The sequence below is a fragment of the Sitophilus oryzae genome, unplaced genomic scaffold, assembly GCF_002938485.1.
Source record: "Sitophilus oryzae breed Bouriz unplaced genomic scaffold, Soryzae_2.0 scaffold_179_pilon_pilon, whole genome shotgun sequence".
In the NCBI taxonomy this organism is placed as follows: domain Eukaryota; kingdom Metazoa; phylum Arthropoda; class Insecta; order Coleoptera; family Curculionidae; genus Sitophilus; species Sitophilus oryzae.
Window position 1 is genome coordinate 5,108,801 of NW_022146501.1, and position 72,089 is coordinate 5,180,889.

The following is a 72,089-nucleotide window of genomic DNA, read 5'->3' on the forward strand; positions in this document are numbered from 1 at the left end:
ATTCTGAATCATACGTTCTGCTCGCCTGGGGTAGTTTTGTTTTAAAGTTCGACATTTCGTGATTTAGAGGTTTGGCAATTTCAAGGCCACGCTTTTGATTGGAAAATTTTGAGGTTTGCATAGGAGAATGGGATGGGACAGTGATTTCCCCAGTATGGTCTTGGGAGATAAGCTAAGGCTCGCGTGGGCAGGGGCACGTCGCTGCGTGACATTAGGGAAGTGGCAGGTAATATTGGTTAAATACAGCACAAAACAGGGAGACATGGAAAAGGATAGGAGAGACCTATATCCAGGAGTGGATGAATCCGGGTTGAGGAAAAGGTATATTATTTAATATTAAAAAAAATATATTGAATTAAACAATATTAATATATTAATAAAAACTATAACAAGTAGGGATAGCAGTCACTTTTTACCTTTGTACAAATTTTGATCAGTGATATCTAAAATTAATTTCATTTCAATGGGAAAGCTGTAGCTACTCTCAACTCTTTTTTCATATTAATATATTTTTTTGACAGGAAAAGCACTAAAATATTTATCCGTATTCAGTTTGTTTCTTAACTTATATTTTGTTTTTTGTTTATATTTTTTTTGGGGAAAATATGGATTCAAATTTAGTAGATGAATGAAACAAAATCTTTTCAAAAGATATCAACTTCTTCAGGCATATCGCCAATACCGCGCCTAATAAAGAGTAATAAGGATTTGTAACTCTACAACTAGACAGAACGATGACCTATGATTACTAAATAAAATTTAATAAACAATAATAAATTCAGATTAGACTAAAGACGCAGTTGAACGTATCGTTAGATTTTTGTTTAAAGCCGGAGTCTCATGCATCCGAAATCCGATGGTACGACATCCGAAATTTGAAGTTATAGTGTGAAATAAAAAAGCCTGTTACATATATCCGAAAGTTCGTTCCGAAATTTGACAGTTTTGACATTTAGACCTGTCATTCCTATGTATTATTATTATGTATTATTCCATGTATTATTGGAGAAACACATAAAAATAACTTCCTCGCCAAATATCCCGAAATTGCCCACTTCCCACTAAACTTGATTTTAAAAACCAATGTTTTCAAAAAAAGTGAGGTTAAAAAACACACGATATTGTACAAAAGTTAAACAAAATTTAACTTTATACGACGTCGGACGATTAGTTAAAAATATCGGATAAAAATTGATGTCAAAATATTTCGACCAATAGGAGCACCGTTGGATCGTCGTGTCATCGGATTTCGGATGCATGAGACTCCGGCTTTAATCGGTAAATCGGTAGCATACAGACGAAACAGGTAGACCTGGCAACTCTGTGATGGACTGACATGATGGCGTTTTGCGGTGGCGCGGGAAGGGGAATAAAATATTGGAGATAAAGGGCAGGTGGATGGGTATCATGGGTGGACGGGAGGCGGCGGAATTTCCAAATCTTATTGGAGTTTGTCTAACTCGACAGTCGTAGTGGAAGTGGGAACGGGGAAGTTGTTGTCCATCTCTGTTTAAGCTTAGACTTTTTATAGGCGTTTCATTCCAATGCATGTAATTCCTATGCCTAGATATCCTATTACCGGACCTGTATTACTCTTACTAGAAGAAATTGAGTTGTAAAAAGGAAAAGTTACATGCTCAATTTTGTAATATTGATTTTATTGTAATAATTATGTGGATAATAATATAAAAAATAAGTAAATAAATAAATCACAAAACAAAATCATGCAAACCTTACTGAGTTAAGTTGATACAATATATCTTCTGCACATTTTTCTATATCTTTAAGCTGGTATATATTTTTGACAAGAACCTCCTGAAGAAGACCATGCACCATATATCCAATAATCATAAATCTGTTTGTTGGATCATAGCCACGATACCTTTCAGCAAAAATAAGTTTTCTTTTGCAGAAAATGGCATCTAAAAACAATGTAAAATAAATAGGCATTTTGTGTTTATTTTAATAAATTATATTTATTATTCTTACTTGATATACTGGAAGCAGAAAAAAGAAAATCAGGGTCATAAACCAATAAACCGTTTTTATTATCCAACAACCATTCATTTTCTGCAGTTTTTTTAGCTGATATATTAACAGTATCTCCAATATTGAGCTTAGTATCAATCCTAAAAAACATTTTGTAATTTAATGAAAAAAATGATCTAACTTACTTTACCAGATACTTCTAAGTCTACAGATTGCTTTTTCATTAGAACTTGTTGATTTCACTGTAAGAATTACATCAAAGTTTTCTCTATCAACATTTACTACTTTACAATGCTGTAAATTTGATAAGTCCAAGTTATAATTATCAAACTAAAAACAAGATATTATATTTAATTTTTTGTACAATAGGTACACTGAAAAATCACCAACCATATCACCATCCCAACTATCATCAAAATCAACATTAATCAGATCAACATTTTCTTTGTTGTTTAATTTAATCTCTGGGCCGGAAACTGTAGATATTTTCTTTTCACAAGATGAAAAATCTAACTTTCCTCTGACTTTTCCAGTTGGAGAGAAAACTGTAGTATTAGAAATTTTGTTTGGGGTCGTTTCATTCTTAGTTTGTGCTTTTTTTCCACTACTATCACTCTGCCCCTTCTTACTAGGCGTAATTCTAACAAAGTTCTTTAAAATTTCTACATTAAACTCATTCAAATTACTAGGAGACCTAGTGAATATCTTTTTAGGAGTTTTTTTGCTGCTTGATTTTTCCCCATTATTTTTCTTTGACGAATTTGCGTTTGGAGATTTTTTGGAACTGGTAGATGGTACAGTTTTGATTTGTTTCTCGGGAGTTGACAGTATATGTATATTTTTACTTAGAGAAGCAGCTTGTACATCAAATTTGTTTGATTCTTCTTTATCTGGACAACTAAAATAGCAATACACTATTCAAAACTGTAACAATTAAAAAAAAGACAATGTACTTACTTTTCTAAATCTTCTTCTATAGAATTATATGTTTTTAAGGCACTGGTTGATAATAGGTCTTTTATATTCTTTAGCATTAAACCTGACTCTGAAGAATTGATTCCAGATGTTGATGGTTTTGTGCAATTACTATCGTTAGTATCTTTCATACTTAAGCCTGAATAAAGGATACATTTAAGTTAGTATATATAAACCCTAAAAATATATATGTTTTGTACCTGATTTTTCTTCGCAGTATACTTTCTTTAAAGGTGGACTAATACTTGAGCTTCCATTGTATTTTCTTTTATTCAAAGACTGTTGTTTTATCTCTAACTTATCTACACTATCATCATCAGAGTCTAGAACTATTATATCACCAACTACTTTAGACTCGACTTTTTTAATTATATCTACTCTCTTCGTAGATTGTACAGCGAAATAAGACGATATTTTTTTACAGCCCTAAAATAACAAAATTAAAAGTGAAGAAACTTGTAATTTCTATATTTACTTACATGAGAAGCTTTAGATTTAGCTGCTGTCTTTTTCATTATTCTTCTTGTAGACAAAATACTATCCTAAACTGAATTAATGCATAATTTTAAACATTTAATTCTAGAGTTTTAAATTTTAAATTCAATTTCTTAGGGTATTTAAATTATGATTAAATTTGAGGTTATCCGTAATGTTATTGTCAAAAATTGGCGGGTAAAATTTTTTGAACAAGGTTGTCAGTTCTAGTTAAATAAATAATATTAAAAAACTTACATAAAATATTGCTAATTCTATATACTGAACTAAATTTTATTAACATTATTATGTATATTTTCATATTTTCCCAATATATCCGATTTTAAACGGATCGGAAAATTATAAAAATAATTACTATAAAAATTACATGCGCAACGTCGCATATTTTGGTAAAATAGAAAGTGACATTACCGAGAAGGTCAAACAACTGAGAATTTTTACGAGCTGTCAAAATCTGTTTTCAATTATTTTCCTTTTGTGAAAATCAACTTAGAACGGTGAATTTTCGCTGTATTTTCCGCGATTTCCTACCGGTAACAGTGCGTTTAGAATGGCCACAAACATGGAAGAGGAACAGGCGTTACGTGAGTGCGAGGCATACGTACAAAATCATAACATTCAACAAATTTTAAAGGATTGCATCGTGCAATTGTGTGTAAACCGTCCCACGAACCCTATTTCCTTTCTAAGGGAGCATTTCCAGAAGTTAGAAAGGGTAAGTGGTCGTTTATCTTTAATTTTTCTTTTATGCCACAGGGCTCATAAGTGGTTATGTTGACTTACGTTTATATATCTAAAAAATGCGGTTAGAAGTTATTATTTTTTACAAGGGTAGAATTTATTAGGGCTTTATTTAAACCTAATTATCATATTTTTCAAATAAATAACAATTTAACGAAAGAATGAAACTAGAGCTTTTTATTTACTTTGTTTTGCAACACTGTTATGTTGGTTATTTTGTTATTTAACAGTTGAAAAACTATCTGCGTTTTTCATTGGTTTCAAATAGTCCTGGTAATTCTCTGACGTCACAGAGATCTAAAGAAGTCATCTCTAGTTGCCTAGGCAACGAATTGTCTCATTGTTGCCAGAATTTGTACGGTTTTCTCTAATTCTCGTAAGATACCCTTGTCTAAATTCGAAATTGTTCATTTTTTTAAACAATTATCTTAGAAAACGTTTTGGAATATATAATTTAACAGGAATAAAACTTGTCAGACGTTTGAGGTCAAAGAATTTATTGCATTTAAGCGAGTTTTAGAATCAATAAAAAAGAAAGCTGGCAACGCGAGGGTAGTTTTTTACATCCCAGAACGGAATTCGGTCAAGAGCAAAATTCGTGCGGTTTAAAAATTTAATTTCGCGTTCAATTGGGACCTGATCAATTAGGGCTGTGTTTCCGTTGCTAATTACGGGGGGTGTAAACGTTCACCCCCTTCGCTAAACAGTTATGTCTATGAGATTGAGAGTGGTAAGTTCTCAGTAGGTATGTAGGTTTCAAAAGTTCTATTATCATTTAACGATTTTCTCTTTAGATGGTGTGTTGCATGTAGACAAAATAATAGTAAATAGATGTAAAATGAATATAAATATGTATAACTACATGAATAATAGTTGTACGTTGTACGACTATTTTTTTGTGCTTCAACATAAGATAATGTAGTTAAGCAGGCTATGAATTGCATTTTAATGATTTTATTTATTTTTAATTTTTTCTTTAATTTATTTCTTCCAATTAATAATTATTCTCACAATAATTAAAAACACTGATAAAGAAGAGATGGTGTACCTATAATTTATTATTAATTACGAGATTAATTATAATTATTATTGTAATACTACACTAACTGACACTAAATCGGGCACCTTAAAATTTTGATGAATTTTAAAATTTTAACATATTTTGTTCCAGGTTTTGATAATTTTTTAAGCAATTTGTAGCTAAATTAATGGACTTTTTAGTACCTATCTCTATGAAAGTTCCCGTCTGTCCATTATACGACGGAAAACAAAATGTTGATATTTTGGTTGTATCGAGATTTTAACGTAAAATCGTAAATATGTATTTCAAAAATGGTAAGATTAAACGGTGCGGTAAACCCTAATCAAATTTACCTTTATTTTAATCGTGGAAACTAAAAATGTAATAATATACAGGGTGTTCCATGTAAAAAAATACAACTTTGATATTTTTTCTTTTTCTCTATGTGAGACACTCTGTACCTTTTGAAAATAATTTTAAATTGTAGCTTTAGTTGTCCTCCAACGACCCCATCATTCGCACTTTCTAGAAATCCAATCATTTGGCCACAATACTCCGTTTCAAATGAGGTGAATAACCCTGTATATATTATATGTAAATAAATTGAAATAAATAGAAGGTATAATCATTGCCTGGAAACTTATATGGTGAAATTTTGATAAAATAATTTAATACTCACTAAAAACACGGTATGTCGCTAGTGGTAGGAAAAATAATTTTTAGAGGTTACTAGTTTATTTGGTTGCCTGTGATATGCATATACAGGGTGTTTCCTAATTAATCTAAAAAATAAAAAATCGTTAGAAAACAGCTTAAGGCTTAAGGCTCTTGATAAGTATATTTATTTTTTTTTCTCGGCAACCGTTTGATCAACAAGAAAAACTCAAAAGATCAATTTTGTTGAAAAAGGATGGCCAGTCAAGGAAAAAATATATTTTCTTTAAAAAGCGGTAGTGTACCATTTATGTTAAGCAAAATATCGATTTTTTTTTTAATTTTTAACACCCTGTAGATCAGAAAGGAAGTACTTTAGACCCAATAGTTATATAAAAATTGTTTTAAGAACACATGAGGAATCACACCACAATTTTTTAGACTAATTAGAAAACACCCTGTATATTGTCAACTTGACAATGATTATTGATAAACCAAAAAATACCTTTTCTGTGAAAAAAGCCCGATTTTCGCAAGAAAAATTTTGGTTTTATTGAATTTGGGCCCATCTGCAAATACCGGTATGTTTTTTAATATTCTATCTATCTAAAATTTAAATATAATAGTCAGAAATAGTTTTATTATTTATTAACTGTAAAAATGGTATACTTATAATTTATCAAATATTGTGATTTACTTTCTATCTTGTAGTCAAAATTTATATTTAATAAACTGTAAAATATATATATATATATATATATATATATATATATATATATATATATATATATATATATATATATATATATATATATATATATATATATATATATATATATATATATATATATATATATATATATATATATAAGTTACTCTGATATACTAATATATCAGTGTAACTTTAAAACTAAATCCTTTGAAATCAAATATAAACATAAAAAATATTTACAGCAGAAAAGGCGAAGGCGCTGGGTTAAATGTAGTCTCTACTAAGAACACGGAGGGGCGCTTTGACCCAAAATTTTACTATTAAGTTTCATATCTATCTTAATAGAAGATTATTTTCTTTTATCTATGGGTATAATATAGTTAGACTTGTTGATATTTTTTCTAGCCTCTTGTATACAGGATTGTTCACCATATATGACACAGAGTATTGTAGCAAAACGATTAGATTTTTACAAATTGAAAGTTTTGGGTTCGTTGAAGGACTATTAGAGCTACAATTTAGAAATAATTTTACAAGATACAGAGTGTTCCAAATATCTGTTGGTTTAAAAAAGCATTCGTCAAAAAATGAAATAAAATTTATAATACAGTCAATTAATGTAGTTTGAATATACTGGGCTCATATTAATGAGGACCAACTTTAACAAAAAATATTTAAACAATTTGTTTATTTTTTAATAAAATAGGCGAACTATATCGACAATATTAGTATCTGGTCTCTTTAAAAATATGTTACATCTTTAAAAATAATCTAAAATGTCAATGTCAAATGAGGTCTAAATTTAAAAAAATGCATTTTCTACAAAAACTTGAAGAGTTAAGTAAAAAATGGTATAATACAATTTGATAGACAATTAAATTGCGCATCTGACGCGCGTAAAATATACAGGGCGTTCCATTTAAATTAAACAAGTTATTTCCGTTTAAAAGTAGTAATTATTTAATATAAATTTTTGGACACTCTGTATAAGGTAGTATATTTTTTTATTGCAGTGAAACCTGAATCAAATTTACCTTTATTTCAATCGTAGAATCTAATAGAATAATATACAGGGTGTTCCATTTAAAAATAAATTCAACTATAATATTTTTTACTTATTTGGGACACTCTGTATCTTGTAAAAATATGTTTAAATTGTAGCTCTCTAATAGTCTTCAACGAACCCAAAACTTACAATTTGTAAAAATCTAATTGTTTAGCTACAATCAGAGAAATAGAAGGGATAGAGAATGAGCGTCAACATGCGCAGAAGGTCTAATCAAGTTGGGCGCCATATTCCAGGTCTTCGTGTCATTTTGTATATAGGTGGTAATCTATAAGTAATCAAATATCAATTTGCTGTTTTCAACCATACGGGGGGCAATTTAAATTTAGTGAAATTCTATCATTATGGTTAGTTAACATTAATATGATTTATTTAATTATCAGTTTCAAAACTGCGTACAATATTGGTATATAATACACTAAATATACGAATATTCTGACAAAAGACGCTACGGACAGATGACCTTTTCGTCGTAAAACACTCGAAATGATATTAAATAAGTATTTACAATATTTCATGTTTACTTGTACTGAATTACGCGTTTCAATTTAAAATTTTTGCAAATTTGGTAAAAATTGTTCTAAACAACTTTTTGTTCAAGTTGTATATTCATAAAAAACATTTGGTTCATAATTATTTTTGATGATTATCTACCTTGTATTTTTAATATAAACCTAGAAAAAATATGTTTTTGTTTTATTTTTTTTATTCGTCCCTTCAAATTATGTTTCAAAAACTGTTACATAACATGTCCTCTAACAAATATTTTCATAATACATAAACATCATTGATTTTATTAAGGGTATTATTATTAGTATTTATCCTGGTTTTTGTCGACAATAAAAACTCAATCTTGTAATAGAACATCAATTTTATATTTCGTAAAATTATTTTGATACAAATTCGATTTGTCAAAATTCAAGTCATTAATATATTGATAAACAACCCAAATTATTCCTAAATATTTTATTATAAACAAAAACTGTTACCGGTAAGTTTGTAAAACACATTATGGTTTGTCGTAATACTAGAAAAAATCATTTATTTTTTGCACAAAAGAAGCTTGTCGATCCTTATTTGTCCATAACAAAATTCTGTATGTACATATACCTAATTTATTATTAAGAAAATTAGATTATATGATCTCAGAATTTTAAGAAATTTTTTTTTAAGATAAAATAGTTTCTTCTCAACTGTAATATTGTCAACTTTGGCCTGTATTTTATCTATTTAAAAACATGGGATTGACAATCCCCTTACTAAAATACATACTGGAAGGTACCGATTAAGTTTCATTGCATCAAATACCTTTGCTATAAATCCTGGCTCACAATTTAAGGCCATTGCAAAATGCTTTTGAACTTCATCATAGATTTTACAAGAATAAAAGTGTAATATTGAAACAAAGTAACATTGTAAGCTTCATGACTAAAGCCCCGTTCTCAGAACAACGTCGTGTCGCGGGCGACACAGTTTGACATTTCAAACAACCAATGGGAGCTGTACTAAATTTAAAATTGACAGCTGTTTGAATTTTGTACAAATCTGATTGGTTCTTTTGTCGTGTCGCTGGCGACAGTCGCAGTTCTGAGAACGGGGCTTAATAGTCTCATTTTTAACACTCTTTAAATATCATCTCGTTAACAATTATGAATATCATATGATTTTTCTCAGTGATTTGTGGCACAGATACGAATTAATATATGCCCCATGACAGTTTTTAAATAAGAAACTTCTGCCTACAAATTTAATTTTCTTATTGGCATAATACCCTTTCTTCCTATATAAATCTTACCATTTTTTCAGTCCAATATTCCTTGTTTTTACAGTTGTAGGAATACTAAAAATGTTGACTATAGAACTTGATACTATGTTTGAAAAAGCCTTCATACCTGTAAATGTGCATAAATCTAATTAACTGAATTCTCCTCCTCTTGACACTCTGAACACTGCTGCTGCTAATGTTAGAAATATTTAGCACAAAACTACAACTACCTACAACAAACTTTACAATAAAAGTGTTAAATTTTCGCTGTTCGATTAAAATACCCTATCTTATGTTTTCTTTTCCTCCAAATAATCTTCTTGTCAAGTAAGGACCAATCTTATTTGATATATTTCTGGTACACTTGAACTTGTGCTTTCATGGACACTATAAGAGTGCACTGTTTTACAGAAGCACGAACACTGATTCCAAGTATCTTCTTCCTCCACACGTAATAAAAACATCCTCTTTAAATGGCCACATCATACACTTATTTTTGACCATTCCCAATTACAATCACGATTTTTACAAATCGCCTTTAGGAAAACTAAAAATAAACAGTTTTGAATCATCTGTAAACACAATTATGTTGTATAAACTTACACATGAAAACTAATCATTATTCCCGGCGTATTAGCTTTCTTAGAATGACTATGAATATACAACAATCCTTTTTGAATTAGTGTTTAGAATAATTAAGACAATAATAAACTATAACTAGATAACAAAACAAACGAAAAAAAAAACAAAACAAACAGATGTCAATTAAAGAGGGGAAGTGACAGCGAGACCTGGAAGATGTCTGCCATCTTGCCGTCGACAAAAATTTGGATGCGCACTCGTCGAAGCTCATTCTCCCACTTCCATATCTCTGGCTACAATACTCCGTGTCGTAGGTATGTGATGAACAATAGACCATTCCAGAATGACGTCACTGACAGTTCGCAAAATTTGCTGGGAGGCACACAAACCAATTAATTTTCACGTTGTCCATATGTAAACACAATAATCCAAGGTTTAAACGAACTTAAAACAGTGAAAAATGCCTCATTTTTGTTGTGTTATTAAGTGTTTAATGCGTGATAATGTCTAATTTTTCCCAAATCATGCTGCTTTGACCAACAGAGGAAATAATTTAAAATGCATTATCTAATGTTCGAAGAGAAGTGTGGTTAAAAGCTTTGAAATGAAAGGCCCCTGTATGAAAGTGAGATTAAAAAGAAACGAATTTGTTCCAAAGACTTTATAACTGGTAAGTCCGTTTTGCAAAATTATCATTTATTGAGTTTAAATTAGCGAAAAATACGTTTTTGTTTTTAAGAAGAATTATGGTAGGAGATAAGCCTAATTCAACCAAAATTTGGGATATTCTTCCTGTCTCCAACTACTTCCTGTCCTCAACCCTACAAGTCATCTAGATTTGGCAGATTAAGCAAAAGATTTAAAAATTAATCAGAGGTTTGTTATTTATACTAAGATATATACAAGCGTATAAAGTATTTTTATTTTTAGTTAAAGATGTTGCTATAAAAGATGAAAATCGACCAGTGAATTTTCATAATCCTCCAATCGTTAATCAACTTTATTCAATTTAAATCGTCTGAGATAGAAGATGATAAACCCAAATACACGACAAGGATTGCACTTCTGGAAGATCAGCTGAATAAGACCGATAACAGGGCTGTGTTCAGATCAAATATATACCAAGAATATTTTTCGTGAAGTCTCGGCTGAGTATGCCTATAATACAAGAACTGTGGATTTTGAAATCCTAAGATATCAGCTGAGCCTCTATGAGAAAGGTCCTTGGTACATGAGTGTAAAGTTGTTTAATAGGTTGCCACTCAAGTCAAGTTAATAGAAGTAAAGAGTAGTTGCACAATTGAAAAATTTGTTAATTTGATATAGAGCCATATCTCTCAGATTTCCTGTAGACAAGTCAATAAATATTGTGACATCATTTCATTTTCTGTATATACTATTTTGTATTTTTACATTTGTATGTTACATTCCTTGAAGTAAAGATTATTATTATTATTAATAACTACTAATAAATGTAGATTTATTTAAATATAATACGATTTAAAAAAAATATGTGTTTATTTTTAATAGTATAAACCTTGGTTATAAAGTTTAAATATTATAAATTTTAAATAATATCTGAAACATCAATCCATGAGTTAAACATGGAAGAACAGCCTAACCACTTCATATAAAATTGTTTATTATTATTTTTCTGGTGGTGACCTAGCATTATTTCAACTAGATCAATACCAAGAGACTTTGTCTTCTGTAATTCGGCCTCATAAAAATACCCCTTAATTGGTTGACCTACTGATTCTAGGATAATTAAAATTGAGGATTAAAGAAAATTAAGAATTAAAAAAATATGTCTATAACGCTATAAAAGACTAAAAACAAAGAAATGAATGCAAGTTAATGGTTTATATACGGTTTGTATCATGTTTGTATGCCTCCCAGCGAAAATGGCGGATCTGTCAAAGTCACGTGTTCTGGAATGGTCTATAACCCTGTATATTACGCGAATTGCAGTATTCGTCACAATTTCAAATAAACACTGTTTCAAAAACATTTTTATTGGATAACAAAAAGAACGCAACATTACATTTTGCAAACTCCAATTAAATAAACTATATTTCATAAATATAAACAACAGAAATACATCAACTATAGTACAAGAAGAAAAATGGTGTAATAATTTCTAAAATATAATCTTGCAAAAATATGCTAACTAACGTAGAAAACTAAGTACAATAAAAACACTAAGCTCTCGTGGTAGTAGAAAAAAAAAACCTTTTTTTCCTTCTTAACTTATGGTGTTTTACTTTTTACTATCCTAATTACAATTAGACTAATTATATTTATGTTTTTATAGGTATCGTAAACCACACTTATCAAAAATTTCTTATAAAACAGCCTTGACTTTATAAAAAATAATATTAAGATATTTTTTTAGTAATTATTCTGAAATGTATATGAATATACTGTGAATATCGTTGATTTTTTAAGCTCTATGCCTGATCAGCATCCCTGTTTCGTTGACTTCGGAACCTTTTTTTAAGTAGAAAGGCTCACAAATATATCACAACATCGAAATATTCACAATTCACAGCTAATATTGACTAAGTATTTATTTTTTAATATAATTCTGTATAATATAGAATAACTCTGTAAATATTGATAATAATTTTTTAATCTTATATTTTATATAAGTAAGTACACTTTTAAGCAGATTTAGGTTTTTGTATACCGGGTGTTTCTCAAAAGTGGCTCACCCCTCTAACTTTTTTATTTTTTCAAATAAATAAAACGAGATTTGGTACATTACTATATGACTTAAATCAAGATTGAGTGATGTATTCAATTGTTTTCGGTCACTTCCTGTTTCACCAGAAATTACTACAACTTTTGATTTGTAAATGGCACCCTCCGTATTTTTTACTTTATTCGATCGAAAATGACTGAATACAATGACATATCATATGTCCATGGGCGCCGGAAGAATGAAATTTAGGGGGGGCAAGGTAAAAATGAATAAAAAATTGACATTTTTGGTAATTATTGGGAAAACTGGAAATCGTCCGATTTTCACCAAAATTGGTATACACCCTATTTTGAAGTCGTAGATTACGAATCTGAACTTTTTTCTTGGCGGTCTCTTACCGTTTTTCAGAAAAACGGAAAATAATTTCAGTATCGAATTTTTCTTAATTTCTCATATGTTTAAGGTTTTCTAGCACATATTTTGTTAGGTATTCAATAATCAATAATGTTTGTGCTCTTTTCTGTTACTTTTTTAACCAATTCTATGCATAATAGAGGAAAATTTGCTAAAATAAATTTGTAAACAATCTGAAAATGTTAGATTATGGCTTTGTTCGGGTTCTTGTTATTACCGATTCTGAACCGTCCAAGAACTCTGCAGCGCATGCGCAAATGAAGTAATGTCTTCATATTTCCTTCTGCGCATACACATCACAGTTCTAGGACGGTTCAGAATCGGTAATAAGAGAAACCCGAAGTAAGTTTATGTCTTTCTGGCATTTAAAGCAACGTTGCCAATGTTAAACCTAAATTTAGCGTGTTTTTTTCGCTCATTCTGGAATTACGAAAGGCGGTCGCCAGAAGAACGGCTCCTTCCCATAACTGCTATTTTACCAACGAGATCTGACTATTTATACCCACGAAGTTGCACGAAAAAGTTTTGATTGCATTGGTTACAACTTCCATGCAGAGGGTGTTAATCTTTTGTTGTTATATTATTAGATTAACTAAGAAAAGATTAACCTCCTCCGCAAAGAAGTTAAAACCAATGCAATCAAAACTTTTCCGCGTAATTTTGTGGATATTGGTGTATATTTAATTATTGTTGATCTCATAATAGGTAATTTATTTAAATTCCGTAATCACCCGAAAAAATAGAAGATATGGCAACGTTGTAAATTTTCAAATTTCTAGATTAGGTCTAGAATAAATTTGTCTCTCTTATTACATAGGAGAGAGAAAGAAGGATATATCAAATGTCAAACTTCCATCTGGTCTCAATTTTCTTTGCTATTTTGTTAAGAAAAGTGTTTTTCAGTGAAATGTTGGACACTTTTCTATCCCCAATCAAGTGTGGCTTTTAGATAAACTATAATATAATGAAAATATAGTGAAATTATTACTTTATAGGGCCGAAATAAAGAAAAATTCAATGTTGAAATAATTTTCCGTTTTTCTGAAAAACGGTAAGAGACCGCCAAGAAAAAAGTAGATTCGTAATCTACGACCTCAAAATAGTGTCTATACCAATTTTGGTGAAAATCGGACGATTTCCAGTTTTCCCAATAATTACCACATTTTTTATTATTTTACAGATAACACCTAAAAATTTCATAATAATGATTATTTTTTTACAGATGGATGTAAGAAGATTTTTAGTTTTATTGTTTCAGTGATCCAGGGATCCTGTCCGGCGCCCATGCATATGTCAACTTTTGACATTCTCGCTTAAAAGATTATCGCATTTTACATTTCAATCTAGAGTGCCATGACTGTGTTAAAAATACTAATTTTTAATCAAGAAGCCTTGGAAAAATAGATTTGATCGTCTAATGTTTTTAGTGTCTTGTCCTGGCCAGTTAAAAGATGCCCAAATCGTGTTTTTAATCATATCTCAATTTTTTCAAATGGAACGAGGGTGGCTCATTAGCACATTTGGAAAAAGCATTTTTTACGAATAATTTTGTACCACACACTTGGTATTTTGAGTCAAATTGTCGTTACATTTATAAAAAACAATTGAATACGTCAATCAATCCTAATTTATGTCATATACTAATATACCAAATCTCGTTTTTTTTTATCTGAAAAAATAAAAAAGTTCTAGAAATGAGCCACTTTTGAGAAACACCCGCTATAAGAAAATAAATACTTTAAGTTTATTTACAAAAAAAATACTTGCCATTAAGGTAGCTCTAGCTTCTTTTTAAGTAGCTTCTTTAAACATAAACTAGACGTAGTTTATACAACATTTCTGAATTTTGTATATTTCTATCTCTTAAGCTGTATATAAAAGATATATACAGGGTGGTCAGAATTTATTGGAACCTATTATGGAAAATTATAATATCTTATGAAATAATACAAATTCTTTTTTTTTTAATTAGAATTACTTTTTTACATTTTAAAGTCGGATCACCCCGTATATTAACAAGTTTAATTTTAAAAATTAGAGAAGTTTAACATAGAATATAAACATCTTAAATATATACACAACGTTAACAAAATATTTTGAACCCTTATAAATAAACTATCTCGGATTTATATAATAATAAAAAAGCGCATGTAATAACAATAAAAATATAAATATGTTTTCTCTATTTTCATCTATCACAAGTTTTATTACAGCAACAATATAATTATATCCGCGTTCTTATAGTACGAGAGCTGGCAACGTCGGAAAAACAAGTATTTTAAGACGTCTGCGTCTAGCTCTTTGATATATCTTTTACTAGGCTCTCTAGAACAGCATGCGGCCCGTCTGGCTGCTGGTAAATGTTGCGTTCCCTACTGCGCATCGAAAGAAGATTCTATATTTTTATTAGTCCTTTAAATTCTAGTATCGAATATAAATCGAACATGTCTCCATAGCGCAGTGCGTAGAGTTTGTGACCACGAACCGATGATTCAGAGTTCGAATCCGGGTCAGGGCAAAGACTTTTTTATTTTATTTTCGTTTATATTCTAATAGTAAAGTATTAAATATTTTTTTAATTACCAGAATTGTGTTCGATTTATATTCAATACTAGAATTTATAGGACCAAATTAATAAAAAATATAGGATCTTCTTCCGATGCGCAGTAGTGAACGCAACGGGTATCGACAGCCAGACGGGCCGCATGCTGTTCCAGAGAGCATAGTAAAAGATATATCATAGAGCCAGACGCCTTAAAATGCTTTCTCGAAAACGTTGCTAGCTCTTAAACTATTAACTATTGTTGTGGACGAACACTTATATTTCTTTAGGATGATACTTCGTTGTTAGTTAATCTTGAAATAAATGTATTAATTCTGGATTGAACACACCAGACAGCATTCTTTGGCTAGTTACTGACATAGTTGATATTTTCTAAAATATGTATGTACAAAAATAGAGGGTGCTGCATGATTCGTTTAAAATTTTTGATTTTTAGTTAAAGGTAACTAATATGTTATGGGGATTATTATGTAAAAACTCTGTTAAGTAAGTTGCCAATGTCTATTTTGACATAACATGATTTTTTTTTAAAATAATAACATTTTTTTAAGTTTCTGCATAATATCCTTTTAAGAAGATTAGGTAACTACTTCCCTGTTACTTAGTACCTTGTCCCAGCGAAATATCACATATTATGGTACCAAATAAATGATAAATAGCTCCTGTTGGTTTGATCTGGACACGTGATAACATTGTGAAGCGATTTTGTAGATAGCAAACTTTGGTGCAAGATTCTGATTTCATCTAAGTAACCATTAAGTTATTAAATGGCTAAAAATAGAGGTATCTAGAAATGTGCATTCTATTTTTATTAATTGTTACGTAAATCATTCAGGATGTTCAATAGAACACCCTGTATATTATTTTTCCAATAGATGGAAAATTAAAAAATGATCATTTTTTGTATTTAGAGTATTTCGATTTTATATTTCATATGACATTTTCCACAGTAAATTTTCATCAAAGCCACCCAATGATTTTTTTCTCATATTTTGCCATTGAAAGAGCCATATGAAATAATACTGCGTGTATCTGCGAAACCATTAAAAACTTTGAAATACTTTAAATACAAAAGAAATGTGCATTCTTTAATTCTCCATCTAATCTACATATATAAAATGCTAATGTTTATCTGTGTCGTCTCTACTGAAGTAACGACTTGCTCTAGAAAGTTGCTTTTTTTTACTAAAAGATAGCTTTGAGATTGGCTCTTCTAAAAACTGACGCCGGATTTTTTGTTTTTCTTTTAATTAAAAAAAATAAAAAGTATTTTTTTTCCTGATGTCGTGGCGGATGCGCCAGGCATCAACTAGTAAAAAATAATATACAGGATGTAAAAAAAAACAAAGAAAAACTATTTTATAATTTAGAAAGTTTGGTGTAGAATTTTGAACACCCTGTATGATTTAAGAGTACGAAATTTATAGCCTTTCTGTCATATGCTATGGTACAACAAAATCGTGTAGAATTTTATCTATATCACGTGTCTCAAATCAAATCCAAAAGCCCCTAAAGTAAAGTACTTCGTCCTAACTACTCTATTCCCTTATATTCTTATTTAAAAAATTATGTATATATAACCTAATAAGTAGAACAGTTTTTTTAAATGTCCTGAGAGACGATTGGACCTTTTTTGAAAATCACCTATAATAGCGGGGAAAGGACAGACAACAGCGTCTGGACGGACGGACATCGATAATTTAAATATTTACAGATGTTTTTTTTGTTTTGTACTTTACTACTGAGATCGCTCGGTTGAGTGTATGTATATTTTACTAAATCCGATCTTTGTGTCCGAAAAAATCTCTTTCCTCTCTACCTTTCCTCCCCCTACCGTTTTACGTGTTTAAGGCACCTCGCGGCGTTGCCAATGATGTCACATTTGTGTGTTATCACGAATAGGCGCCGATGTATTCGGGCTTCCACAGCTGGTTGTTGAAGAAGTTGTTGACGATGGCCATGGCGTTGTCGTTTTCCGGTCCGAACACGGGCGCGATGGTCACGCCATCTGGCACGATGAGGCCGAAAGGAATCAGCGGATTATCCTGCAAATATTAAATAAGGTTTATAAAAGACTATTACTTGGCATCAGAGGACATAAAAGACTATTAAATGTCATTGTTATAGTGTTTACAAGTGTTCTTCTTAACTACATTTTATATTGTTATATTGGCAATGATCAAATAAAAAATTCCCAAGTCATCAGAATTTGAGTCGCCAACAAGTCGTACCACAGATTAACACAGATGTATCAGGAAGACGGAGAAACTAAATAAAACAAGGATACATTCGGTATCTTTAAATATCCTATTTAAAAAAGCGCATGCGTATGATGAATCGCTACAGTAAAGCTGTACCACAGATTAAGTATTATTTTAATTGGGAATACATTTTTACAAAAGGCAACAATGCATTAAAAAACGAAGTCTGACAACGCCATAGCCCTATTAAAGGGCCGAGGTCACGGCGGCGTTTACCAGCAAGATGAAATAAGTCAAATAAGTGCCACATCTGTAAGTTAATCTGTGGCCATACCATCCTTTCCTCAAAGCAACTCACGACACCTTTGACTCCCCCCTGTAACACCGTTGTGGATAAGGCAAGAATATTAATTTTTGCTAATCAAGAGGACATACTTTAGCTGGCTATATTGCCAGTATGTCTAATAACACTACCTCGTAGTTTATGAATTCTCTCTTGTCAAATTTCTTTAAGTTCGACACTGACTCACTGACAAATCATCAAAATCCTAAAGTACTTCTGTAAGTTTCACCAACTTCAAATGTTGAATTTTAGGTAGCTTTAAGCTTATAACGGAGGGAAAAGTCGCCACCGGTAACTGACTTTCCAGTCCACAAAAAATTAAAAAACTAGAATTAATCAATTTGGTATTGTCTGATTTTATTATAATAATTCAAAGTTTATGAATTACTATACAAATTTTAGACATTCACCACTAGGGATGGGCGACTAAGAAGTAAACTAATTTTTTACGTGTAAAAAACTAGCTTTTTAGCAGGTATGTTTTTTTACTGTTTATGAAAACAAAAAACGATTTTTTTGAAGGAAATTTTGAGTAGCAATATTATATAAATTCAGTGTTAAATAGCAATAACTTTTTATTTATTAAAGAAAAAGTGGAGTTTTGTATTTTTCAGAACAAAATTTTACAAAAAAGGAAAAACTAGATTTTCTTTATTTTTGTTTTTGGGGTTATAAATAGTAAAATAATGTTCTTACTTAAACATTTACTATTAGGTGGTTTTATTAGTATTATTAATGGTCGAAAGAAAACCCTGAAAGACTTACAGGGTCATGTTATAATGAATTTTTAACTGGTTGGCCAGTTTGCCAGTTAAAAACGCATTAGTGACTTTCTGTCCATTGACATGCATAAAAATAACTAAATTAGTGTGTTAAATATTTTAAGTAGAGGTTCTTTCATGTATTTATTTTTTTTTTTCAACATTTATAAAATATACTTTAAATAGTTCAATTACCACAACTTCATTTTAAAATACAGGGTGGTCCGAACTGTATTCCGGAAACTTCGGCAGCATATTTCGATTTCTTAATTCGATATTTGGATGAAAATTAGTATCTATTTTTTTTTGTAATATGTGAAATTTGATTTCTATGTCAATATGACTCCTACTTGTAGGGAGCGCCACCTACATCTTTTTTAACTGTTTTGAAGAGTAATAACTTATTGTCCGTCCCTGTATTACACTACTGAGTAAAAGAATATACCTTTCCGTAATGTTTTACGTAAAAAATGTCTGTAAAAATCTCTACGAGGAATCGTTTTCAATATTTCATATTTGTAATGGAAATAGTCAATACTTGTTATTATTGACAAAAAATAAGCATGTTGACTAGATAGTTATTTAACTGAAATGATAAATTTGGAGAAACATTTCATTTTTTAAGCTAATCATGAATTTTTCTAGAAAAAAAAACGATAAAACAGTTTCTGGTGAATCTTTGGCACTAAAACCTTTCAAATTTGTAATTTCAGACTAATAACCAGGGTTGGCATGTGATTTAAATCGTGATTTAAATGAAGTGATTTTTTTAATTTTAATCATGTGATTTAAATCAAAAAATCAACTTTTTTACAATACTTTACAATAAATCGAAAAATAACTGTAAAAGTTATAAAAATGTGTCATAGAAAACTATAAAAAATATTTCTATAGCAGATATATCCTATATCTATTCATTAAATAAAATGTTACATTTGCTACGTATATTAATATATTGGTATATTGATTTCTATCGACATTTCGTCTTGCAGTCAAGATTTTACACTTTGACAATAGAAAATACTAATTTTATTCTCGACTTAAGACTATTTCCGAACAGTATTGTATTGTGTAAGGAGTAAAAATTATACTTTTTTTGACGAGGCTGTACGTTTGATGGACTAGCGTAAACAGGGAGGCACAAACGTATATTTTTACTCCGAGTAGAATATACAATATTTTTTCAAACATTACAAATCACTTTTTAATCAATTTCAAACGTTGCAAATAATATAAGAAGTAGTATGAGTACTTTGAAAGTAATCGAATAACAATTTGTACACTCGTTGAAATTGACGCTTAATATCAGTTTAATAATATATTCTGTACTTTTATGTTTAGGCGTAAAAGTGCTTTACTTTTATGCCTAGGCGTTGAAATGACAAAAAATAATACTCTTGTGACATTTGAAAAAAAATCCTTTTGATCTGAAGCGAGCGACTTTTTTTGGGGAATATATTGGTGACCGATGTGGGAAAATGACACGGGCCGTAGAATTGTTAATGTATCGGGTAGAGTTATGAATATTTAGCCATTTAGGATAGGACTTTAATTGGAATTAAGTCCTAATTATTTGAAAATCCAATTTAAATATTGTTTTCGATTAAAATCAAAAAATCTGTTTTAAATAAAAATCTGATTTTTTTTTATTTTTAAAAAAATCATGATTTTTTCCATCCAGTCAACATGCATAATTTTTGTCAATTATGACATGTATTAACTATTTCGATTCCAAATATCTTGAAAACGGTTCCTCGTAGTGATTTTTACCAAGAGATATTTTTTACGTAAAATATTACGGAAATGAATATTTTTTTACTCTTTAGTTTTATACAGGTACGGACAAAACGTTATTACTCTTCAAGTAAGTTAAAACATATGTAGGTGGCGCCCCCTACAAGTGGGAGTCATATTGACATCAAAATGAAATTTCTCATGTCAAGAAACTCCCACACACCAATTTTCATCCAAATATCGAAGTTAGTTCAGAAATTATTTGGAAAAAATCGAAATACAAATGAAACTTCTACACCCTGTATCTCCGAAACTAAGCATTTTGGGACATTAACCAACTGCGACATTTATATGAACTTTTTTACTTATTTTTATATGCAGAATATGCTGTCGAAGTTTTCGGAATACAGTTGGGAACCATCCTGCATACTGCAAATTTTAAATTATTTGTGGAATTTTTATGTTTGTATACTTAAACCGGGTGTTTCTCAAAAGTAGTTCACCCCTATAATTTTTTTATTTTTTCAAATAAAAAAAACAAGATTTGGTATGTTAGTGTATGGCATAAATTAGGATTATCGATTCCGTATTCAATTGTTTTCGGTCACTTCCTGTTTCACCGGAAATGACTATAAATATTGATTTTCAAATAGCACCCTCGGTATTTTTTTACTTTATTCGATAGAAAACGAATAGAATGGCATATCGCATGCCAACTTTTGAATACCGTATTTTAGACTTCACTAATTTTTAATCAAGAAGCCTTTTGTGATAGATGAAGGTTAATACTCACCATCATATTGTTGTTTCGTTGTCTTTTGACAAACCGCGCCTTCTTAAGAGGAGGAGCCCTGAGGAATCCATCGTCTCTATCGGAATCCGTGCTAGAGTCCTTCTCCAAGGAAATGTTTAACTCCTTTAGCTCCTCCAAGGACTTCTTACCCAGGATGCTGGCCAGTTTTTTCGCCGAGTTCGATTCCAGAACCGACTTACTGTGGCCGTAGTTGGTAACATTGTTGTTGTTGTTATTATTTGTGGTAATAGTTGGTGGCATTGATCTGGGGTTTTGGTCGAAAGTCGCTACAAGAAAAATTGAAACGTTTAGATATTTGAATAAAAAGATTATAATAAGGAAGGAATATAATGCTATCCAATGACTAAAGAATACAAGGACGAATAACACCTGCAACCAAATTGTTACCATACCACCAAACAGTGCCGTGGTACATATTTTTCTTAACATAGCCGCTTGAAGAGATATTTATATTTTTGATAAATGTTTTGACTACGCCTATGGTGTATGCGGTGGTATCATACTAATTAATTACGAAAAAAAAAGTATTAAAATGTTACCAAAAGGTACAAAACTAGTATCGATGTACATATAATGTCAGAAAAAGAATTATCCAACTCAATAAAAAGAAATTGGCGTCGGGAGGCACGTATAGCCGCCCATACTAAAATATGCTAATAAAAAGTTGGTAGGCAGTTCTTTTAGTTTCAAAGTAAAGGAATTTTTCCAATTTTTTTTTATCTCAAAAACTGCGACTTTGACTGATTTTGATGTTATTACAAATTGTGTTGCAACTATTATTCCTAATCTTAAATTGAAAACCGCGTTTCGCTAGCTACTGTAATTTTGGAGTTACGATTTTTTAAAAATGTTAACCCCCTCCCATACCCCCTTACCAACCCCCCACCCCCACCAAAAACTAATGGCCAGATTCTGGGGTGCCACAGTATTTTTGTGCGATTTTTGAGTTATCGTGTTACAAACGGACAGACAGACAGACACCATAAAAATATTATGTATTTAGGTCATTTATGACCCAAATAACTCATTTTGAGTGAAATTAAAAAAACTTTTTTTTTGCCGATCTTAATAGCCTACCATACCTGTTGGTATGGTCGGCTAAAAAATAGAACACCACCGAAATAAACCGGAATAATTTAACTCTTCCATATTAGAACTTCCTCCATGTTCTCGCTAATTTTCTTCATATACGTACTCCTTTCTTAGTATTTTCATTTCAAATGATTAAATATAAAGGAAACGGCGTGTTTTTCTTTAGAAAATGGCACGGTTTGCTGGCGCGAGGCATTAGCCACGCCATTGTTTAGAGAGCTGTAATAATGGCGTTCGGTTTGTACACTTGAAGAACAAAAACAGTGGCCTTTTTGTCGGATAAATGAATCTGCTCATTTCGTAAAACAAGCACCTGAAAATATAAACGAACCTTTATGCAGAACCGTTTTATGGTATCCTCTTTTATACTTTTTAAGCTTCAAAATTGTCTGTTGTGTTATTTTTGCATCTGAGTGAATATAAAAAACAGCAGTGCAAAACAGTATTTAAACAAATTTTAATTGAAAAATTTCATGAAAATTTTTTGATGACACAATGCTAAATGTTCACCCTTTTACGATTGTGATAAAATTTGAGGCTTATGTATTTTTAAAGCATATCTATATCTAAAATTGATAATGTATTTATAGATTAAATTAATATAAGTATGATGTCATTTGGAAAACTGGGGGATTATTCTTACTCTCTAAAGCGGCATTCAGACGGTTCGACTTTAGTTGTTCAACTTTTGTTAATCAAGAAAATATTGAAAGCGAGTTTAATACATGGGTTCCGATCCCGATGGTTCAAACAAAATTGATTTGACAATGGTCTTAAAAAATAGGGACGAGTATTTTGGAAAAAGGGAAATCATGAAAAACAGTGGTGATTTTGGTTCAAAATTTGGTTAGAAATAGGAGCATCAAATAATCTTATATTTGGTTATATTTTGGTTGAAATCATACGGTATCTCCGTTATTAATAAAGATAGGAGGATGCAGTTTGCACAAACCTATCTCACTTTTTTGTTAAACGAAAGATGATATAAACAAAATTTTCATAGCCCTTTTCGTTTCTGAGCTACAGGGTCTTTTCGAAAATTTTGCAATTTGGGACAGCCTCCGTATCTCCGTTATTGTGGATGATATCGGGAAGATAAAAACTGACTCTTGTAGAACTTTACGTAGAATACAGTGGCGTAGTTCTACGAAAAAAATATTTTTGAGAATATCAACTAAAGTTATGTTTTTTTCAAACGGAACACCCTGTATATTTATAAATCATATGATCCATTTTGCTAAGAGCTTCTCAAAAATGTATATCACTTTACAAATAGCGGTAGAGAGAAAAAAGTTTCCCTAATATATAAAGAATTTATTAGTGGCTCCCAAAATCAAACAAGAGACAGATAGTATACTTTTAATAATTATTTAGTTTCTTTTATTATATTGTTAAGGTCAAGGTGTATTACTGGTTGCATAACCGCAACGTGCATTGAGGAACCTGGTGAATCCCCCAGAAAGTAAATAAGGCCCGCGCTTTGACAGTTGGACCAATCTGAAGATAGTCTGAAGTCTGAAGTTTGATAATACCGCGAAATACCGTTAGAGTAATAGTAGTTGCATAAATTGTGTTGTAAATAGTATAAGTTGTGTGTACAGAGTGAGACAAATAAATTCGTTAAGTATTTTATCGTGAGTTTAAATTAGTGGACCCACGGAATCCGTAACAATATCAATCATGGCTTACTAATAAATATGATCTTTTAGTAAAAACTTTTAAATATTGCAGTAAATAGTGAAAATAAATATAGAGTGATATATATATATTTGAGAAGCTTATGGAAGCCAGATCATATAATTTATAAATATACAGGGTGTTCCGTTTAAGAAAACATAACTTTAGTTCATATCTTTAAAAATATTCTTTTCATAGAATAGCAGACAGTTTTCACCTCCTCGATACCTTTAACAATAACAGAGATACAGAGGGTGTCCTAAATTGCAAAATTTTCAAAAAGACTCTGTAGCTTAGAAAGGAAGAGGGCTATGAAAATTTTGTTTACGGCATCTTCCATTTGACAAAAAAGTGGGACAGGTGTGTGCAAACCGCACCCTTCTATCTTCACTAATAACGGAGATACGGTCTGATTTCAACCGAAATGGGACACCCTGTACATAGTCCTGACTATGCTTTTCATTTTTATATCAGCTTCAGTTAAATTAGGCACATCTAATCCCATTATAACTTCTCGTATTGCATCTAGCTTCTCTATTTTCATAAAAAGTTGAATTGACATTCCAAAGAAATACTTCTGTGACGTTTGAATCAAAAATTGTTTATAAAAAAAGTAAATAATACTATTTCTCTCTGTGTACACACACCGCTATTTTACCTTGGCATGATGACGCTGAGGTTCGAAGGCAAGTGGAATTTCGATTTCAAGGTGTTCAACGTTATGGTGTTGTTGTTGAGAGTGAGGCTGTCGTTGTTGTTGTCGATGGAAGTGTCCGATGCGGCGGCGGCTGCTTTGGCCATCATCGCGATGCTTTTATCATCCTTTTCTTTCTTGCTCCTGTTGTGGCTGCGGTAACTGTTCAGTCCCAGGCTGGCGATCAGTTTTTCCCTTTGCAATCTCACCCGCTTCGTGGTTATGACGAAGGCGCTGACGAAAGCTTTCTGACACACTTCCACAGTTCTGCCTGAAAATGATGGAAAAAAAATTTCGTTTAGGTACACTGTAAAAAAGACTATGTCGCAATTTAAGTAATCTTTTAGTTATTTTTTATACAAGACGATAAAATGGTATTTTATCGTGGACCGAAAAGATTAATTAATTAATTTCGGGAGACGATAATACAATTTTATCGTCGTGTATAAAACAATATTTTTTTCCATAGCGAGTTAGCTTTAAAAAATATTCAGAAATTATTATTTCAAGGAATTTATTACGAGTAGAAAAAATATTGTGCTGGGTTGGCGTTGGTTTTTATGTAATTTGACAAATAAATAAAACTGTCTCTTTACGTGTCAGTTTTGAGCCAATATTTTTTAATTCTCTTTCGTGTCGATTGCTGATTGAATTGGAGCCAGAAGTGGCTCAAAACGAAATAAGTAAATTACCAACAGATATTCAGGCTGAGACGCCCAAACGTTGAAGACTTTCCCTGGCCATTGAGTATTAGTAGTGAAGAAACTCTCTCATTCAGTGTGCGTTTTCGTCTGCCCAATAACGATAGTTCTGTAGATTTACCAGGTTAATGTAATATTTTCAAGTAAATGCATCATTTGCTCACAAAACTGTATAGTCTCAACGTTCAACACAATATTGAGTTTATCATTTTCGCATAAATCCTTCTCCATTGCGTTCTCTTGTGCACTGCTTCCTCCCACTGATTCTGCATGCTTATGCCCTTTAAGTTTTCATGGAAAATATCCTTATACAGGGTGGCGCCTCTCATACGCCGCGGAGGCTCCAAGGAGAACGACAGTCTGTATTGAAATGAAATTTTGTGAGCATATGTAGGTTAATTCAGAGCACTTTTTAAAAATATACAGAGTTCTACAGGGTGTCCCCAAAAAACTTACATATCAAAGTTGTGTATTTTGTAATGGAACACCCTATATATTAATTGATTTTCGGGTTCTGGGAGAAAAATAAAGGTGAGTTTTATAAGAGAAGTATATGACTAAAATGTAAGGTTTTTGACATAGGTATTTAACATTTTCTAGAAATAAAGAACAATTTTTAAATTACAATAAAAGCTACCTAAATTGGAATTTACCCGGTATAACCTAATATGTAGTTAAAATAGCTATTGTACTTTAAATCAAATTAAAACTTGATCCAAAAAGTTATACAGGGTGAGACAAAATTATTATTGAACATTGGCCACCTTTAAAAGCGTGTTACTTTTTTATTTTAAATGGAACACCCAGTATATTATTCCAATATTCAATGGAGAATTCATGTCTCTTCAAAATACTATTAAGGTTGCCTACCCCTCAAACAAAGATTTTCCTAGATATTTTCATTTACATGATTTGATCTGAGTAGATCTTTATTATTTGATAAAATCTAGGTGGCTGTGATATGTCTGACGTTACTTCAACATAGCTGTCTAATTAGTCCAACTTTAACAACTAGTTATCATTTTGTGTCAGTGAAAACAAAAAAAAATTCTCAGAAATTTGCCGAAAATGCAAACTTATCCTACATCAGAGAGAATTGATATGATTCTATTAGTTGGTGAATGCAGTGTGCATTCACAAATTAATAGAATACTTAAATGCTCCTGATTTTATCTAGTCTGGTTTTTTTTATGGGGATATGTTAAAGACAGTGTTTACAAAACTTCACCAACTATTGTCGACAACATCAGAGAAATTATTGTAGCTGATGCTTTTCGAGGTAGAACTCCATATAAAATGCCTTTTAAAATGAAAAGATCCTTACGCAGACGAATTTTATGCAGTTAACAGGAAAGGAAGCATTTTGAGCATTTGATCTCATCTAGCTAATTTTTTTCACATAGTTATAGGTTTATATCTAGTTTTAATTCTGTAATAATTAAAATATGTTAAAACGTGTATCTTTTATTACCGTTGAGTATTTTACTATACAATCTTTAATTTTTGTTAAATTAACAAAAGGTATATCACACAGTCACCCTAGATTTTTTTCAAACAATTAAGATCTACTGACGTAAAATCATAAAAATTAAAATATCTAGGAAAATCTTTGTCTGAGGGGTAGGCAACCTTAATAATATTTTGAAGATATATAAATTCCCATTGAACAGCGGAAAATATACTGGGTGTTCCATTTCAATTAAAGGAGTAACTTGCTTTTAAAAGTGACTAATGTTCCATATTAATTTTGTCTCACCCCTGTATAACTTTTCGGGTCAAATTTCAATTTGGTTTAACATACAATGGCTACTGTAATTAAATATCAGGCTATACAAAGTCAACTAAAATTTAGGTAGCTGTTATCGATATTTAAAATTTACTCTTCATTTTTACAAAATGTGAAGTATGTGAAAATCCTCATATTTTAGGTATATGCTCCTTTAGTTTTTTTACTCACCTTTATTTTTTCCTAGAATCCGAAAATTAATTAATATAGGGTGTTCCATTAGAAAAACACAACTTTGATGTGTAACTTTTTTCGGAGACATCCTGTATAATTCTATATATTTTTAAAAAATGCTTTCAGTTTACCTACATATGCTGCCAAAATTTCATTTCGATATAAAGCACCGTTCTCCTTGGAGCTTCCCCGCGGCGTATGAGAGGCGCCACCCTGTATATTTTGAATTGCCCAACCCGATTTCCTCTTACAGTCTGATACAAGCTCACCGAAAGAAGATATTTCGGTAGGCAGTTTTCTAGCATCCTGCATATGTGGCCAGCCCATCTTAAGCGGGATTTAGTAACCATGACTTCAGCGCTCTCGCAGCTATCTTTTTCAAAGAGTGATACTGGTGATACATTTGAGATATAATTAATTTATTCCATTTTAGAGACTCGCACTGTATATTTTACCCAATTGTTTTAAAATCTCTAAAAATCAATTTCGTTTTAAAAATCAGAGTTCAGTCGTTTTCTGGTTTACGAGATCCTCTAGCGTGCATTATTTTATAGCTACAGTTTCATATATGATGTGTCTCAGAACTCAGAAAGATTAGAAGGAATAACAATATTTTAATACAAAGTTTTACGCATCCCGTTCATTGAAGAATAGGGGTATTGAAAACAAGGATTTTTGATTCCGTTTATAGCAGCGTTCTGAAGATTTTAGTTTTTTTACTCAGTATCAACGATTCTAGAATTGTTTCAGCCAACCATTTAATAAAAATATAACTTTATACGACCAGCTGTTTTATGACTAACACATTACATCTCGATATTCCAATTATAACTTAGTTTGCTACAAGTTATGTAGACGTTTTCCCTATTATATTTACGCCAATTGAAAATTTCAAATGTGGCAAACAAGCGATCCTGGAGTGAATATTTCCAAAATAAATACACCGTGTTTTATAGAAAGTAGTGACTAGTTTTTCAAATTTTCGCAAATACAGTTTTTGAGAATTGCATCGAAAATAGAATACATATCCGTATTGATTAGATTTTCGAAATTTCTGGTGCAGTGAATCCCCAGATATTGATAAATCCGTTTATTTTCTGTTAGGTAACTTCAAAATATAGGATTTATTTTATCCCAAACAATAAAAAACAAATATGAAATACATAAAGATACCATACGATAAAAAAACAGCGTCAAAGATGGCTGGGGTATGACAATCGACGATAATTATGGCGAGATCAATCTCTAGACGTCATTTACTAAAATTGACATAAAACTTGTCTAAAATTAACAGTCTTGTCTAAATTGTAGAAAAATCAAAAAAGAATAGGATAGAACGTTTTCAGACACAAATATATATTTCCCAAAAAATATTTTTTCTCTTATTTTTAAACTACGCCATTTAAAATCATTCTTAAGTTCATGCACTTGCGAATTACGATTTATAAATTGCGAAATGTGTGGTCTGTTAGCGTTCTGATTGATCGCCTTCAAGGGACCCTTGAAAGCGACCAATTGCAAGGCAAACAGAACGCATTTCGCAATTCGTAAATCGCAATTCGCAAGTGCAAGTGCATGGAACTAGAGCTTTATTCAATATAAAATAAATTACAAGCTTCCCAACTGTAAGAGCCATTAAAAAATAAAGAATAGTTACGGGTCGAAGTAAATAACATCTAGGGCTTCACCTTCACTCCCCAGCCGTCTTTGACGCCGTTTTTTTTCGATCGTATGGTACTATCACACGTAAAATTTAAAACAAAATGCAATAGGGTATCCTCCTGTTAACGATAATCCGCCCTGTTCAAACTAGCCACACACATTCAATTTTCCTCAGGGTTTGGACTGCGCAGTCGCTTTCTTTCAGATATTCATCAACATTTATGTTCTCCACTGGACACCACGATTATTTTCAAATATAAACCGTCAGTTTGTGAAATACTTCATTAAAATATATGTGAGTCAGCCTTGTCTTTGGCAAACAAAGTGTAAGCAATGCTATGACAGGAGTAAAAAGATGCCAGATAACGCAAGATCAACAGAAAAGCTGAAAGAGAATGAACCACATGCTACAAACTGGACAACTAGCAAAAACAACGATGCTACTACAAATGATACTGTCATTCAAAAAATAAATAGCCTGAGAAGTTTGCTGCAGAAAAAATAATAAAATAAACAAGTCTTTGAAGTCTGGACGCAAACTCAGCCGATGACGTATACAATTGAGGCCAACCAATTACCACCAAAGTATCATCGCCGGTAAAGTCTGTCCACGTCTGAGTTGCGAAATATTTCGACAGATGACATCCAAAAATTACATAAAATACCATTTATCTGAATTATAATGACAGATAATAACTGTCATTGTCATGTATTTTCTCCTTAGACAGACTCTTGTGTGTGGGGATAATTTTAAAAAAATCCTCACAGCTTCGACTTCGCCGTTTTGCCTTTGCGTAAAAAATGTACGTTATGTGGCTACCCTTACTATTTTTCAAAATGTTTGTACTGACCTTCGTTTAATATGGGTACTAGGTACTTGCAGGTGATCCTCCGAGGCGGCCTGCCGCTCCCGGTCGTTTCAGGTACGTTCGTGCGCGCCCTAAGGTCCATGTGCATCCTGAGGAACAGGTTCTGGCCGTCGGCCTCGCCCAAGCCGTAGAAATGGTTGAAGAGGTCGGTGCGCGCCTCCATCGGTACCAGGTCGTCGCATTTGTGAGGGCACTGGCACAGTTCCTCTGGAAAAAAGAAGTAATGATATAATATAATGTTGGCACAACAACTCACTTAACTAATTTCTTATACATTATGTATACAGAGTGTCTTGAAACTGTATCTTTTGGGTTTAAAGAAATATGTTACATTTCTTTAACTGATTCAAAGAAATATGGTCAGTTAGAATTATCGGAAACAAGAAATAGCCATCTTATCTGATAATAAGGGAGCGTTAAAAGTGGGTCAAAGAATATCTGAAAGAAGCTGAACAAATTAGACAAAGAAAATCAAGCCCTCCTACTCTACATGGATGTAAACCCAGTAAGGGATAGAAGGTAATGAAAAAGCAAGCAATTTAGCTAGAAAAGGAGCAAACAGCAAACACTCCACTAACTGGACCAGAACCGCTTTACTTATCAAGTGGAAACCAACTTAAAGCGGCAGGCAAGAGCCTGGAATACTCTATCCGTATCCTGGTATGGGCATCATTCAACCATCTAAGATACTCGAAGAAATTTCTCTAAAATGTAATTGATTTGTTTTGGATCAACGTACTTATTATCAGAATTGCCGTTATCAAATACGAATGAATACAATCAAGGTCGAATGAGTAAATTAAATATTTTAATTTATACATTTAGAGAAATGCTTCTGATTTAATACGTCATCATATTCAGAGTATGCAATTATTGCAATGTAAATTTAAGATTGAATTTTAATTCTACTGGGAATTGGTAGATTTGCAATTTGTATCTAATAAAAAGAATAATTAATTATAAACATTCGTTTACAGAACTGCATAATATTTGAATCATTTTGGTTCCAAATGGTTGATTGCCGAAATAATTATTGAATTTATTTTTAAAAAAATTGGATAACATTTTTTTCACTATTAAATGGCTATACAGGGTGAGTCTTAAATAAGTGCAAATATTTTCAGATTTTGTCAGATAAATTCAAAATAACCGAGTTATTGTACTTGCAGAAATATAGTACCCCTAAAAATATTTGCACTGATTTAAGACTCACCCTGTATACATTTTTATTTTTGGAGATAGAACATTCATTAAAAAGTAAATTAGAGAATTTTTAGCTAAGCTTTAATTATATACCGCATGATCGAAAAAATCCAGTTGGCTTGGAACTAAACATCGATGACATTCCCCATATAATTTTACATATAAAATGACAGCGATCTTCATTTCTTAACCATCGCCTGACGTGTTTTTGTCGATCATATTGTGTCACCGTGTTATTGTATACTTCTGATTTAATACGTCGTCATATTCAGAGTATGCAATTATTGCAAATGTAAATCTAAGATTGAATTTTAATTCTACTGGGAATTGGTAGATTTGCAATTTGTATCTAATAAAAAGAATAATTAATTATAAACATTCGTTTACGGAACTGCATAATATTTGAATCATTTTGGTTCCAAATGGTTGATTGCCGAAATAATTATTGAATTTATATTAAAAAAAATTGGATAATTTTTTTTTCACTATTAAATGGCTATACAGGGTGAGTCTTAAATAAGTGCAAATATTTTCAGATTTTGTCAAATAAATCCAAAATAACCGAGTTATTTTACTTTGAAAATTTCGGGAAGAAAATATTTCTTGCTAAAATTTTAAGAACCACTGGACCCTTTTTTGGATTTTCTTTCTTGTAAATTTAATCTACTACCTATGTTGCCATATTATCAACATATTATTATGTTTTTTAACTAAAAACTAAAAAAAATTCCTAAAATTTTTTCAAAAATTTAAATTTTCCAATTTTTTTTTACTCGAAAAGAACTCATATAATCGTGTTTCTGGGGCCGAAATATAGTACCCCTAAAAATATTTGCACTGATTTAAGACTCACCCTGTATACAATTTTCTTTTTAGAGATAGAACATTCATTAAAAAGTAAATTAGAGAATTTTTAGCTAAGCTTTAATTATATACCGCATGATCGAAAAAATCCCAGTTGGCTTGGAACTAAACATCGATGACATTCCCCATATAATTTTACATATAAAATGACAGCGATCTTCATTTCTTAACCATCGCTGACGCCGTGTTTTTGTCGATCATATTGTGTCACCGTGTTATTGTATAAACCATATTTTTTTAACTTTTCAAATTGTCACGATCTACAGGGTGTCCCAAATTCTAGCCTCATCAATAGGATCTCGAAAACTAGAAGAGATATACAGGGTTAGTTTTAAATAAGTGCAAATATTTTCAAGGCTGGTAAATCTCGATAAAAGAAACATATTTTCTCTTTGCCATTTTTCAAATGAGTCCAAAATAACCGAGTTATACAAATTTGAAAATTAAAAAAATATATATTTATAAAAATAATAATAGCTCCCGTATATAGCGTTTAACGCCTTGGGAGTAGCAAGGTACAGCTTGCCATTGCTAGAGCCGTTCGGTATACAAGGAAGGTAATGTGGCTAGCACTCTACACTCTACGCTTCAACCGCCTATTATTACCTCAGGATTGTGAATCCCAAGTACTCATTTAAGGCTTGAGTCGACCTAGGTACCCAAACAGTTTTTATTTTATTAAAAATAGTCGGCTGATGAAATGCAGGGTGTAGGATTCGAATCCACAACCTTGAGATTGGTAGACGAGAGCCTGTACCTACGCCACCGGGCAAAAATATATTTATTTTTTAAAAAAATTGAGAGCCACCGGATTTTTTCTGTATTTGCATCCCTTTTAGTGACGTAACCATAGAGTAATGCCGTAACCATGGTAGTATCAGAGGTTAAGAAATTACATCGTGGGAAAATTTCCGGTGAACAGGTTAGAACAGGCTAAAAAGTTTTCTAAAATATACAGGAAAATTTAAAAGAAAATTGCGCGATTTTCAACTTTTTTTGTACTTATTTCTGATTCACCTTGTATTTAAATTCTTCTGTATATTAATTAAAGTACTTTACTCGTTTTTACATTATTTATCGTACTATTGAAGAAGATACTATAAATTTATAACAAGAGCTTGTCATGTATAACTCTAGTGCCAGTGTATTATTATTATTAAATTGTTGGTATTGTTAATCAATTTTTCAAAAATGCACGTCTCGAACATTTTTGTTTTTGTTTGCTTATGAATCTTTTATTACATAATTATACAACTAACCATAAATAATGTGACGTCAGAGTGACAAAGTACTAATTTTCCCGACATCGCAGGCATTATTCGCATCGGCCAAGTAGTACCATATCATTGCGTGACGAGATGTTAAAAAGACGATGAAAAATAAATTTTAATTTAGAAAAATACGTACTATACGTTATATATTTTCTAAGATTTTTTTTTATTGGAAAAATTTTAGGGAATAATTTCTTTCAAAATAATTGAAATACCAGTTTTTTTCAAAATTCAAAAGTTACTTCGGTACTACCTGAACCACCCTGTAGATAGTACCATTATCGAAAATACGTACGCGACCTCGAAATAGCGCAGAAAAAAAACGGCAAGGCAAAACCTATAGACGTGTGTACGTGCCTTTAGCGCTAAACATATCGCGCGTGTACTAAAATGGGGTCACGGTACTTGGGCCCGTCGTCCAGTTGGGGCCTTAGCCCCGATTTGCCGCGTTTAACGGCAGTACCGACAGGCCCGTTGTTTTTTTTACGAAAATCTGGGTCTGGTCGGCGTTTTTTCTTCTTTAAGCGTTCTTGTATTTGTCGGTCTAAAAAAATCAGTGTCTTAGAGATAAAGGCGTACTACCTTCAAGTCATTAAAGATATACTAAAAAATTGGCCAAGTGCAAGTCGGACTCGCGCACGAAGGGTTCCGTACCATTCGTTATCTATACAACATTAGACACTATATTATCATACACTTTTTTTCCGATTTAGCTGAAATTTTGAATGCGCGTATAAGTAATTAAAAAAAAACGAAGAAACACATTAACTAAAAAGTGTATTAATCAATAATAAATATGTAAAAAGTAAAAATATGTAAAAATTTAAAAAAAACGATTAAAAAAAGTCGTCTTGACTAGGATTCGTACCTGCCTTACTACGACTCCAACGTCATAGCAGCGTAAAGTTCTAACGCGTTAACCACGCGGCCACCGAAGGCTTGAAAGATTATATATATGTAAAATTCTTACTTAAAAGATAATGTTTAGTGAAAGTACTTTTAATTTATAAATTTCTAAAAAAAATTCTGTTTTTAGTATTTGTTCTTATAGCGGCAACATAGATACATTATCTGTAAAAATTTCAACTGTCTAGCTATAACGGGTCACATAAGATAGACCTTTGTGACGGACGGACGGACGGACAGCGAAGTCTTAGTAATAGGGTTTCCATTTTTACCCTTTGGGTACGGAACCCTAAAAAGCACTGTTTCATATCTACTGGGTGGTGCTTCATCGTTGGAAACATAGGAAATCCAATGCAAATTTGAACTGTCCAAATATTGACTTCCCTGCTAGGTGTACCATATTTTATAAATAGATCTAGAATAGCATAACAAATATTATCAAAAGCTTATTTCCTGAAAATCTGACCACTCTGTATCTCTTTTTTTTTTCATAAAATTAATCCAATATATAGGATCACCTCTTTAAAAATTAGGGTTATTAAGGAACAGCCTGTATAAATATTTAATAATATTTTAAATGTATAGTATGTGCAAGATTGCAATAATATTTGCCAATACGTTTTTGTATTGCTGAATGTTTTGTTTTTGAATACAGACTGATTCACAACCAAACTACTTTAGGTATATTTATAAACATATTCTCTGACCAGTACCCGGTCAGTACCTTTAAATTTGGTATGTTTTTGGGATGAATTTTTAAAATATGGTACCTATGTCGTTTTTCCTTCGTGGTACTGGGATGATATATTAAAAAAAAAATTCAAAAACGTATTTAAAAACAGCATTTTTTGTATGATCGAAAAAAATGGCCTCCTCTTATACAGGGTGAGTCAGAAATAAGTGCAAACATTTTCCGGATTGGAAGATCTCGATAAAAGGAACATATTTTCATTTTAGCGTTTTTCAAATAAGTCCAAAATAATCGAGTTATTTTACTTTTAAAATTTGCAAAAAAATGATTTTTTGCTTAAATTTTGAGATCCATTGGATCTTTTCTGTTTTTTTTTTCCTTGTAAGTTTAATCTATGTTGCCATATTATCAAGATATTATGATTTTTAACCAAAAATTAAAAAAAAGTCTCAAAAAAATCAAAATTTTCAATTTATTTTTTTGCGAAAAAACCTCATAGAGGTGTTTCTATGGTCAAAATATACTACCCCTAGAAAGATTTGCACTTATTTAAGACTCACCCTGTATAGCTTAGAAATGACGATCGATGATATTCCCCATAGAATTTTACATATAAAGTAACAGGGATCTTCATTTCCTAGCAAATTATGACGCCGTTTTTAAAATTAATACAAAACAACAAATTTTTGTTATGAGAATGACGATATATCAAATAATTTTGTATACACATATTATGCATTTACGTTACATTATTAACATAAAATGCATTTTTATTGAAAAAAACAATATAAATTAAAAACTTTCAAAGATGAGTAATCAACAATATTGACGTTAGATGAGATTACTTATTTAACCACGTTAGACTACGATTTATTAATATGTTTTTATCAACATAGAAATTATTCAATTAAAATAAATTTAGATTTCCGTATTTTTTCGGACTTTTGTAGCCTGAGAAAATTATAAGTTCTAATTTATCGCAAAAAAATCGTTGTGTTGTGTTTTAAGGCCCATCTTGAGAAGTATTTTGTCTACTATCTAATCGTAGTTAAAAAGATGCTATCAGAAATATTATCGACATTAGTAAAATTGTAATTCGTTTTTGTTCTGTAATTAATGTTTTTTTTTTCAAACATCACAAAAGTATTAATTTTTGCGACGTGTTTGACGATATAAAAAAGGCATTTTAACGCCTAGGCATAAAAGTAAAGCATTTTTATCCCTAAGCACAAATAAAGTAGGAAAATACCTATATTATTAAACACATAAGATGACATAAAGTCTCAAATTCAACGAGTGTGTATCCATTGTTTCTCGATATATAATTACCTACAAGGTATTACTTTTAAATATCTTTATATTATTTGCAACGTTTTAAACTGTTTCAAAAATTATTTTTGACGTTTGAAAAAAATATCATGTTCTATTTGGAGGAAAAACGACTTTTTGTGCCTCGCCACTCTAGCCAATAATGTCAAACGTACAGCCTCACCACGAAAAGTATTATTTTTACTCCTAATAAAACAATATACTATTGTTTCTATAGCTTTATTGTCCGTAGCATTATTATAACAATATTAGTTTGTTATTATGAAATATTGTATTATTTTATTTGTATGGGATTAGAACCTGGGATACACTATTAATTTTGGAGACCTTATTTTTAATTAATTGAATTTATGACTGGATTACAAAAAACATTATTTATGTTTGTAACTCTAAGCACTGACAAGTATCTTATCATTAGTTTATTCTAAGAATTAGTGGTTTGGACTACATTCACATTCACGGGAATCCCGGATTTTGTACTTGCAATTCTGAACTGTTTTAAAACGGTAAAGAAAAACTTTTTGTCAGAGTATGAATATGGATTTTGTTGAACTTCGAAATATGTCACATTGTGTAAGGAGAAATTATCCGAATTCACATGATCTATCCTTTATTCTTCCGAAAGGCCTAAAAAAGTGACTAGTGAAAAAACAACAAGAAGGTATTCTAAAAGCAGATTCTGATGATTCAACACTTATTAATTGCTGGTTATGCACAAAAATAGGTAATAACCACAAATTGCGCAATAAATATAGAGTCTTTATTTTGTGAAATATCACGTTTTATACAGTGTGTGTCAAATATAGCACATTTTCACATAGATCATGTAGCAAAATAAAACACTTAGCAGATCATCAGCAGATGATTGAAACTAAGTTTGTTGAGTAAAATTAAAATGGTCAACGAAGCACGCGTCCAGTGCAAAAGTAAAGTGTTTTGGTGTATTGTGGTGAATTAGTGTTTTATTTTGCTGTTGTAACTTGTAACACCAAAGTTTTTACACAAGGTAAATATCACATCTACAAAAGTTGCTTACAATTTGATTTTACATCTATACATAACAGGGTGCACATATGTTAAATCAACTTGATTTAAATCAACGGATTTTTTTTAATTTTAATCATGGATTTAAATAAAATAAATCAACTTGTTGAAGGCACTTATAATAAATCGAAAAATAACTGTAAAAGTCATAAAAACTTTTTCTATAAAGCTGTAACAAATATACCCTATATCTACTCACCAAATAAAAAGTTACGCTTGCTGTTGTAACGTTTAAATACGTTTAATAAATTGAAAAATAATTGTAAAAGATATAACACACGCATATTATACCTACTTAATATCTATTATTCATCTATTAAAATTTTTGAAGTAATTTTGTGTGAATCCATTAAAATTCTAAACGGCAGAGATTTATTTTGAAATCGTGAAGTAACAGAAATCCGAATACTTTTCATTCGCAAACTCTAGTGCAGAACTATTTTCTTCTGATATTATGTTTTTATTCCAGAGTATCTATAATCAATCTCAAAAATATGCTGGCGTCAAGGCTGTTTTATATCTTTTTTGAAACTACTGTATGCTGATCAAGCTAACTTCTGCTTTCTCCAGTTTATCTTTCAGTTCATTCCAAATTTCTACCGCATAAATCTATCGACATTTTCTTCTTCGATAAGTATTTTGCACTTTGAACATTAGATGGCACTAATTTTATTCTCGACTTAAGACAGTCATGACTATTTCCAAACAAAATCCCTTTGATCTAAGCGGGCGGTTTTTTATGCGGAAATAGTTGATAGTAATTCTATGTTAGATAGGAAACATTTACACACATGGCCAAAATTATTGCATATATCGTTTAAAAATATACGGAAAGGACTTTAAAGAATCTTTTTTTTATACATAGCTTTGATAATCTGTAATAAACATTTTTTGGTTAAAATGGATATGGTAAACAATGTTTATTGTTCAGACCCAATATTATTACAAATTCTTGCACATTTCGATTTGTGGTCTCTTGGGATTCAGAAGAAATTTGACCATTGTTTTGGCCTTAAAATGCCTAGAAACATTATTTCACAGTTTAATAGAGTCAGAATAGTAACACTGTTTCAACGTGGCTACCGGCAAGTTGCAATAGCTGAAATTGTAGGAGTTAACCAAAGCGATATTTCGCGAATATTAAAAAAAATCAGTGAGACAAACGAGGTTACATACCGGCCTGGAAGAGGTAGAAAAAGAGTTACTACTGCTGTGCAAGACCGTCAAATATCCCTAATTGCACGACGCAATCCCCTGCTTTCTAGTACTGCTATTAAAAATGAGCCTTCAAAGAGTAAATGTTTCAAGAAAGACCATAGCAAGAAGACTCCATGACAGAGGATTATATTTAAGGAGGCCTCTACGTGTTCCGAAGCTTAATTTACAGCACAAAATTACGCGATGTGTGTAACGCCACAATGGGCTGAGGAGATGAGAGCAAATGGACCTAATTGGAATTTCGGCGTGTTTAGTGATGAAACAAGAATAGGCCTAGTGTCAGACTCATCTGGAAGACGAGCACGCTTGAATGCAGTTCAACTTTGGGTCCCGTTTCAAGGGGGAAGCATTATGGTATGGGCATGCAATGCACGGAGCTCGAACTCCTCTTGTTTTTATTGACGGCACAATGACAGGTGCCTCGTATCCTATAGAGACGTTTTAGAGCCTATTGTGCGTCCATTCGTATATATGGGATGAATTTGTTGAAACGATAATGCTACTCCCCATCGCACTTTAGTGGTTCGCGAATTTTGTGAGGAAGAGGGTATAAGGAAAACTGTAGTGGCCACAGATGTCTCCAGATATGAATGAGATCGACTATGCTTGGGACATGCTAAAACGCCATATTGCCAAAAGGAATGATCCCCTTCGTACCTTAAATGAATAGAAAATTGCTGCGCGCGAAACATGGGAAGCCACTCCTCAACATCTTCTGGACAGCTTAATTGAGGAGGCAATACAGATTATTAGTTGTGAGAAATAATTAAAATTGTTTTCAATATTTTCTTTTTAAAATGAAATTTGTTTTTGTTGATTTGCACTCATTATGAAATAAAAATTATAATAACAGCCCAGTTGCACTTAGATTTTTAATTTTATATTAGTTAGTCGTGTAGTAAGCCAATATGTCCAAAAATATAAAAAGAATCATATTAGGTCCAAAATAATATAAAATTATCGTTATATGCAATAATTTTGGCCATGTGTGTATATATACAGAGTGGGCCCATCGAAAACGTTCTGCAAGGCATAACGGCCAGGGTAATTTTTTTTTTCAGAAAATTCAAAAACACGTCAATTTTGTTTGAGGGGGACAACTTTTGACCCAAAAATTATTGCAAAATCTTCAACCCTCTAAGCGTGGGTGTCATCCCCCGATTTTTTTCATATGGGAAGGGGGATCAAGTGGTACCGCAGTGAAAAGGGCTTTCTATTCTCTATACTTTCCTGCTTCGTTTTTGAAGATCGGTCGAGTCGTTCGGAAAATATGAAGGATTGAAATTTGAAAAGTGTATTTAAACATTTATCAGAGTAAATGATAAGGATAAATTCCTTCGACCAATATTTGCTGTTTTTTCTTATTATTTCTAGATGGTTGCGCAGATATTCAATGAACGCCATCCTGACAAACACCTTTATGGCAAAATTGTTCGCCAGTTAGTAGCAAAATTTCGCGAAACTGTTTTTGTTATGAATAAAAAAAGGCAGAGGGAAAATCCTGTAGTAAATGAAGCTATGGAGGTATTCGTATTGGGCCAAGTTGCCATGGACAGTATTCTGAGTACAAGAAAATTAGCCAATGAGACCGGCGGGAATCGTACAAGTTTCCAAAGGATATTATAAAAACACAAGTTCGACCCGTACAAAATTCAGTTGGTACAAGAACTCAACGAAGACGATTTTGATCGTTGCTTGCAATTTTGTGAAACTATGAGTGAACGAGTGGCGAATGATAATAATTTCCTATTTAATGTGTGTTTTTCGGATGAGTGTACTTTCTTTTTGAACGGTGTAGTTATTCGGCACAACTGTCGGAACTGGGCTGAGAACAACCCCAGGGTTTTTCACGAGGTGCACACACAAAACCCTCAGAAATTGAACGTGTGGGCTGGTATTTTTGGAAATTCTATTGTGGGTCAGTTTAACGATATTGAGAAGAACTTCAACGTACAAGTCACAGAACAGCTATCTAGCAACTACCGCACCTGATCGTTCAATGTTGTGGCAAGTGAAAAAATGCGTAAACATCTAGAAATAATAAGAAAAAACATCAAATTGGTCGAATTTATCCTTAATTATCATTTACTCTGATAAATGTTTAAATAAACTTTTCAAATTTCAATCCTTCATATTTTCTCAATGACAAAAAAGTTGGGGGATGACACCCCCGCTTAGAGGGTCGAATATTTTGCAATCGTTTTTGGGGCAAAAGTTGTCCCCCTCACAAACAAAATTGACGTGTTTTTGGATTTTTTGAAAAAATAAATACTCTGGCCGTTATGCCTTGCGGAACGTTTTCGATGGGCCACCCTGTATGTAACTCAATACGAGAACAAATCTACGAGTTATCGAGTTGTAAAATACGATAAGAAACGGTAATATTGATATATTGTCCCTATATGATCAGAAATTTTCCCACGCGTAGGTGCTTGGTATCAGACATCAAACTATAGAACTTGCTGATTTGCATCAGGAAGATGTAAATGATCTACTTGAATAACATATTGTTGAACACACTGAAGAAGAATTTAAAGAATTGGATCATAAGAATGAAACTGAAGAACGAAAAGAAGATGTAGTCCTGGCACCACAGGAGTTAACACTAAAAACTCTAACATATATGTAAAATGTCTCAGCATACAGTTTACTTTTTTTACTGTATACATTTTCCAAATTTTTTTCAATTCCAAAAAATTATCAACTTTTTGGATTTCTTTAGAAGCAATTTTTTTAATAATGTATTTTGTTCTTTACTGTCCCATAAATAATCGTAAAAAATATTTCAGAATAAAGGTGTAGATATTTTCAGTATACCTACCTACTAAATTTTAAAAAAGGGGCTTGGTGAATATATTATCTTAAAATAGGTAGATATAGATAGAACCTATTTATAGTATCTGTATCTATATCATTCTGAAAAATTGGCACGATATTCTAGGCCGTAAGTTATTTATATTTTAAATAGTGCCTATTTTTAAACGGCCGAAAATTTTGCGTTATCTGGGATTCGAACCTCGGACGTCAGCCGTGCTAGCATATGTCTATTTTTGAGCATTACAAAAGCCGAATAGAAATAGGACTGGAAAATTATAGTTTTGATAGATATAAAGTATCGTTTTCCGGCATCATGGAAAATCTTACATGAGAAAAACTATATGAGGAATCTCGAAAACTAGAATACTTCCGAAGATTATTTGAATAAATATAAAAAAAATTTCATATCCCATAGTACTTTTTTTGTTCTACAGAAAATATATACAATTATACAGGGTGTCCCCAAAAAGTTACACATCAAATCAAAGTTGTGTTTTTTCTAATGGAACACCCTATATATTAATTGATTTTCGGATTCTAGGAAAAAATAAAGGTTAGTTTTATTAAAGAAGCATATGCCTAAAATCTAAGGATTTTGACATATTTCACATTTTGTGAAAATGAAGAGTAAATTTTAAATTTCGATAACAGATACCTAAATTTTAGTTGACCTTGTATAGCCTGATATTTAATTACAGTAAACATTGTATGTTAAACCAAATTAAAATTTGACCCGAAAAGTTATACAGAGTGAAACAAAAATAATATGGAACTTTAGTCACTTTTAAAAGCAAGTTACTCCTTTATTTTAAATGGAACGCCCAGTATGTTATTCCGGTGTTCAATGGGGAATTTATATATCTTCAAAATATTATTAAGGTTGCCTACCCCTCAGATAAAATTTTCCTAGATATTTTAATTTTTATGATTTTGCGTCAGTAGATCTTTATTATTTGAAAAAATCCAGGGTGGCTGACGTTTCGTCTTTGAGCTGCAATCATCGTCTTTCTTTTTCTAAATTCGGCCGTCGATCTTTATTATGAATTCTAAGAACAATTCTACAATATTTGTTACAAAACAAGTATTGGCGTCGCGTCGTTCGAAAACTCCCCTATGACGACGCCAAACAGGCAGTTCGCTGAAAATGAGGTCATTAGGTCTCTCTTCGGCCAATTAAAAAGTGTTTAAGGTCGTTTTTTCCTTTCCACTTTCGAACGCTGATGCGATGCCTCGGCCGGTGGAAGGGGGCGCGCCCATCGGCCGTTGGTTTTCCCGCAGCAGCGCCAAACAGGTACTTACGCGGTTCGCGGTACTTGACGGTGTGGTAATCGAAAGGGGGGACCGGGACAGGGGGAGGATATCGGCCTTGGCGGCCTGTTGCGCATAGTGTAGCGAAGGAAAAATACCCGAGGGGCCTTAGTTCGTGGAATAGGATGTTATTTTACGGTTGTTGTTGTTTTCGTAGTAGTACGAGAACCAATTTATGCGTAAATCTGAGTAAAAAGTGAATATTAAACCTAATTATTGTTTTGATTTATATTATATCTTTCTAAACATATTATGTGTCATTTTTTTTATTGGAAGAGAGAAACGATTTTTGCTTCCACAACCAAAGGTTATTGACGGAAATAATACAGAGAGAATTATCAGTTCAGGAAGAGGAGCTTGGAACGAAGAATCTACAACTTTGAGAAACACCTCATTGTAGCAACAAAAAGAACTAGAAGAGATAAATGTTTTATCAGCAGTTAGAATAAGATTCTTGGACGAATGCTTTCAGTGAACAGTCTGCATTTCTCTGAAAAATCCTATATGACTCCCTCCTTATTTTTAATTACCTGAATTTTTTGATTATTTAACCAAAAACGCATACTATAGTTTGACAGATTTCTTTTCCGATTCGCACATCTCACTTTTTAGTTTGGTTTGTAGTAACTGTAATATAGTGTGGACTTTTGAGTTAGTTGCTACTACTCATATAGTGCGGTTAGGAAGACTATTTATTTAAACTGAATAGAAATTTTCGAATCATACATTTTATATTTTTTTCTGTCAAGTGTTATTCTCGTTTGTTTTCCTTATTTAAGTGTATTTATTTGTGTCTTATATTAAGTGTTAAGTTTTGTTTTTTGCTATTTTCACAATGTTCCATGCCTAGCAAAAAAGCCTAGCAAAAAAAGAATCATATTCTATTCAACAAAACGAGATTTAATTAACTAAATGCATTTTTAGGGAAAAAATAGATTTTTAATAATTTCAAATTCAATACAAAAATAAAACAATAGCCCCAAGAACAACCGTAATGGATTATTAGTATCGTGTGTTGCTACCTCTAACTGCAATAACCTCTTGAAGTCTTCGTAGCATTCCTCTTATCAAATTTTGGAAAGTTTCCTGTGGAATGTTCTCCCACTCCTCACGCGCAGCGTGTTCCATTTCAGCTAATATCCTGGGAGGAGGATTTCTTGTTCGGGGAGGAGGGCCATTTTTTGAAGAAAAAAAATAGAATTTTTAAGAAATATATACACTCCTGGACAAAATTATCGCACCACGGCTTATTTCTTCAAGAAAATAATAAATATCAATTAAAACAATTAAAATAGGAGTTTATTTTTGCTCGTGCGAAAAACAGAACTGGAAAAAAACAATGTTTACACTTTATTTTGGTGTCTAAGGTCAATTTTTTCTGAATTATTGAAATTCCTTATTTTGCATTTTTCCCTACATGTACCTAAGGCAGTTTCAGTAGTACTTCGTACTGTTTAAGGTGATATTAAAAAATTACGGTTGTGAAACATAAACCATTCCATCTATTGAGTATGGATAGAGCGTCACGTCATCTGATTGAAAATGAACCTGTCCAAGCAATAACTTTAGTTGGAGAAGGTCGAAGTTACCGTTACGTGGGTGGCGTTTTAGGCGTGCATCACACAACGGTTATAACAGCTGTGTAGCGTTTTGGGAGACCGGAACTTATACAAGAAGACCAGGACAAGGACGACATAGAGCTACTTCTCAAAGAGATGACAATTTTTTGCGCCACATTGTTCTAAGAAACAGAACATCTAGCAGCCGTAGCTTAAACAATTTGATTAGGGAAGTATGCCATATCAATATTTCAGATCGTACAGTTAGAAGACGCTTCCATTGAGCGAATTTAAGTAACAGAAGGTCGGCAACTGGACCTCTCCTCACTAGACAACACACCGTGTCAGTCGTTTAAGATTTGCAAGACAATACTCGGGATGGAATTTAAATGACTGACGAGACGAGAATTGGATTGCGATCACCAAACGGTCATTGTAGAGTCTGGAGAAGAGACGGTGAACGATTTGCCCAAGCATGCCATCTCCAAGGGAACCATTTGCTGGAGGAAGTCTTATGTTTTGGAGAGGCATCGCCTACGATGCCTGTACGGAGTTAGTGCCTCTACCTACCCCTGCCCTTAATGCATGCAGATATGTGTTGGAGATCCTCTCTTGAAGAACATGTAGTTCCATTTGCGCCGTTCATAGGAGCGGATTTCTTACTAATGCATGATAATGCTCGGCCTCACGTGGCTTTGGATGTTATTCAATACCTTAATGACGTGGGAATTACAACTTTAGACTGGCCGCCACGCAGCCCCGACATGAATCCAATAGAACATGTCTGGGACATGTAAAAATTGCGTATTCGACAAAGAAATCCTCCTCCCAGGATATTAGCTGAACTGGAACAGGCTGCGCGTGATGAGTGGGAGAACATTCCACAGGAAACTTTCCAAAATTTGATAAGAGGAATGCCACGAAGACTTCAAGAGGTTATTGCAGTTAGAGGTGGCAACACACGATACTAATAATCCATTACGGTTGTTCTTGGGGCTATTGTTTTGTTTTTGTATTGAATTTGAAATTATTAAAAATCTATTTTTTTCCTAAAAATGCATTTAGTTAATTAAATCTCGTTTTGTTGAATAGAATATGATTCTTTTTTGCTAATAAATAATGCACAGTTAACAATGTTAATTATTCTATTTTTTTTATTTCTCTTAAAAAAAGTAATTCTCTAAAAGCTAAGTGGTGCGATAATTTTGTCCAGGAGTTTATTTTTTAATCAGTTCTGTTTTTTTTTCCTTTGAATTACATAAAACAAAATAAATTTAACCAACTAATTGCGAAATAATATAATTTATGTATGTTACTTTTCAGAAAAGCGAATTAGCAATAGCGTATATACAGGGTAAATATGGATAGATAGATAGATATTCATTTATTTGTTCCAATTTACCATGCAAAAGTTACAAGAGCCCGTAGGCATGGAACATTGTGAAAATAGCAAAATACAAAACTTAAATACACTTAAATAAGGAAAACAAACGAGAGTAACACTTGACAGAAAAAAGATATAAAATGTATGATTCGAAAATTACTATTCAATTTAAATAAATAGTCTTTCTAACCGCACTATATGAGTAGTAGCAACTAACTCAAAAGTCCACACTATATTACAGTTACTACAAACCAAACTAAAGAGTGAGATATGCGAATCGGAAAAGAAATCTGTCAAACTATAGTATGCGTTTTTGGTTAAATAATCAAAAAATTCAGGTAATTAAAAATAAGAAGGGGGTCATATAGATTTTTTCAGAGAAATGCAGACTGTTCACTGAAAGCATTCGTCCAATAATCTTATTCTAAAACCACAAAGGAATTGCTAATGCCTAGCAGGAATAAAGTGCGAACTACAACAGATATCTTGAGAGGATATATGGGTGTCAAGTGCTACGTGAACAAGCTTAATATGTATCAAGGAAGTCTTTGCTTTAGACTCTGCGATAAAGATCCCGAAGAAACAGCGGAGCACACAACATTCCAATGCGAGGCTCTGAACCACAAGCGACACTTACTGTTTGGGAGAGTAAGAGTAGAACCGGAAATATACTCCCATCCTATCAAGAACCTGCATAAACACAGAAAGGGGACAAACACAATAAGCCTTACAGGTCGGATTGTCTCAGGCATAGGGCGGCCCCTTAATATTGAGAGAAAAAAATACAGAATTTTTCGATTTGGCGTTTCTCTACAGTGTTATTTCCTTGTACAGGGTGTGTGTGAACTTGAAACCAGTAATAGATGTCATCCACAGAATCAAATCCCTCAATTGGCAATGGGCAGGACACCTGGAAGAAGGACGCACAACAGATGGACTACAAAAATTACAGCATGGTACCCACTAGGGATTAAGAGACCTAGAAGAAGACCAAACCTGAGATGGGATATTAGGAAATTATCAGGGATAACTTGGGACCACATAGCCAATAATAATAAACAACAATGGGTCCAACTACAGAGTATCTAAATACGTGAGGGAGGCTACACCATAATGGAAATGGTTGAATAAGCTGGAAATGATGATGATGTCTTCGTTGTGAGGTATTTTTTGTGTACCTGAGGAAATTAAATTATATCAATGAAAAATAAAAGAAAACATCTCCAAAATAGACGGAAAAGATGACAAAATCCGAGGTAAGAACTAAAGGATCCTTCGAATTAGAAACCGCAAAGCGTAAAAACCGCCGAGGAGACTCGAGAACTAATTGCAGACAACAGAACGACACCGAGACAGGCGTAGCAGTAGCAGCAGAATGGAAGAAAAAATCTCTTAGTTTTGGTAGGTTAACTTTCACCTTGGCCTGGCTTTAGCCTGCCGGCGACGACGCACCGTTTGGCATTGATCTAAATATCGGAAGGCCTTTTTTTCTTCTGCGGGGCCTGCTGAAACCGAGCCGATGGAACCTTTTTAGATAACGCAGCGTAGTAGTAGATTTCACGGCAATCGGTGGCCATCTTAATTAATTACCAAATTTCTGGCCAAAGCAATGGCACATTTAGTTGAACATTGGAGTTTTAAGAAATGATGATCAATGTCGTTTGCATCTGAGGACAAGTCAAATTATCTGGTACAATTTAGGAGGGTTGTATGCAAAAAGAACATAAAATCGATAATCTGTAAAACTGTCACAGAACTGTGAAATGGGCATTTAAATTTAAACCAGGGTGCAAAAAAATCATGATTTTTTTTTAAATAAAAAAAATCGATTTTTTAAAAATTTTAATCGGATTTTTATTTTTATTTTTAGTTACTTTTTATACAAGACGATATAATGCAATTTTGTCGTCGTGTATAAAACAATATTTTTTCCATAGCGAGTTACGTTTCAAAAAATATTCAGAAATTTTTATTTCAAGGAATTTATTACTAGTAGAAAAAATATTGTGCTGGGTTGGCGTTGGTTTCTATGTAATTTGACAAATAAATAAAGCTGTCTCTTTAGTTGTCAGTTTTGAGTCAATATTTTTTAACTCTCTTTCGTGCCGATTGCTGATTGAATTGGAGCCAGAAATGGCTCAAAACGAAATAAGTAAATTACCAACAGATATTCAAGCTGATACACCACCAACACCATATCCAAACTACTTCCATTTAAATCCCGAATAACTTATGAAAAGGAATACAAAACTTTTCAAAAATGGAAGCAATTAAAAAACGTGCGAGAATGTCTTCATCAGGTTTGTTCCTGGATGCATAAAGCTTGATTTTCATGCATCCGTTATCCGACGATACGATGATACGATATTAATTTTATTGGTTGAATTTAAAGACTTTGATTGGTTAGAAACGGCTAACCAGTCGAAGCCTTTAAATTCAACCAATAAAATTAATATCGTATCATCGTATCGTCCGACAACGGATGCATGAAAATCAAGCTTAGCGTCCGCACGGATGTTTTTTCAAGATAGCTCATCCGGACGTAGCATACGCGACCCAGGTGAAATTGTTCATATAAGCTCATGGTACTTGCTCGAACTCGCGGACGCTCCGTTCCATCTGCAAGCGCTGTAAGATAAGACCTAATTCGACTTTATTTATTTAAAAAATTAGAAATTTAAGTAATTAAGATTTAAATTATTAATTTAAAAATCTACATTTAAATGCCAATAACTAACCTGGAACATATATTGTAAATATTATATCTGCATTTCTTCATTTCTAAAGTTGTATATTTTTTCAAGGTATTCAATTCGCCACATTATTATTCTATGGCTTTCCATCATTGCAGCACGCTTATTAATAATTTTTAAAATATTATTATGTATATAATTTTAAATCTAATTCCCAGTTTTTTAAACCTTCGCCGTAATGTGCTTTCTGAACAGGGTTTTTTTAAAGCTCGGAGAGTTTTTTTTTAATTATTTCTATGGCGGGAACTTATTATTTTCATATTTGCCATAAATTAAGTTTCTTAGTAGTCTGGATAGTTCAAATTTCTGGATTTTTCTATATCGAATCGTTCCTTTCTTTGTGGATTCCCTTTATTTATGAGAGTACCGTAAGAAACTTCTGAGAGCATGGCCACCTTTTTCAACAGACTCGATTTGCCTCTCTTATCTTCGATGTATCCTATATGTAAAGAAGCTTGTTTTACATCTTTAATTCCGTTCAGCAGAAATAGCGCATAATTTACGTTTGAGCCGTTAATAACTCGACGAAAAGTTCATTACGTTTATTCATTTTTCATAAAATTTTCATGTTTTTATAAAGGAAATCACTAATAAATCTTTGTATATGAGATTTACCTACTTTGGCGAACTTACCTATACTATTTTAGAGAAGACAAAATTGCATCTTTCTAGCTAGGATGCATTATTAACATTATTACAAATAAAGGAAAGAATATTTATTTTTATATAAAAATGGGATGTGGAAAGTGGAATCCGTGCCCCTTGAGACTCGAAGCAATTGTTCCGCGGAGCCGCGGTGTATACGCCACTGGTTAAATAGACGCCCCAATCCTTTTGATGGTTCGCCAAAGGCTCCGGAAAAAACGGAGACAACGCCGTCCGGCTGGGCATAGGCTCGGCTCGAAGCTCAGACCCCGTCCCAATATGACGAGTCAACCTCAAATCCGCTTGAGGTTGACTCGTCTCGGGTGTCTCTCGCACTCGTCTCTACATATTTATACGCAGCTTAACATAAACCAGGATTGATTGATGTATTCAATTGTTTTCAGTCACTTCCTGTTTCACAGGAAACGACTACAACTTTTGATTTTTAAATGGCGCCCTCGGTATTTTTTTACTTTATTCGATAGAAAATGACACTCTGAATAGAATGACATATCATATGTCAACTTTTGACACTCTCGCTTAAAAAATCCTGTTTTAATTATTATTACAAGACACTCCTCAATAGTCAGCGGACATAAATATGTTATACTTTTATATTATCTTAATGGTTTTTTTTAATAAGTCTCTCATTCATTTTATTCGAATCATACATTTACCTTTAAAAAATACAGTTTTGTATTGTTTAAAGTGTATAAAAATGTACTATTATAAGTAATTTAAACACTACTATAACGTAAGTATTGTAGAGGTTTCTTTAGTAATTATGTTTCGACCAAAAATAGCGCATGTAAGTGGTTACACTTTGGGCATTTAACTACAGATAAGGCTTGTAATCTAAACAAATTCACAAGGCAATAATAACATATTTATCGAGTTCGGAATTCCACGAAATAAAGTATAGAATTTAAACAAAAAATTATATATAAAGTTATCATCGAATTTATATATGATTTTACAACCCAAATAGCGCTAGTCAGAACCATTGTTTAATGTTTTATATGTATAGATGACTCAAAACTTCATACAAATTAAAGTGTTTTCGAATATTTACAAACACAACATTATAGAGACTTTGATTCTTGATTCATCTACAGGGTGAGTTTCCTACGATGTTCTCTATGGGTGTCTCAGAAACTACTGGAGATAGAGAGTTAGTTAAATGGAGAAAGAATTGCAGTTTTGTGGGGTCAGAAATATGCGCTTTTCAGATAGTATTTGAAAAAGTTTTTGGCTTACTAGATATGTAAAAAAAAATTTTTTTGGCTATTTTAAAAATTGTTTCTAATTCCATTATAATCTATTTTAGACAAAAAGTTTTCAGATAAAAGTTGTAGATAATCATATCCCTAATGAGTTTGTGTTCTTTGTTTTTTTTTTGTAAAGTTTGTCATTTTTGACTTATGACACAAACATATTTTTTTAAATGGAAACCATAGTTGGCCATGACTTCATAAAAGGCGCCATTTTTTAATCTTTTCAGCGAAATAAGCTATAATATGCTTTTTTCGAAAAATTACTGAGCTATAGCCAATTCTTTTAATTTTTAAACAATTTCACTTAGCCATGGAAACAAGTTCAATCGTCGTTGCTCTCAGAAATGTGAAACTGTCACATCGAAACTTTGTAAATTAAAATAAACGAAATTTGTAAATATGAATTTATTTTAGAAAATGTTCAAAAATCCCCCATTGTTTTAAGTACATAAATGCATCTTTTTAAAACTGAATTGCTAGCTATTCACACATAACGACCAGTTGACTTAAACTTCTCCCGTACCGCCTCTTCGAGTGCCTCTCTTAATTCATAAGTTCTTTTGTAAACCTTGTTGTTAACCATACCGCATAAAAAAAATCTAAAATGGATAGGTCAGGTGATCGAGGTGGCCCATGCGATTGGTCCACCTCTTCCTATCCCTGAGTTTGCATAATTACAATATAAATAATTCTTAACATTTCTTTCATTATGGGGGAGTGTGTCATAAGTCATAATGAACGTCATGTTGGAACCACTCTATTGATGCGAGAGTATCTAAATTTAACTTTTCTAACATGTCTTGAAACCGTTCTCTAAAAATCGTAAGTAACGTTCACCGCCAAGAAAAGTTGAATCAAAAATCCTACTAAAAATTCATATTTTCAATTTTTGTTTATTTTAATTTACAAAGCTTGGATGTGACAGTTTCACATTTCTGAGAGTAACGAGGATTGAACTTGTTTCCATGACTAAGTGAAACTGTTTAAAAATGATAAGAATTGGCTATAACTCAGTAATTTTCCGAAAAAAGCATATTATAAGCTTATATCGCTGAAAAGCTTAAATAAAGAAAATAAAGTTGCGCAATCAAATGATGCCTAAATACACTCTATTTCTAATCAAAACCCTTTTTTACATTTTTATAAATTTACTATGGAAAAGGAAATTAATAAATTCGGAGGAGGATTTTGTTTTAAAAACTCTCCTTTAAATTTCATAACTACTATTTTTTTATCACCCCGTAGACATTACATAATTAAAGAACAAACTTTAAATGTGGTGTGTTTATAATGTCACTCGATTATTTAAATTAAGTAGTTCTGAAAATGTTAAATATTTCCAAATCTATTTGAATTAATTGTCTACTAAGTAGTTTGATTTCGATTTTTTAACCAGTTCATTTATCTGTTACTAACATCTTTTTTTTGAATATTTACCAACTCAGAATTTTTTAGCCCAGGTTTTGATCATACGGTATAAATATAAAAAAAGATGAAATAATATTTTAACAATAAATATTGAACATAATTTTGTTATTACAGATAACTGATGAAATTTGGTGGTTAAATAAGGATCATAAAATGACGCAAAGTCAGTGAACCAATCACATTTTTGTTGTTTAACTCAATCCGGTATGCACTTAGCAAAAAACAGCCTTTTCTACGAAATTAGGGGTTACAATCTTATCTATAATAAAGCCAACCACAAAGTTAAAGGTCAGAAATAAAGTTTGTTTAATTGGTCTGATGTATCACTAGAAAAATCAATAATTTTCATTAAATTTTACAATTTTCACTCACATAAATTTGTTTGATTTAAAATAATATGTTACCTATATTATACAGAGTAAGGGAAGTGTTGCATTACTATAGAAAGATAGGGGCAAAAAGTTCAATACCGCATACCGCTACAAAGTTTTTTCTAATTTAGAGTTATGGCACCACAAAATAGCGTTAATTGATTTTTGACGTGCGAGAATCTGTAAACTCGATCTTAACTTTTTCTGTATTTTTTATTTTGTTAGTTTTCGGTTAAATAGTAATGAAAATATTCCCCCGGAGGTTTTCTGTACGAGGCCGCGAGGGTTGTCTTTTACATTTTGCATACATAGATAGAAAAAAACAGGAGATAACTTTTTAAAACTTTTGTTTTTCGAAGTATTCTCCAGGAAAATGAATTTTTGCATCCGTTGAAACCAATTTTGAAAGCAGTTAATTCACTCGCTTCTTGATATCTTCAAAATTGCGTGTTTGAAGGCGCTGACATCTTCTGGGGATTGGAACTGTTGACCACACAGTTCATTCTTAATTTTTGGAAAAGTAAAAAAGTCGTTACGACTTAGATCGGGAGTGTATGAAGGATGGTCCAACAATTCCATGTTTTCTTGCTTTAAAAACTCAATTGTTTTTCGAGCTGTGTGGGTACTTGCATTTTCTTGGTGGAGGATCATTCGTCGTTGAATGTTGGTTTTTCGAAACTCAACCATTGTTTCCGGCAACCAAATAGATATGTACCAACCAGTAGTAACAGTTCTTTGATCTTGCAGAGGAATTGTTGCTATATGACCCGTTTTTGGGACGATTGTCGCCACCGTCTTTTTGGAAACACTTCACGAACGGATAACTTTCGTCGGTTTTGGTTCATCTCGTTGATTGACGTTTATTTTCGGGTTAATAAGGATTCATCTATCTATATACCACAATAGGCTTTGATTTTTATTACCCAGAAGAGAATAGAGGTGTGCAAAAAATATCATGATATACATGAATCATATACAATCCATAAACAAGTTTGGACTTATACTATTCAATTATAGGGATGCCCGAGTGAAGGCAACATGCACTACAATAACTCATGTGTGATGTTTCGATGTCGATTTTAGTTGATCAATCAAAATCAACTCGTGAGAACCTTTCGAGAGGTTTTGAAACAAAGCTACATACTGTGATTTAAACAAATTAAAATTATCTTACATAAAAGAGATAAACAAGGAAATCACTTATTTTTAAAATCATAACCTAAATTATTTATCAATTGAGAGCATGTACAGGGTGGGTCAAATTCGACGCTTTTAAATGGAAACACCCTTTTCTATAGGAGAAACTAATATTGGTGTCTGGAGCTCAACTTTTGTCAAAAAAAAGTTGGTGAAAACCGCATATCGATATCTGTTACCGTTTCGGAGTGTTTTTCAAAAATATGCATTTTTAACAAATCGCTGTAACTTTTTTGCTATGGAAAATTTTGTATTTTTATGAAAACATTTCTAAGGCACCTTTTTACGTAGAATTTAATGGTTTAAGTATATTTTTTTTTGAAATTAATAATTTAAGAATTATCAACAGAAAATTCGATTTTTTATAAGGGACACCCTGTATATTTTTAATTTATTGAAAAGAATTTAAAATTACCTTTCCAAAAATATAACACACTTGATATTTTGCTCGATTCCTCTTCGAGATATAGAGTATATAAAAATTCGCCCGGTTTAAATAAGTGGGCTTTGAACGGCACCGGCTCTAATGCCAAAAAATTCTAGCTGTGAGCATCAATTAAAACGAAAATAATATTTGCTATGAGAGATGCAGAATTTTATAACAATTTAAAATATATTTAACCAACATCAACACATTTAAAGTATATCTAATAACTATAAAAATAAATAGCAAACCAAGACATGAGATTTTGCTACAGGTGTTCGACATAACGACCGTCTTCTGTTATGGACAGACGGGGCAATTTTTGAACATTTCTCGCGGAATTCATTAACTCAGTGGGGTGAAAGATACCCTCTCATAACTGCTAAGTAGTTCTAATTCATGTCTAGATTATACGGAAGAATAAGGAACCTTTATTCTTCCGCAAATATATCCATAGGATTAGATCCATGGGCACTAAGTCAGACGGCCTCGACGGCTGGGATCTTGGTTAGCTATTCAATTATTCTTGAAATTGGCTGCAAAAATTTGCTGATAACTTCAGCGTTCAGAGGCGGTGCATCGTCTTGCTGGAAAAATATGTTTTCGAGTTCCATTAAGGGCATATCATCAATAAGGGGTCCAAAGCCTACTAGTTAAAAGTGGCGAGCCTTTAAAAATTCTGTATTTCGAAGGGGATTATAACAAAATATCAAGTGTGCTATATTTTTGGAAAGGTAATTTTAAATTCTTTTCAGTTAATTAAAAATATAGAGGGTGTTCCAAATAAAAAATCAATTTTTCTGTTGATAACCCTTAAATTATTAATTTTAAAGAAATTATACTTAAACCATTAAATTCTACGTAAAAAGGTGCTTTGGAAATGTTTTTATAGAAATACAAAATTTTTCATAGCAAAAAAGTTACAGCGATTTGTTAAAAACGCACATTTTTGAAAAACACCCCGTAACTCCGAAACGGTAACAGATATTGATGTGCGGTTTTCACCATCATGTTTTTGATGAAAATTGAGCTCCAGACACCGATATTAGTTTTCGTCTATCTCCTATAGAAAAGGGTGTTTCCATTTAAAAGCGTCGAATTTGACCCAGCCTGTACAGGGTGTTCCATTTTCGTGTGTTTTATGAGGTTTCTCGTTTATGAGTAAAAATAGAAAGATGCGGTTTCCACATCACTCTGCTACTTTTTTATGAAATTAAAGATGCTACACGTAGATTTGTCTTAACCTTCATAGTTCCTGAAATACAGGGCGATTTTTTGAATCCCCTTTGACCCTTAATCTCGGTTATCTTATAACTTATCGAAAAGGTGACAACTGTGTCCCGTAGAATGCATATTTGAAATCATACGGTATCTCCGTTATTAGTCAAGATAGAAGGGTGTGGTTTGCACAAACCTGTCCCACTTTTTTGCCAAACGGAAGATGCCGTAAACAAAATTTTCATAACCCTCTTCGTTTCCGAGCTACAGGATCTTTTTGAAAATTTTGCAATTTGGGACACCTCCTGTATCTCTGTTATTGTTAAAAGTATATCGAGAGGGTAAAAACTCTTTATTGTAGAACTTTTTACGTAGAATACAGTGGCGTAGTCTGTTATTCTACGAAAAGAATGTTTTTAAAGATATGAACTAATGTTATGTTTTCTTAAATGGAACAACCTGTATACCTATGTATAAATTATATAATCTGGCTTGTCATAAATTTCTAAAAAATATATATCACTCTATATTTATTTTCACTATTTACTGTAATATTTAAAAGAAATATATTAAAAGATCATATTTATTAGTAGGCCATAATTGATAATATAAGAAACTAAAGAATTTGACGTTTTGCTGCCTCTTGATTTACTTGATTACAAATTGATTCACAATGAGATTACTTCTTGATTTACTTACTGCCTCTTGATTTATTTTAGGAGCCACTAATAAATTCTTTATATATTAGGGAAACTTAAATCTCTACCGCTATTTGTAAATCTTGGAAGCTAACCTACTGAAACTTTTAGATATTCCTTTAGCTAATTTACGTGATACGTGAAATATGATGGGACTCCCCTTCACAACTTTAAAGATATTAGAATTTTGTTAAATTATTATTTCTCAAATCAATGAATTTGAACCAATGGACCCATATGATTCCCTGATGCCTCCCTGATTCCCGGATTTGTCATTTCTCGTTTTTGGGGATTTTTGAAATATGAAATATATCGTGGCAACTACAACAATGTCGAACACCTGGAAAATGCTTTAATAATGCAAAAAATTTAGATATTTACAAACCCATCACGTTATAATAAATTCCGTTATAAAGGAGGAAAAATATATTCAGAGATAGTAGTAACAGTTCAAAAGTAAAATATGTCAATCACGAATAAAATTTTAATATTTGTATGAATATTTTAGCAAATACAATTTTGATTTTTTTGTTATTTATCACGGCCCACTAATAAGAAAATAATATATTTTAAATATTGCAGTAAATAGTGAAAATAAATATAGAGTGATATATATTTTTGAGAGGCTCATAGCAAGACGGGTCATATATGATTTATAAATATACAGCGTGTTCCATTTGAAAAAACATAACTTTAGTCCATATTTTCCAAAATATTTTTTTCGTAGAAAAACACACTACGCCACTGTATTCTACGTAAAAAGCTCTACAAGAATCAGTTTTCACCTTCTCGATATTCATGCACAATAACGGAGATACGCGGGCTGTCCCATATTGCAAAATTTTCGAAAAGATCCTGTACCTCAGAAACAGACTTCCGTATGATTCAGATACCGTATGATTTCAACCAAAATGAGACACCCTGTACAAAAAAGTTTTTTATTATTTTCATATAGCATTTCAATTAAGTAAAATCAAATTAAAAAAGTTGATTTGTTTTAGTGCAACCTGTTTTATGATGCTATCGATTATCAGTTTAAACGATACCTATTATTCACCTATTTATCGTTTTATGGCAAAACTATTCGCGGTTTCTGTTCGAAGAAGGCGATAATTCCTGCGACGGCTCGTTGCGTCGCGTCGCACCGTGAGCCTGTGTGAGTGTGGAGATATGTGTCGGTTCACGTGACGTAGTCGGTGGTTTCGAGGGCCCATCGCGTCGGAATTTTTTCCATTTTGTTATCGCTGAAACGGCGACTGTGTGCCGTGTGTGTGTGATATTGACGACGTACGGCACAGGGGCCTTGGCATATAATGACTGGTCGTTTTTTTCTCGCTCCGTTACGAAATAAATAGGCAGTATTTAATAACTTGCGGGCGAGACAAAAATAATACGTTTTTAATGCTTTGATATATTATTTTGACTTATGGAATGACAAAAAAGTGTTGTAAAGTCATTAAAACTGGTTAAATATGACCAAGTTTATTTTTTTTGCTCAGCAGTGTAAGACCATACCACAGATCTGCACAGATTTATCAGTAAGGATGCATTGAGTCCCTTTAAAGATCCTAAAATACTTACTGAACATCAATTTGGATTTCTAAGCAACAAGTCCACAAATGACGCTTTGTTTTCCCTCCTTAATAAAGTTTACTCCAACCTAAATAACCATCATTCTACAGCAACAATTTTCTGTGATTTTTCTAAGGCGTTCGACTGTATAAATCCTAAGATCCTAATTAATAAACTGCAGCACTATGGGTTCAGGGGAACATCTCTCGAATGGTTTAATTCGTATCTGAGCAACAGAAGTCAACTTGTGAGGGTGGATACCATGTTGTGTTCTAGCAAGCCAATAGAATGTGGAGTACCTCAAGGCTCAGTACTAGGCCCTATTTTGTTTCTTTTTTTATTAACGACATTGCTAACATAAACATTACTTTCTGCGGACGACACATTCTTCACTTGGAGCAACAAGGACGTCACGGCACTTCATAAGATGACTTAATCACCATTAAATCTTGGTGCGATTCGAACATCCTGAGTCTCAACATTTCTAAAACTAAAGCTTTGTCGTATAAAAACTCGCTGCAGCCTTTTGTACTTAAGAACACCACCATTGACGTCGTAAAATCTGTAAAATTCTTAGGGCTTGTTGTAGACAATTCTCTAAAATGGGACATGCATATCGACGCTTTCTCGAAAAAATTAAGCTCTGCCTGTTTTGCATTAAGATCTGTTCCTAAGGAGCTTAACTTGGCAGTGGCTAGAACTGTTTATTATGCACTTTTTGAGTCGCACCTCAGATATGCCCTTCCATTCTGGGGTACGTGTAGTGCGACTCAATTTGACTGCATTTTCAAGCTCCAGAAGAGCTGTTCGATAAAGAGCTGTTCGATATTCACTGGGACTAAACAGCAGAGCTCATTGCCAGGACTTTTTTAAAAAATTAAAAATATTAACTCTTCCTTCCTTATTTATATTTGAATCCGTTTGCCTAATACGAAAGCATGTATCAGCTTCTCAAGAAAGGCCATCTCACACTTATCCACTCAGGAACGCGGAGCAAGATCTTTATCTACCTACCCCACGTTCAGAGTTTATATGTTATGAGTCTATAGTTTATGCTTATTTAGCCTGGAGTAAACTTTATTAAGGAGGGAAAACATCATCAGCGTCATTTTTTGTGGACTGTATATGATGAGTTATAACTTTAGAAAAGGGGACACAATATATCTATAACATCGCGGTGATTAACTTCTTCTTTCCCATACAGTCTACAATTTACAAACCATCAATTTTGTTTGCAAAAAAATCCCTTGAAACTAAATACTTAAAATATTATGCATCCAGTGGGGTAGAGAGATTTTTATCGATTTAAGAAGGGCACTCCACCAATTCAACAGGTTTTGTCCTCTTAATCCTATAGAGCATATCTATAGAATGTATGACCAACTATGTTTTATCACACATGATTTAAGCAACATTTACACACTTAAGAATTATCACACAGAACTTAACTTGATCAACCAAAAATGGCTGCGAACGAGGTTGTTCAAGCAGGCGTAGCAGCTATTTGCGAATTATTAAACAAAAAAAAATAGAGACGTTTAATCAAAATCTCGCAGATATTTCTAGAAAACGGTTTTGTGTCAGGAACTGGATTCAAAATAAACTAGGTGTTTCAAGAATCCTGCTCATGGAACTGCTCAAGAACAAATCTTATACATTCTCCATTTCTTTTAAGATGTTGACCAAAGCATTGTTTCGAGCATCCCTGTTTGGATAACTTTAGATTAACATCGATATAATCTCAAGATTTTAAGATTGCTATATTTTTTAATTTGGTATATTAATGTTTTCAACTATGAGACACAGAGTACCCACCCTTTCGCTTGATCTACGCCCAGAATACGCGTACTTATCGTGGCATTTATCACATCGACACACTTACATCACCTCGAAACTAGCTAAAACGGCCCCAGCGCAGCTCCGTTGTCGAAACTTCTCCTTGAACAGCCTCGTCCCTGCTCCCCTCGCTCCTCCGCCATTGGAAAACAATTGCCTACGGCCCCAATGGACACGGGCCCGCTATTTAGCTGCTCTTACGACGTAAAAACGCCAAGATAAGCGTGTCGGGTGCGAGTCATCATCGCGCTGAGCAGGCCTTGATTTATTCGCTCCCGCTAATAAGTCGCTTTCGCGCAGTCGAGATTGTACGATCTCGGTCCAGTCAGTTTGTTTATGTTGTCGTTTCACTTGTGCTAATGGTGGGTTTAAACGGTTCTCTTTCTGGTGCACCTGACTGACACACCGCGCGGTCAGGTCGGAAGGGTTTTTAGCGATTCAAGTCCAAAATGCCCAAAAATTGAAGGGAGTTGTAGAAAAGTAATAATGATATATCGGTTTAGAACGTCTTGTGACGGTTGTCCGATGCTTAATTTCCACGTCATTCGGTCATTCCATTATCCCGCACTTGGATTTCTGGCACTCATTGTTTTTATCATCCCTCCCTCAAAGTCTTCTTGGGTCTTCATGCTTTCTCCGATTTTGAGGTAACTTGTTACTCTGGAAGCTTGCTTTACATAGCTTGTTTTGGAAGTCTGTTCATATCATCCATTCTCTACACATGTCCGTTGTTTCCGTTCGATGTCGGTTGCAAAGATTTATAAATCTGACATAAAAATATAAGGGTTCAACTTAGTTTTAGTATTTACTATCGACTTGCATCAACAAAACACAGAGAGAAGCTTTAGTAACAATGAAAATATACCACGACTTACTAGAATTATACACAAGCAAAGAAATCAGACAAAGAGATACAAACCAATATCCTCAAAGCTGTTGATTGCAACTTTTGACAATTTTCAACAAATCTGATTGAATCAAGAAAGGTCTAAAGATAGACGGGGAATATTTGAATCATCTAAGATCTGCTGATGATATTATCATAGTTTAAGGAAAAGAGTAGTTGCACTCTCGCAAATATTTTCTGCCAGTTTTTGCAAGCTGACAGGTTGCAAAGCGTTTCAGTTGAATTCGGTCCGTCGAGCTGTGAGGTTCGAGCGTTGCGTCCGAGCACAGGGACGGATTGACAAAAAATGAGTGCCTTACTGTGCGCTGCTATTAATTGTGGAAATAATTCAAAAATTGTTCTTTGAGTCTTTTTAGATTTCCATCGGATGTAAATCGGCAAGCTGATAGTAATTATCAATTAACATTTAATTATATTTGTTTATTTTAGAAGCTGAGATATTATGTAATTAATTAAATGTTATTATTTTTTTTAGCATATGTGCAGATTTTAAAAATAGTTTTTTAGATATACAGGTTGTCTCAAATATGCACATGAAAATATTTTTTGGTCAGGGGATTTTCCATAAAATTTTCATTTCAATAATAATTTACGAGGTAATTTATATAAATTGGTTTTTGAAACAATTTTAGAGTAAATATTTTGTACATCTAAAGTCTCCGCAAATTATTCATATTTTTTAATTGAAAGAATTTTATAATAGCATAATCTCTTATAAATTTAGTGGACTGTATTTTTTCATGTTTTTTTTATTTATTTTTTATTATAAGTGGTCATAATATATAACAATATTTTCAAAATATTATAGACAAAATATTGAGTTTATATTTGAGGGAAGAAAAGTGCCACACCTAGCTTTAAACCACCGTAAATATACAGGGTGGCCCATTAGTGCGAGGAAGTCCAATATTGTCGTCGTTGTCGAAGATGTGAAAAAAGTTTTATTCATATGTTTCAAGGTTTATAAAGAGGTGTATCCTAAAATATTTTGTTATATACAGGGTGTCACAAAAAAAGTTATGGTAAAGTTAGTTTGATTTTTTTTATTATTTTACATCATTCCATATACATTATTCTATATTGGGTATTTTTTTATGGCGTCACCAAAATCGCAATATTTAAAATGGTATATCTCAACTTTTTTAAATGCGACATTCTGTATATTATTTTTCTGTCAGATGCAGAATTAAAAAGTGAACATTTTTTTATTGATTTAAAGTGTTTCTAAATTTTTACCGCTGTCGCAGAGATTCGCAGTATTATATTACATATGGCTCTTTCAACAGTAAATTTTTTTCAAAGCCACCTAATATGATCTTTGTCTATCTTGTCTTGTCAAAAAATGTTCACCTTTTAATTCTACATCTGAAAGAAGAATAATATACAAGGTGTTGCATTTAAAAAAAATGAGATACAACATTTTTTAAATATTACGATTTTGGTGACGCCATAAAAAATATCCTGTATACGATAAAGAAATTTTTCTACACGAATTTATTCCGATATCCTTCATGTTTAAGAAAACATAGCAAAGTATTAATAAAGTTATATTCACTCTAGTTTTTTACCACTTTTCGTATATAATGTTTATAACCAAAGTTTTAGTAAATAAGAAATAGATTGGCAACACCGCAGTGTACTTTAAATAAAGACAGTGTGCTATAGCATAATTTATGCCGAATCCAGTTATCTACAGAAAATTAAACTTGCTTTAAATAAAAAAAAGTCGTAGAAAATCTCTGAAATAGATAATAATATAAAAATATGTCATTATATATTTTTTCCGCATTTCTTCCCATCAGAAGATTTTCAGATACAGAAGAATTGTTACCTACACGAAATGTGAAAATATTCTGTTTTCAAGCAAGTTTTTACACGATGAACTTTTTTTTTATTTTATTTTATTGTGAACTCATATTTTCCTAAATACATATCTGTGAAACTATGGCGAGTGCCACGGCTATACAGCTACTTCGTCGGCTACGGAGGCGAGAACAAGGTCATATAAAGTGGCAGAAAAAGAACAAAGGATTTGACAAGGAGTAAAACTACTAGTTTCCTTATACTATGATATTATCCTAATCGCTAACAGCCCTGAAGAGCTACAAGAACGAATAAACATGCTTAATGCGGTCAGCAATGAAGTAGGCCTTACTAGCTCGGCATACTGGACAACGTCAACGGAAGCAGCTTCGGTTATATCAGGTCATCTTCTCTCAAGAGGAAGAGGACGACTGTTTCTCAAGGGTGAAGTACTAACTAAATTAAGTAGAGAGATGAAGAAAAGTCGGTGCAGTGCAGCAATGATAGGCAGAATGGGATGTATCGGAAAAAGGAAGAGATGGACAATAAACTCATTCCAAATATTAGTGTGTAAATTAAACGATAGTATGGGGACAGTAAAATCGGAAAAAGAGGGCACTTATTTCATCTTGCTGATAAATGCCGCCATGACCTCGAACCAAATAAGGCTATGGCGTCGTGAGACGTTTTTTTTCTCGAATGCATTGTTACCTTTAGAAAAAATGTATTTCCAATTGAAATAATACTTAATCTGTGGCACAGCTTTTTTGTAGCTTTCATATCTAGTGCTTTGCATTTAGTAGGATATTTAAAGGGACTCCGCATATATTTTCCTAGAAAGAAGGGTCAACTTTGAAGTCATTTCAAAACTGACTCAAAATATACTAGCGCCGCAATGCTCGGTGGTATTTTCCTCTAGTCGTCTTAAGGAGAGAATTAGTCCCACACTGTTCCGAGACTATCTCGATTCGTATGAGTATTTTACATTATTAAAATAAATGAAGTAGGCCTAAGTATGGACTTAAATTCAACAAAGGTCATTTACAGGAAACTGGTAAACGTTCAAGGTATTACACAATCAATAGCACTAGAAGCAGTATTTTTGGAATTTGACGAAAATAATAAAATTGACATGGAGAGATCTCCATGGCCAAGAAATACTTCACAAAAATGCAGCTACATATATCAAGAAAATGAAAAAAGAGCTTTATTAAAATAGCACTTAACAGCACTTAAGGGACATAAAGGCCATTACTACCGCTTTCCCGTTCAAAATATTCTAATAAGGTTGCGATGAGTTTTTTACGGCTATTAAGCTATCTTGTACACTTAGCACTAAAAGAGGTTCTAAAAAGAACAATGTTCGACTGCAAGGTCTGCTAGTAAACACTTTGAAGCTTGAAGGTGTCACAACACTATTTATTTAAACCAAAAACTCGTCGTAATACAAAACTAAAGTGTCAAAACTAATGACAATGTCAGGAAATAAATAAATAAATGTGGCGACTTGACATTTTTTACATCAGAGCCACCACCTGAATTCCCAGCGAGAAATTTAAATTCCAGTTAGTTAACTCGGCGCCGAATATGTCCATGATTGGCAACAATGAATTTAAAAATGCGCCCTCGATTACGTAACTAAAAGTTTAATTGGTATCAAATATACCATACTACGAAGTGTGCCGTAGAACTTTTAATGATTATGTATGACTATAGTATAATAATTGGATGCAAGTAATAAGCTTTGAAAGATAGCAACGCTAAGCGCCACAGCAGTGATTTAAAAATCCGGGATCTTCCGCAGTACGAACTGCTGCTGCTGCTGTCGCACGTTTCAAGGTCGCAGTTGGTAATATCGGGGATTTTTTCCGATCCAATTCTGAAAAACAGCTCCTATCTCTGTCCGTCGCCGCGGCACCGATTTGCGTTTGGGGCCTAACGCTCATCGCCGACATAAATAAGACGTACGTAGACTTGTTTTTAGGTTACGAAGGTCACTCGATGATCGTGATGGTTCTAATATAATCGGAGAGAGGAAAAATAAGCCATTAGTGCTTGTTTACATTTGTTTTTAACTTGTCGGTCTTGGGCGTTGTAAAATTGTAATGCGATTAAAAAAGTACAGTAAGAAAACAAGTATTCTAACTAAAAAGGATATTTTTGCCTGGTTATATGTCTAGAGATTGACCTCGCCAAAATTATCATCGATTGTCATTTGCCAGCCGTCTTTGACGCCGTTTTTTTTTTTCGATCATTGTATGGTTGATTACCTAAGGGTGGTTGTAACGACGTCCCGTAATCCTGCTGTTAAAACATAATAATTGGTTTTTATATATGTACTAGCGTGTACCAGCGACTTCGTTCGCGTCGAATTAATCATTTGTAATGGTGAGGATAAAGCAAAGCAAGAATTTCCATTTACATACAAACTGGATAAAATTTTCTTACATGCAACAACGTCCCCCGGTAATATTTGATAATATATTTATTGGTAATATTTGAGGGGTAGTTTCATCTCGTTGGAATTTGACTTTCGAAAAATCCGTTTGCCAAAAATAAGCTTTTTACCTCAAGCAGTTTAAGCAGAATCGTCGTTAAGAAATTGCCCAACTTTTTGGAACACCCTGTATGATTTTTTAAAAAATTTCAAAATATGCAAAAAAAAAACAAATAAATTATGCTTGTCCAAGCGTTTTCCCGAAAGACTAACCGTTTTTTAAATAAGAAATATTGTAATATTTGAAGGACGTTTTCACCCTCTTGGAATTGGAGATTCCAGAAACCCCTCCTTATCGAACCTCTACACCCCACAGTCAATCCGTTTGCCAAAAATCAGCTTTAAACGTCAAGCAATTTAAGCAGAATGGCCATATTTTATGAAAAACCCTGTATAAATTTTTAAAAAATCTTAAAATATGTAAAACAACAAAATAAAATATACGTGTTTAAGAGTTTTTCCGAAAAACTCACCGTTTTTAAATAAAAATTATTTTAATATTTTATCCCTCAAATTTTTTCACTCCTTAGAATTCGAGTTTCGAAAAATCCTTCTTATCGAACCTCTACACGCTAAAGTCAATCTGTTTTCCAAAAATCAGCTTTTTACGTCAAGCACTTTAAGCAGGATCGTGATTAATCAATGACCAGATTTTTCGAAACGCCCTGTATATATTTTAAAAATCTTAAAATATGTAAAAAATCAAAATAAAATATACGCGTTTTTTCGGAAACTTGACCGTTTTTTAAATAAAAAATATTGTAATATTTGAGGGGTGGTTTCACCCTCTTGGAACTGGAATTTCGAAAAATTCCTTCTTATCGAACCTCTACACCCTAGAATCAACCTGTATGCCAAAATTGAGCTTCTTACGTTGAGTGCTTTGAGCAGGATCGTGATTAATCAGTATGTCAGTCACTTAAGGATTTTATATATTAGTATAGAATAGATAAAAACCAGCTGTTATGTTTTAACAGCAGGATTACGGGACGTCGTTGCAGCCACCCTAAATGGTTGATAAAATCATTTGAAACAGAAATTTGTAATAACGTTGCAATTAAAACGAAACAATTAAACACGACTGATCAATTTTTGTCAATAACCGATAAGATTCGGCAGATATTTTAGAGTGCAAGAAAATTTTAAAAGAAAAATAGTTTTTCAGTAGTTGGTATTTAAAGAAGGCACCAAAGATCACCAGGATTGCAAGTTTCTTGTAAATAATTATTGTGCAAGTAGGCAATTCATTTTCTTGCAAGGCTTGCAACAGATAATTCCTAGCTTTCAATTGCGCTTACGCTGATCGGCCTATTGATGCAACTTTGTAACATACGGTTAAAACTGAATGTTCATAGCGGCTTTAATAGCAGTATATTCCATAAAAATCCATCATATGTATGGTATATTCCATCACAAATATTTAAAAAAGCTTTTATTTGTTTTGTAAGCTCTGATTTATTTTTAATACCGTCCAACATCCAGTCAATTTATTTGATTTTAAAGACTAAAATTTAAAAAAATGAGGATTGGAACGTTAGTGACTTTCATTTTGAAAAACCCTGCTAATTAGTATTAGAAGATAAATTAGATTTTATGAGGATATTATTTGGTCCATTTCACCGCAACAATTACGGATTTATTCTATCTACAAAGTATTCTTTAAAGTATTGAAACTGAACCTTATAACTCTTTCTGAACCTTTAACATATAACTCTTTGCCAATGGTTTATCATTGCATAGTATAAAGCACCCCACAATTGCCAGGCTATCGCACTGATAGAATATATTCTACCTACTGTTTCTTCTTCTGATTAACGTAATTTGCACATGGATTCGTCTGTCGATTTCATCAACTTTAACTGTCTATTAAACTGGCAATATCCTGTAGTAGACCCACTCCAGTTTTGACAGTTTCCCTGTCTTTGGTTATCTTTCGGTCCTCCGGAAATTTTATGGAGTATTCTACTATGTGAACTAGTTGCTTACTAAATACAAGATACTACTTTTGATGTTAATATTAATAAAATCGCGAAATATAATCAAATAACGATAAACAAATCATTAACAGATAATATAAGTAATTCAACATAGCGTACATATTTATTTATAAAGTATTTAAGAAAGTAGATTGTTATTTATTGATATTAATAAAAATATTTCCATTTTTATCGGTATAAAGTTGAATCATTTCAGGTCATGTAGCTTTCGTAACTTATACCTTACTATTAATTAATTACTAATATTTATTAAACTTTAAATAAACGAGCGTTTTTTTGTGTATTAACATAATATTATAATTAAATTACCAGATCGATGTTTGTAAAACAACACAGTTTTATGAATGAGAGAACGTTACTAATATAATGTAAAATAAAAACCAGACTGCGATAATTTATATTAACTTGTTACTTTGGAACAAAGCTGTAGTTATTTATACAATTAGTTTTAAATCATTCAGTTTAATGTCATCCACAGAGTCCAATCGCTCAAATGGCAATGGGCAGGACACCTGGCAAGAAGGACGGATAACAGATGGACCACAAAAATTACAGCATTAGTTCAGTCATTGGGGAAATTTGCTTGGAAAAAAGTCCGGAAGTTTTGCAACTTTGCAGGTTTATAGATTTTGGGGTCCCTAACTAAAATCCATAAAATGCACATTTTCAGACTTGCCGCCGGCGCCGCCATATTGCCAAGATGGCGCCCAAAATCGGTATTTTGTGATATCTCGAAAACTATGCGGTTTTCGCGAAAATCTTAAGAGAGCAAAATAAAAGAGAATGAAATTTCCTATAAAAAACGTTTTATGAAAATTTTCGCTAAAGTCAACCGTTTAGGCACAAAATCCCTAGAAATTTTACAATTTTGCGTAAAATATGATATATTATGTATAGTCGATTTTCCGAAATCAAACGTCGATTAGGGTTCACTAAAACTAGTTTTAGTTTAGTTTCTTCAATTTTGTCATAAAACAGTGGCGTATAATGAATTTGGTCATTAATTTATAAATAATTATGATTTTAATTATTGAAAATGTGTCCTTGTTTTCACACCACCCAAGAGATAAAGTATATGACGCGTTTATTTTAACGTGGTCTCCCCGGAGGCCTACTCCACTAGATAAATTAAAAACTTTAACTTATCTGCACAAGCCCGACGGATCTGGCTTATTGATGTCAAAGTCGATCGTGTCTGCTGTGCTGGGCTCATTAGGGTGGTCTCTCAATACGTCCAACTCTTCATCTTCAGCCGCCAGAGGGATATCTACAGGCAAGTCCAACTCCTCTTCATCGGATTCGTCGAGTAATACTTCAGTGACATTGTCACAGGATTTTCCATTGTAGTATGCACAAATCATTGGACATTTTAATCCTGCTTTTCTGCATCCGCAGGCTTTACCATAGTTGTTGGTTTTGCATTTACAGGATAAAAATGCCAATAGGGATTTTGGAGCTGGATCTTTCAACGTTGTGACTGGAGTAATGCCTGTTTTTGTTTTCTTCCCACCCCATTCTTCGGCATCTTTGGTACAACCAGACCAATGCTGAACCTGGTGGTAAGTTCGCAATGAATGTTGTCCAGCACGACAATTAATTATTCATAAATTAATGAGGGAATTAATGATACGCCACTGTTTCATGACAAAATTGAAGAAACTAAACTAAAACTAGTTTTAGTGAACACTAATCGACACTTGATTTCGGAAAATCGACTATATGTCTATACAGGGTTGTTCACCACATACGACACGGAGTATTGTAGCTAAACGATGAGATTTTTACAAATTGTAAGTTTGGGGTTCGTTGAAGGACTATTAGAGCTACAATTTAAAAATATTTTTACAAGATACAGAGTGTCCCAAATAAATAAAAAATATCAAAGTTGTATTTTTTTAAATGGAACAATTATTACATTTTTAGTTTCTACGATTAAAATAAAGGTAAATTTAATTAAAGTTTATTATACTTAAACCTTACCGTGTTTGAAATATTTTCAATTTTGTGAAATTGCAGTAAAAATTTTAAAGCTTCATTTCTCCAAGGGTATCAATGTTTTTAATACTAAATATTTAATGAAGTTTATTTATTGATCAGTTATTGTGTTGCAATAATAAAATAATACTACCTAATCTGAGTGGTAATCTTCAAATGATACTTCAACAGTAATGTGTGCGCAGTATTCAAAAAGATTGACTCTTCTCCACAAGTCACCATCACAAGTGGAATTCGCTTGCTTCTTGCTATATATGGTGCTCCAAAAAAAATTGATTCTATAGACATTCTATAGCATAGATTTAGTAAGAACAGATATCACATTGTGCATTTTAACCCGATCAAACAATGGGAGGTTGACTACGTACTGTAAAAACCAACTGAGATAGAGAAGGAGACATTGCCACATCTCAAATTTGCGCCTATCTACTTAGTTTGATTTGCAGAAAAGGTGACTTTAAAACCTTCACCGAATATCAATAAATCTCAATTTCTTAATTAAATGAATAGTTTATTTTTAAAGAAGCATGCGTAATAATATGTTATTAACCAAAGGATATATGCGTTACTATTAAAGGATATGTTTATTGTTTAATGTGCTGAAACGTCTAGAACTATTGGCAACGTCGCTGCTAGCCTTCCAGAATGAAATGAGCCGTCCGTCCCACCACCCCTCGCGACGGCCCTTGGTCTGTTATAGCGTACTACGTTTAGCTTACGGTGTGTTTGAAGTCGGAATCAAGTCCGAAGTGAACTTTTCAGTGTTTTTCAGTAGTTTTTGTTTTTGTTTAACGTACTTTTGAATCTGCGAATTTTCAATATGCTACGACGAGTATCAAATGTGTGGAAAAATAAGCTCAAAATCGTAATCGCCGTACATAGACGTCCCACAAGGGAGCCTCTCACAATTAAAATAATTTCTAATTATATTTGTTGAATTTTGATCTATTAAAACAAGAACGTAGTAGCCGGTAATTGAATTATAATTCGTCTCAATTACTAACAATTGTAGATCATAACAAATTTGAATATAAACGTTGCATTTGAAACTTTATTATAAGCCAGAAAGTGACATTTTTTTTTAAATTGCGTCATATTTTGCTCATTATATACGATATTCGAAAGGAATTTTGCTCAACAAATAAACAAAGGTGTTTACCCGACCTTTTTTACATTTTATTGCTTTATTATATCTTATATCTGCCCCTTCGGTCTTGTTTAGACAATTTTTTACCACCGTACAATACAAATACCTCTTCCTAGAGTTATTTGTACGGTGTGTTTACCTTTTTTTAGAATGGGACGAACTGTAAATAATTCTTAGGTTACTAGTTTTATACTTACCTATATACAGAGTGACCCAGGCCTTCCAAAAAGCTTTTTACCTATTACGTTTTTGGTTAGTGATTTTTATTTTAATTTTTTACATACGATCGGGGCCATTGTAACGCACATTTTCAAAATATTTTTGTCAACATACAGGGTGATTCAAACCGCAATACATATGCTTAATACAGTTCATGAAGATTGGAACATTTAACTAAAATTTGATTGTCTGATGTAGCTACCTAAGTAATGGATTTGTAAATAAACGTAATATTCATTATTATGCGACAGAAATCCCATATAGTAGCACACAGATTTGATACTTTTAATGATAAATGCCTTCTATTGCGAGACTAAAAGGTAATTGCCTCGTATCAGAGCCATCATAATACGAGAAGAAGACCGAAAGTCAAATCTTGTCTTATATTTTCAAAAAAACACAATTTTCTCATTAAACTTAATATTGATTTTAGGCATAGGAAGTTATTGATAATACAAGATTAAACAACTATTACACAGTACTTCACAGGAAGCTATCGATTGCGAACTAACTAAATCGTTACTAATTACTAATTTTGAAAAGTTCTTTTTAAGATCAAAAAAGGTAAAACTGAAACCTAAACTATCATTTGAGAATAAACGGGAAGTTCTAAATAATGTTGCTTATTCTAAACAAGAAAAATTTATAAGTTTTATAACATCTGTAATTAAATTTGGACAAAAAGAATATTTCTGTTTGCTGTAGGTAATTTTCTCAGGGAAAATACGTAAATAAAAATGACTTTTTAAGTCAAAAAAAGTCAAAAGGACAAGTTATTCCAAAAAAGGACTGTCCTTTTCAAAAAAGGACAGGTGGTAACCCTAGGTATTTCTGGAATAGAAATTTAATGGCAAATCTACAACTTTTGTTTGAAAATGTGTTCCGGCCACCTATATTTACAAAAATATCTAAAATGTGCTTTACCATTGCCTCCATATTCTAAAAAAAATTGAAAGAAAAGTCACCAACCACAAACCTAATATAGAACTGTTTCGGAAGCCTGAGTCACCCTGTAAATATTCAAAAGTAACTGAAAGTTTTTATAGAAGTAACTGAAAGTTTAAATTGAATATCGACGTTGGAGCGATTTTCGAAAACTACCTACTAACGTTTCAACATAAGTATATGTGGGATATCAATTATATTATTATATTAGACCTTATAACAAAACTCATCTAACGAAAAAGTGTTAATGTAGTATATTAATATGGAGTAAAAATTTTACTAATTACTTTACTTTTACTTTACAAATTAAATTCGTTCCAAAAAACGATACGCCACTGGCCATTAGAACAATCCAAATGCGCCTAGTTGCCGGGGTCGGAAATTTTAGACTTCTCTGTCTCTTCTGTCCTTGTTTGACACATTGGAATGTTTCATACACTACCAACGAGTATTTATGAATGAGATGTTCGGTCTATCTTTATAATGTCTTTGTTCTATAGAAAGTTTATATATTTAAGTTTTGTTAAAAATACTCGGAACAATAAAATGGTACAACTTTCTTGTCTTCTTCCAACATCTGCTTCTGCCTGTCAACACTTATATCGTGTATACTATCATGTTCCAGAAGACTGGGGTTGGAAATATATAGATAATACTTTGGAGATAATTAAAACTTTACTCCCACCTGCTCCAGAAAAACTAAGGTAGGTGTATACAATATCGCCAAATATCGCCATGTTGGCAATTTCGCCATGTGTAGTTTGTATTCCTATTTGATAGATAGCGCCACCGATTCTGCCTTAGGGAAGAAATTTGCGACAAACAACGAGTAACGGTTGTTTTATAACCTCAAATTTCATTTTCGTTGTGATTTTACCGGCAAAACATTGTTTAAACCGCCTTCTAAACGTTATTAAAATTTTGTTGATGTTTAACATACGAAATCACTTGGTAAGTAATTTTTTCAATTAAATATCTTATACAGTATGTTTTCAGGTATTTGATTAGGCCTCAGTTTTAATTTTAAAGGTTTTTTTACTTTTTGTAAACAAACAAATTTCTGACCAATATCCCTGATACTTAGACAAGGAAAGAGAAGGGACAGCTAACACGCATATTCTGCAGTGAAAAATTTTTGAGGCCAAAATTTGATCGGCGGCCATACTTTGGTGACAAGATTTCGAGGTGACACCAAGCGAATATTTATGATTTTTGTGAATACTGTTTTGTTTTAAATTTATAAACTGTGTTGTTTAGTATGGTGAAATGTTCAGCGTATAGCTGCAAAGGCCGAAGCGAGAAAAAAGTGGCTGGAATTACATTTGACAGGTAAAAATCGACACACAACTTTTATGTGGTCATAAAATGTACATTTTTTTC

The 72,089-nt window shown here is 32.4% G+C and overlaps 2 protein-coding genes across 2 annotated transcripts in view; both read right to left on the reverse strand.

Moving 5' to 3' along the window:
• LOC115882846 (DNA replication ATP-dependent helicase/nuclease DNA2) overlaps positions 1 to 3,604 on the reverse strand; it is a 32,027-nt gene extending 28,423 nt beyond the window's left edge. The window contains exons 1-7 of the mRNA XM_030901095.1: positions 3,444 to 3,604; positions 3,165 to 3,390; positions 2,947 to 3,103; positions 2,380 to 2,887; positions 2,180 to 2,319; positions 1,990 to 2,129; positions 1,738 to 1,922 (exon numbers count right to left, since the gene is read on the reverse strand). Coding sequence (XP_030756955.1) covers positions 1,738 to 1,922; positions 1,990 to 2,129; positions 2,180 to 2,319; positions 2,380 to 2,887; positions 2,947 to 3,103; positions 3,165 to 3,390; positions 3,444 to 3,479 — 1,392 coding nt within the window. The 5' untranslated portion in view covers positions 3,480 to 3,604. The remainder of the gene's footprint in view (positions 1 to 1,737; positions 1,923 to 1,989; positions 2,130 to 2,179; positions 2,320 to 2,379; positions 2,888 to 2,946; positions 3,104 to 3,164; positions 3,391 to 3,443) is intronic.
• Positions 3,605 to 16,925: 13,321 nt separating this feature from the next.
• LOC115882847 lies at positions 16,926 to 59,266 on the reverse strand. The gene is made up of 6 exons (XM_030901096.1): positions 59,246 to 59,266; positions 30,172 to 30,396; positions 24,962 to 25,268; positions 22,872 to 22,939; positions 21,514 to 21,800; positions 16,926 to 17,726 (listed from the first exon to the last, which is right to left on the reverse strand). The coding sequence occupies exons 2-6, from the start codon at positions 30,350 to 30,352 to the stop codon at positions 17,574 to 17,576; spliced, it is 996 nt and encodes a 331-aa protein (XP_030756956.1). The 5' UTR covers positions 30,353 to 30,396; positions 59,246 to 59,266; the 3' UTR covers positions 16,926 to 17,573.
• Between the last annotated feature and the right edge of the window lie 12,823 nt (positions 59,267 to 72,089).

Bases quoted from the DNA above. Each gene is read 5' to 3' on its own strand.
- LOC115882847 (XM_030901096.1), bottom strand. From the start codon at position 30,352: ATGGAGGCGCGCACCGACCTCTTCAACCATTTCTACGGCTTGGGCGAG. The intron at 25,269-30,171 runs GTCAGTACAAAC...CATCATTTTCAG, and splicing joins AGTACCCATATTAAACGAAG to GCAGAACTGTGGAAGTGTGT. The intron at 21,801-22,871 runs GTACAAACCGAA...TTTTTCTTGTAG, and splicing joins ACTGTTTTTGTTCTTCAAGT to CGACTTTCGACCAAAACCCC.